At 37.7% G+C, this 61,941-nt stretch overlaps 3 protein-coding genes across 4 annotated transcripts; 1 reads left to right on the forward strand and 2 right to left on the reverse strand.

Annotated features, from left to right (window-relative positions):
- Positions 1–2,242: 2,242 nt before the first annotated feature.
- Positions 2,243–17,477, reverse strand: musk (muscle, skeletal, receptor tyrosine kinase). The gene is made up of 10 exons (XM_053475794.1): positions 17,440–17,477; positions 15,728–15,991; positions 14,495–14,667; positions 14,249–14,272; positions 13,417–13,505; positions 11,776–11,935; positions 9,578–9,764; positions 9,007–9,201; positions 6,226–6,374; positions 2,243–4,694 (listed from the first exon to the last, which is right to left on the reverse strand). The coding sequence occupies exons 2-10, from the start codon at positions 15,958–15,960 to the stop codon at positions 4,009–4,011; spliced, it is 1,896 nt and encodes a 631-aa protein (XP_053331769.1). The 5' UTR covers positions 15,961–15,991; positions 17,440–17,477; the 3' UTR covers positions 2,243–4,008.
- A 22,014-nt stretch (positions 17,478–39,491) lies between these two features.
- rassf6 (Ras association domain family member 6) lies at positions 39,492–55,041 on the forward strand. Of its 2 annotated transcripts, XM_053476368.1 has the most exons (12): positions 39,492–39,691; positions 40,478–40,554; positions 40,641–40,719; positions 46,865–47,028; positions 47,129–47,229; positions 47,456–47,506; positions 49,149–49,339; positions 49,935–50,036; positions 50,122–50,173; positions 52,893–53,011; positions 53,090–53,187; positions 54,386–55,041. In XM_053476368.1, the coding sequence occupies exons 2-12, from the start codon at positions 40,496–40,498 to the stop codon at positions 54,459–54,461; spliced, it is 1,092 nt and encodes a 363-aa protein (XP_053332343.1). In that variant the 5' UTR covers positions 39,492–39,691; positions 40,478–40,495; the 3' UTR covers positions 54,462–55,041. The 2 variants fall into 2 exon arrangements, with proteins under 2 accessions (XP_053332343.1, XP_053332344.1); XM_053476369.1 differs by lacking the exon at positions 47,456–47,506 and having other exon boundaries at positions 39,493–39,691.
- A 135-nt stretch (positions 55,042–55,176) lies between these two features.
- On the reverse strand, positions 55,177–57,140 carry si:busm1-57f23.1 (uncharacterized protein LOC368621 homolog). The gene is given in 5 exon segments (XM_053476370.1): positions 55,177–55,966; positions 56,329–56,433; positions 56,550–56,701; positions 56,919–57,081; positions 57,084–57,140. Coding segments are annotated over 5 exon segments (558 nt in total). The 3' UTR covers positions 55,177–55,885.
- Positions 57,141–61,941: the final 4,801 nt, after the last annotated feature.

Consider the following 61,941-nt stretch of genomic DNA (forward strand, 5'->3'; position numbering starts at 1 on the left):
TCTGCACAAGAAAGCCTAAAACATCTTCTTTTTGCACTATATTGCACAATATTTATTGAAGAAGTTACAGGTCCGTGAGAGCCAGAAATCTTGCTTGTTACTTATTATAAAAAAAAAAAAAAACTTATTTTCCACCATAATTTGCAAATAAATTCTTTAAAAATCCTACAATGTAATTTTCTGGATTTTCTTTCTTATTTTGTCACTCATAGTTGAAGTATACCTATGATGAAAATTACAGACCTCTCACATCTTTTTAAGTGGGATTGACTTGAGCCATCGGACGTGATAATAACGAAGCAGGCGAGTAATGGTAGCAGGATGGTGTGAGGAATGTTTTCCTGGCGAATGCAGTGTTTGGGCCCCTGATACTCATTAAACAATGTCTGAAATGCACGAAAGAGCTAATCAATGCTGATCTAGGTCATTAAACACTTGGATGAATATCTCCAGCAGAATAGGACACCAGGACACAAGACACAATCTGTCATTTAAGGGTTCCAAGAACATGACAAGTTTTATTGTGTTAATTGCCTGCATGGTAGAGTCTTTAGAATGAAATGGAAAGGCTATAAAGGCATGTGAATAGACAGCCATTCAATGTTGCATTGAAAGCACCCCTTTCCACATTGTATGAACTTCTACACAAAGTATCCAGTCTTCAAGAGAATGCACGCTCTTTAGGGAACCGAACAAAACTGGTAAAGCAGTGTAGGAAGTCTGTTAGTTGAGAGTAAAAGTGGATCAAACACAAACATTAGTAAAGTGATAACGTGCCATTTGGGAATATGCGACACAATTTAATCAATACCGCAACATCATCAAATATTCTTTGTGCTCCGCTTAACCTTTCATACCTTTACTTTATACTGTACATAAAATCAATAAATACTGCATGTACAGTCATGTGTAAAAGTTAGTACCCTCTCTTTAAATTCTATGAGCTTTTGTGTAAAAACATAATAAAAATCATCAGTTCATCACATATCAGACAAATAAGAACACATAACTTTTTTTTACTGTGCTTTTTTGACAAAAGTAAAGCAAAGCCAAAAAAAAAAAGGAAAAAAAATGCAATATTAAGTTCCCCCTTATTGTTTCCACTGCATTTATTAGCTACGTCGCAGCCAGGTGCTGCTAGTCATCAGCCCTTGATTAACTGATCATCAGCAGGTGTGCAGCCCTTTATAAAAGCAGAATTTTTGGCAGTTTGCTGGTCTGGAGCAGTCAAGTATGTGTTAACACCATTCCAAGAGGGAAAGACATAAGCAATGGTCTAAGAGAAGCAATTATTGCTGCACATCAATCTGGAAAGTGTTATAAAACCATTTCCAAATTATTTAGAGTTCAACATTCTACAGTAAGAAAGATTATTCACAAGTGGAAAGAATTTAAGACAGTTGCCAGTCTTCCCAGGAATTGACGTCACAGCACATTCACCCCAAGGTCAAACCATGAAATGCTCAGAAAAATACAAAAAAAAAAAAAACAAGGGCTACATTTCAGACCCTATAGGCCTCGCTGAGCATGTTAAATTTAAAATTCCATCGCGACAAAATTAGAAAAAGACTAAACAAGTACGGTTTGTACTTAGTATTGTAGCTTGTCGTTAGCCTCTTCTGAACCACAAGGCTTCTGGAACAATGTCCTGTGGACAGATGAGACCAAATTGGAGATTTTTGGCCTTAATGCCTAGTTAGCAAAACTTAACAAGATTTTAGCCGAAACACCTCAAACCCACGGTCGAGCACAGCAGTGGAAGTGGGCTTGTTCTGCAGCCACAGGCCCTGGGCATCTTGCAGTCGCTGAGTTAAACATGAACTGAAATGTTTCCAGAGGCAAATGTGAGGCCATATGTCCTTGATCGAAATTGGGTCATGCAACTGGACATTTATCCATAAGAAAAAGAAAAGAATCAAGATTTTAGAACGGCCTAGTCAAAGTCCAGATCTCAACCCAATTGAAGAGATGTTTATAACCAAATACCCAGTTCAAATACTTCAATAAATTGAAGCAATGTTGTAAAGAAGAATGGGCCAAACTCCTCCAAAATGATATATAAAATCATATACTGTAGGGAATTATTACTTCAGATTTGCTGCTGAAGGTGGATCAACAACCTATTAAATCATAGTATTTAGTATTAACCCTTAAGCCTTATCCCTTTTTGCCTACTTTTTTGTTAAAAATAAATTAATGGCATGGTGAAAAAAAGTTATATGTTGTTGTTCTTCTAAAGCAATCGGCAACGATCAGACGATTTTTATCATGTTTTTTTCTCACAAAAAAAAAACACATAGCATCAAAAGAGGGGTATAAACTATTACTCAGTAATATCAGAATGCACACACAATCAAGAACATATATCAAAAATGTAAAAGGTTCGCTTAGTTTCATTTTACAAGGCCAACGATCAAGGGAAATATCACTTACTCCTCAGACACATGTTTGAGCTATGACTTGGCGCTTGACTGGTTGACAAGTACAATGAGCAGACGCTGGTGTTGCACCAGTTCCTGTGCAAATTCCAATGGTATCACAATGACCTACAGTGGAGTCCAAAAATCTGAGTTCACCACCAAGTGGACTGTTTTATGTCATTATTTAACAGAAACCGACAAGTCATTTTACAGAAATGACAGTTTGATACACATACGGTACTGTGCAAAAGTCTAGGCCCCCTTGACTTTTGTTAAATTTAATTGTACAAAAAGCATTTAATGTTCAGACAGACAGACAAAAAAAAAACAACTAATGAATGATGCTGGGTTTTTTATGGAAAAGAGCTGTGGCTCAGTAAAACTTACCAGTCAATTTTCTTGTAAAACTGTACAATGTGTACCTGTGTAGACTACTAATGTATAATCATAATAATTATTAATATTAATATAATTTTTTATACTTAATGAAGATTTAAATACCATAAAATGACAAAAATTATAATCCTTTTTAAACAAAAATATGCCTTTTTTTGTAACATATATATTAGTTTTCTATTCATTATTATATTATATAAGGCTAGTCAGCATGGCCTTGCAAAATTTGACCAAATGACAAGAATGTGAAGAAAGCTTTACACTGTATTTTACAGTACATCATAGATATTCTCTTTGCACATTCCCTTCTTAGGAAATTAGGGTCAAAGTCGAGGGTCAGTCATGAAATGGCACCCCTGGAGGAGGCAGGGTGAAGGCCATGCCCAAAATTAATCTGCTATGAAAAGAGAGAAAAAGATTGTAAACACAAGATGGTTTCCTTTTAAATGAGCCAAAACACATTCAAATCAAATCCAAACCAAACATCCAATTAAATTAGTATATTAGTTCGTTCTAATTTTGATGTAGTAATTTGTGCATTGTTTACGTCTTGCCATCCTATATTTATGATAATATTATGTAGTTTTATCATCCAGTCAATATTTAAGGATCATCCCCTTATTTATGCATTCATCTTTACTAACAGCTTCATCATGGTATTTGTGGATCTGGAGCATATCCTGGGAACACTGGAAATGAGGCAGGAATATACACCCTGGTCATTCCAGTCTCTCTAAAATACCGGGCATCATGAACACACACATTCCCACAAGCGTCCATGGTTTGGAGCAATTTAGCATAGCCAAATCGGTATTTTAGTGGTTGGAGAAACACGGAGAACACAAAAACATTTGGTATTCCACACATCTGGGGATCATTTAGGGGATCCTGGACCTGTTTTGTGGCAGTGCCTACTGTGCCATCATGGAGAATTATAGGTAACTGAGAAATATTTGAAAAAGAATATTATTGGTAGTGAACTCAGGAATTTGGACCGTACTGTCTTTTGAATATAAAACTTCTGATTTATCCCACCTGGTCTGTATATACAAAGGCTGTATTCACAAGCAGAGTTTACATCCGTCAGTACAACTAACAGTCAACCTCAGATTGGTTAAAGTCAGAGGATAACTTGTTCCTCAATGATTATGATTGCGTTTGAGCTTTCTTTGCTGTTGATCAGGAGACATCATCAGTTCATGCTAGAATGAAGCACTTGGTTATGCATCCTCTCCAGAATGCGGTGAATGCTGGCAAAGCTGGGTCGGTCGCCTGGGTTCGTGCTCCAACACAAACGCATCAGGTTATAAAGTTCCAGTGGACACTGTTCTGGGCATAGCAGCACATGACCATCCCTGACATAGTATATCACCTCCTCGTGTGCCATCCCATAGTACGGCTGCATACCATGCGAAAAGATCTCCCAAAGCACCACTCCATACGCCCAGACGTCTGATTCAGTGGTGTATCGGTTATAGAAGATGGACTCGGGTGGCATCCAGCGGATAGGAATGGCATCATTCTCACTTGCCTTGTAGTAGTCGGCAGCGTAGATGTTCCGCGACAGGCCAAAGTCCGCAATCTTTACCACCAGGTCCTCTCCTACAAGGCAGTTCCGTGTGGCTAAGTCGCGGTGCACGAATTTGCGCTCAGACAGGTACGCCATGCCTGCCGCCACCTGCTTGGAAACTGAAAGCTGATCCAGGCAGCTGAGTGGACATGGGTCTGGCTCGGAGGACTGAGAATTGGGCCACGTCAGACTTCCCTGGCTCAGGGTGCGCTGTTGGACTGGAGAATGTCGCCGCAGGTACTCGTTTAGGTCTCCATGTGCCATGTACTCAAACATCAAACACATGGGCTTCCCGACAGCACACACACCTAGAGGAAGAAGTATTCAATAAATGAAATACAGTTCCAAAGTTAAATGCTGTCATAAAAGTATCCCTGTTACACTCATGCTGTGGCTATGGTGTATTGTTCCAACACATTGACGATATCTTGCTTAGCAGCAGGGGCTGAAGCCAGCACCAAAATGAACACATCAGTCTATTTTTTATTGTCATTTCCTTGAGGGAAGGACATGATAACAACACAAGGTCACTTTAAACAAATAGCGCTTATGCAACTGCATGCTTACCAAAGCCAAAATCCACATAAATGATGATAGTTGAAATGTACAAATAAATCATTATAAGTGGGATAACTTTGCTATAAATCAAACATGGTTAAAGATCTAACTTTTAGTCATTAGTCGAGTAACAGAGTTATATTTTAAGGCTGGGCAACAATAAAACTTTCAAATCATCATTAATCGCTTGAGTAAAAAATATTCTCAGTTAATCTTAATTATAATATTAAACCCTACATGACAGAAATGCATGAATTTGTCAGATATCTTTTATAAACACATACACAACAAGTCAAAAGTTTGGACATCCCTTGTAATTCCATGGTCTTTCCTGATTTTTATTTCAAAATATGCAATAATCTCATTTAAAGAGGTTATTATTAATATGTGTCTGCTACTTGTATTCTCTGCAAAGCCGTTATAATGGCTTTAATCTGAGGTTTTGTTAATTGGTGCTTTCTAAGGCTGGTAAATCTAAGTGAACTTCTCCTTTGCAGCAGAGGTAGGTCCTAGTCTTGCTTTCCTGGGATGGTCTTCATGAGAGCCAGTTGCATCATGGTGCTTAATAGGTTTTGCAAATGCACTTGACAATACTGTTCTTGCAAGAACTATTCCAGAACAGCTGAACCAAAATAACTACTGATTGTTGCTGTTGTTGTTGTTACTTAATTACCTAATGCCATAGGTGATATTTTATAGATTTGCATTCTCCAGTATTATTCTAGAAAGAAGAAAATGTAACAAAAAGCACTGAAATACAAGGTTTTGACTGGTTATGTGTCTGGTACTGTACAGTACGAAGTTTATTATCTTGAACCTGAGTACAACGTAAGTAATCAGGCCCAAATTTCAGCAGAACTAGCCAGATCTTTTAACAAAACTAGCTGACTGGCTACCCGAAACTGGGCCCGTGGCTAACCAGAGCTAGCGATGTGTTTAGCAGATATAGCAGGAGAGGATCATTGGTCAACTCTTTGCTGGGAATCTCATATGGATCCAAACCATTTACAAGTTGCATTTTTTCAAATCCTGATCCCTGATCTCGTCACAGTAAATCCTGTTCCCTTTCTTCCATTTTCTTTCCATTTTGATGTTTGCATTAGTCTCACACAAATCCTCCACACCTTAGCTATCAAGATGGCTGACACACCCCACAATGCAATGCATTTCAAAGGCCTATTGGTTGAGCCTGGGCTTAAACAATTAGTTTATATCGTACAATAAAATCAAAATAATTGATTTCCAACCCTGGCTAGAATTAATACTACTTAGTGCACATACCCAGCAGCCGGACAATGTTGGGGTGATCAAACTCTGCCATGAGAGCTGCCTCTCTCTGGAAGTCATTCTGCATGTCAGCCGAGGCCTCCTCCTTTAGCATCTTTACAGCCACCATGGTGAAAGCTTCATGTGGTAACAGCCCAGGAGCCCTGAAGAACAACCACCACATATTACATAGTCAGAAATTGTTACAGATTTTTACTTTATATTTAGGGTTGTGTTTACCCTGAGTTGCCAGTTAGAAGGTCATGGGTTCAAATCCTAAAACACACAAACTCCTTTGTTTGGTTCAGATTGCTGGTTTTCTTCTTTGTCTTTCGGCTGTTCCCTTTCAGGGGTCGCCACAGCGAATCACCTGCCTCCACCTAACCCCATCCTCTGCTTCCACTTCTCGTACCCAACTAACTTCATGTCCTCTCTCACTGCATCCATAAATCTTTTTTCTTTGGTCTTCCTCCTGCCTGGCAGTTCCAACCTCAGCAACCTTCCACCAATAAATTCACAATCTCTCCTCTGAGCATGTCCAAACCACCTCAATCTGGCCCCTATCTCCAAAACATCTAACATGGGTTTGTCCCTCTGATGAACTCATTCTTGATCCTATCCGTCCTTGTCACTCCCAAAAAAGAACCTCAACATCTTCAGCTCTGCTACATCTAGCTCTGCCTCCTGTCTTTTCTTCAGTGCCACTGTCTCTAAGCCGTAGAGCATCACTGGTCTCACCACTGTCCTGTACACCTTTCCTTTCACTCTCGCTGATACTTTATCGCACAACACACCTGACACTTTTCTCCACCCATTCCAACCTGCCTGTACCCGCCTCTTCACCTCCTTCACTTCATTAAAAGAGAAGATTTTTCCAAAGATGCAAAAAGGATTAAAAAACACTTATTGTGAGTTCTTGTATCAGCGCGAATAGTGTATAACTGCATTAACGCTATAAATGCACCTCCCAGAGTTTTGACAAAATGACTAAATCATCTTGAAGTTGCGTTTGTGGAAAGTGCAGTGAATGATGAATTGGCTGATTATTAAAAGTATTACAAACAAGCTCTGATTATGTGTATGTAGCGAGTCACTTCAACTTTGGTGTATATCTTGAGAAACTTTAAAAACAATACATAAAGGTCAGTTTACAGTGCATCATCAGCACTGGTATCACTTAATGACAGTTAACGACAGCACCTTATCAGACAGTGTAAATTCATGACTCCACTATAAACTGCAACCACAGTCGACAGACTGTAAATGTTTCCGACTTCAGCATTCTCCAAAAGTCAGTCGACCACATTAGGTCACTCGTGGCAGCTGCTATTTTGCCCAGCCAATAGTTTCACTTTACTGATCATGTAACAGAAAGACGTTATGTGATTCGCTCTTGATGGATGTGTCATATATTGCTATAATACAGTATGTGCTTGTTCACAGATGCGTGTTGCCAAAGACATGTATATATATATATATAGTGTTTTTAATAGATGACTTTAGGAGCTGGAGGAAAATGATTTGACAGATTAAATGAAAATCTAAAAATGGCCTTTATCGTGTTTTGCAAAATCATTATTTGATAGTTAGACAGAATGTGCTGCGGATGAAAAGGCGACTTTAACATCTGGAGTAGAATTGTAAAGCTAGTATTGGATAGTGCATGTTTTTGCCGAGCATACTGTAATACTACATATACGAGTAGTCATGAAAAGGGATGTTGAACCCATAACCTCCTTCTCACTGATAAGTCTTTATCCTAACAAAGCTGAATTATACTGTCAGGCAAAGTACCTGACCTATTGCACCATTTTCAGTCCAAAACATTTAGCTTAGACTACAGTACTCCAGATCTTCACTGAAGGTTAGCATACACAATCTGCACTGCGATGCTAAACACAGCTTCAGCTCCACGATAAACAACAGGCACGCTTTGTCTCATAGTTTGACAGTGCGCTCTACCTAAACCAGTTACATGCAATCATATCCAGACCTTCACCATCATGGAAAAGAACACAAGTTCGGTTTTAAATCAGACTAAGAGAGAAGCACAGAAGCTCTTTTTCTCTACTGCTGGGTCATAATGGCAGCCATTCAAGCGCGGACTTCGCATGCCATTAAAAGTGCACTTCCTGTGCGCCAGTCTCCCAAATGTTCCTGCAGAAGGTAAATACTAGCAGAGTCGCTATAAATAGGGCCCTAAGCAGTGCCTACTGGCTCGATAAAGTCTGCAGGGAAGTTTCACATCAGTGCCCATATGATGCCTGATGAAAGCCTCATCTCTGTATCTATTTCAGGAGTGAGCTGTGTGAGTTTGACACCCCACACTGCTGTTCCCAGGAGTCTACACCAACTCGACGCATGCCTCCCTATTGCAGGAGGGTTACATGGCCGGGGATTATGCAAACAGCAGTTGATTTACTGCATGTGTGTGTGTGTCATGTCCACACAGGACGACTTTTGACATAAAAGATTACTTATCATGCTGGATTTGTAAAAGGCAGATCGTTGGAAAGTAAAATATTGGAAGAAAAAAATATACATTATAATTTAATTATAATTTTAAATTTAATTTTGTTTTATTTTATATATATCCTATAGTGCAGTGGTTTCTTAAAGTCTATGTACCCTTTACTATTAATATTATCAAATGTAAAATCATTCAAATATTTATTAACTTATTCCACACATAAAATATCATATTTCTTCATATCTGGGTCAGCAGACATGTTTTTTTATTTTTTCATTGTTTGTTCATACCGCTTAGGCACAGTTTGGCACAGCCTTCCTTCTCACCTTGCCTGAAACACCCGTCCGAAGGCCCCTTCTCCGATGTCGCGCACGTATTCAATGTTATTACGCGGGTACTCGAGCATCAGTAGCTTGGAGTTGAGCAGCAGGGGAAGGCGCTGGTACATGGGGTTCGGGTGCAGCCTGTCTAACAGCAGCTCAGAAGGGAGGGTGGTGAGAGTCGGCACCTCCATGGTCCTGCTGGGAACGTACAATAGATTGCACACTGAGAGGGCGCGAGAAATTCTCTTCATATGGAGAGACATACTTCAAACTTACGAGACAGTCACTAAATAAGAACAAAAATAATGATGATGATTTATTATTATTGTTGCTTGAGATTATTTGTAGTATTTTGAATATGTCTCGTTTTTTTTTTATAAATAAAAAAGACACCCTGTTACAGAAGGTAAAAAACTAAAATCACAGATTGTCTTGTAAATACTGAATGAATGTGTTTTTAATGTATTTTATGTCTTTTTAAATTTTATTACATGTGCACGTGAGACTGTGACACATAAGCGTACTGTAAGTGCTGAATCTAACAATTGGTATGAAATGTGAGATGTTCGCACACCTTTTTCGACGCTTCCACCTTTTTCGTCTCTTGAGACACATGAGCAGAATGATGGTGAAGAACGCTACACCTGCAAATCCAGCCATGATGACTATGATGATGCTCATGTAGTAGCCGGTGGACACCACAGGCATGGTGTTTGAAGGGGCCAGTTTTGGAGCAGGCAGAACTCTCACACTGGTAACTTCTGGAAAATGATAAGAAAAAAAAATCTTGATAATGATTTGTGATTATAATGACATGTTTAAAGAGGTCCTATTATGCTTTTTCAAATATTTTCCTTCATGCAGTGTGTCATGTAGCTGTATGTGAACATAAACTATCTGTGACGCTGACAGTGCACGATAAATGGAGTTTTTGTCTATTAAAAAAATAATCAGGTTACATTCGCCTAAACAATCGTTAGCAAATCTATTTTTACTCTGTTACCGATCCACGTCACTCCGTAACATATTTGCATAATGTCCGCTCACGTTCAACTTGCCTGCCATCTTACAATTAACGTTACCACACTCTTGTTAATGTGACCGAGCATTCATGCCGGGTTTGCTTAAACACTTTGTAATATATAAAAACAATAAAAACGTGAGCACGCGAAATCCTTTTTAACTGTTTATTCTCCACCATTCACCAAAACTGAGTTTTAAGAGAAGGAGAGATTGTTGTGGATCATTTTCTTTCGAAGATTTTTTTAACCGGATTATCTTTGACTGGACATATTCCCCGGACTTCTCGCCCTCTGTCATCGGCCTCTCTGACTTTATTAACCCCGGTGAGACCGAACCATACTCGGATAACACGCATACAATAAACACCGACTTCGGACATTTTTACACATACACACACCGTTTATTATATATAGTTTGTAAATATTGTTTATATCCTTGTTTGGTTGTTGTGCACATTTTCCGTTCACTTTATTTAGTTTTGTATAATACATGTTTGCTTTATTTACTTGTTTGTGTTTGTCCTTTTTGCTCACCGGCCTTTTAACGCAACACCGACACAAAGATAAAAGACCTCTCGATTTTTGTAGCCACAGTTAATATAAAATTAGCCTGTCGTTACACGGTAAAACCGACGCCATCTTTTCTATGTATTGACCCGTCGTTCAGTTATGGTCATGGGCGTTTCGTTTTCCGACACATGCTGTAGCGGTAGACCAATCATTAATCACTGCGCCATCGGACCAATCACAGCAGTAAGGGCTCACGGAAAGGAGGGGTTTAAACAGACTAAATCTTCGAACTGCTTCACACGAGTCGTTTACAAATTATTTAGAAATGGGGTAAAAAAAATCTATTTTTAGAGAAAACTGAAGTGTTTTTTGACCTTGCATACATGTAAACCTGTTTTAAGAGACTCATTAAGCAATATTAGAAACCTTTAAAATGGCATAATAGGACCCCTTTAATCATACAATAGAAATTATGTAAAAATTAATAAGAATTCATCTTATAACTTATTTGTCTTGTCTTGTATCTGGACGACTATATTGCATGTTTATGTATATTCACTTTTATATTTACATATTATTGTTTACCTTATATTATTATTATAATTTTTTTATGATGCACTATTTGGGCCCTTTCCTGGCACACTCTCCCTAAACTACCATGCTTGGGGCACAGGGTGGGACCCACCTTGTACAGGATGCCAGTCTATTTCCGGGCACACACTCACTTATACTCTACAGGCAGTATATGCGAGACAGCTTAATCTGCATGTCGTGATTATTGGAGGTAACTTGAGTACCCGAAGGAAACCCACCAATCGCAAAGAGGACATGCAAACTCCACACACACAGACGCGAGGTGAAACTTGAACCCTCCGCCCAGGAGGTGCGAGATCATAGTGCTAACCACTAATCCACCGTGCCACTCATGTACATCTCTCATATGTGAAATAATGCAGCTTATAGTTGGTCTTGTCCAAACCTCATCACTTTACCTCATCCTTTACCTTGGATATCTTGGATTTGAGATTACATGGCAATTAAAGGGGACAATGGACACTTTTTTCCCTAATATGTGCAAAAACATTAATTTTTGACCTTTTGAAAGTGTCCAGATGAAATGAATAAATGAAATATTTTTTATAACTGTATCCAGTGCTAAGGCCTTTGATGTAGAATGCGTGCTGTTTGTATTTATGTTTACATGCATATGTACTATATTAAGCCATATATGCCACGCTACCTTCTACACATTTGGGCACAAGGCAATACTCCCAGCGTATACTGGGGTTGGTGGAGTAGCACCACGGCCGGTCGCTCTCCCCTCCCGGATTGCGGCAGTAGTTCTCAGCATTCTTCAGCTCTGGGATGACGTCCACAGAGAGCTTGTGAGGATGAGGATCCTAAAAGGAAGAATGAATATCATGAACGTTGTACTGTAGTCCCATAAGTAAAATTATGTTTAAAAATGAAGTTTGTTTTTATATGGTTAATACTGGATCTTACTAGGATGTGTTCATGATTCATAGTTGAATCGGGTTAAATAAACTTTGTGCTTGCTTCCAAGTAACTGGATGAGTTACAGTAAGACAACCAGAAAATAGTAGGATGTAATTAAATGTGGGGAAATTTCTGCCACTTCCTCACCTTATCAACCACACTTTCATTTTTACAACACTTCTTTTTATAAACATAGATAAATAGTCAATGAACACTTCAAACCGTGGAGGAAAAAAACAATTACTTCTTCTGGGAATGTGTGCACGAACACCAAGGTGCTTTCCAAAAGGTCAAGGTGAATGTCAAATTAAATGAGTTCTCCACTGCAAAGAACTGAAACACAGTTATTTTTTTTTTTCAGCCTACTGGACCGTGTAACTCACGGTAGTGTCTCGGTACAGGCTTTTGCTTCTGAAGGTATGTTAAGACAAATTAATTTCAATTATAATTCATTTAGCATAAATGATACCAATAGTTCATTTGTATTAATATCAAAGCGGAACGTATTAATTAACTCATACTGACTCATTTAGGGAAGCTGGTGGTTTAGTGGCTGCCACTGTCCCCTCGCACCTCCCGGGTCCGGGTTTAATTCCCACCTCATGGAGTTTGCATGTTCTCCCTGTGCTTGATGGGTTTCCTCAGGGTACTCTGGTTTCCTCCCACAGTCCAAAGACATGCAGATTAGGCTAATTGGCGTTCCAGACTTGCTTGTAGTGTGTGAATGAGTGTGTAAGTGATGGAATGGCCCCCCGTCTAAGGAGATTTACAGTAGGGCATGGGGCAGGGTACATCCTGGATGGGGTGCCAATACATCGCAGGGCACACACATGCTCATTTACATGTTACTGGCAATTTGGGAACTCAGTTAGCCTAATCTGCATGTCTTTGAATTGTGGAAGAGCACACAGAAAAAAAACCCACCAAACACAAGGAAATCATGTAAACTCCATGCACACAGACTCAAGATGGGAACCCTGGAGGTGCAAGGTGACAGCGCTAACCACTAAACCACAGTGTCACCCAGAAGGTGTTCACATATCAGAATTGCCAGTTTTGTTATTATTTGCTGCACTTGTTTTGACTGTGGATAGCATTAGCTCATAGCTAGTAAACAAGCTCCTATTGATCATAGATGTACAGTATATAATAAAATACTACGTTTTTATACTAAAAACTAGATATATCCTCCAGTCGAGGGCCCTTGCAGATATAGAAAGACAAACTTGTGTGTGTGTGTGTGTGTGTGTTTGCATGTTGAATAGCTTTGCTCATGCCTCTGTCCCTAATGACCCTGAATGAGCTCAGACAGTTATGATAACGGTTATCTCGCATCCCAGTTCCCTGACAGACTTAATTAAAGTAAGAAGGAATAAATAATTACCTGCTGGTCCCATCGCTGGCAAGGAACACCAGATGCTGTGACATTGTGATTGCCTTGATAAAACCTTCCGCTATCATCATAGCACGTTGCTGTTTGAAGAAAAAAAAAAAAAAGCAAACACACTGAAAATCTGCATATTCATACTTTTAGTTTAGTACTCTACTGATGAATGTTAAATGTTGTATTTAGATTCACACAAACTTTATAGCCAATAGAACAGGAGAAAGTGACTACAGATTTAAAGCGAAAAAGGATGTAGACACCTGTCAATCCTGCCCTTAGGTGTTTCTTGGGTTTCACAATTTCCCTTCAGTGGAAGTGAGAGGACGATTTGCATTTACAGCTTTTGACAGACTTTCTTATCTATTTTTATCTTTTCATACATATGAGAAGTTGAGGGTTAAAGGCCTTGATCAAGAGCCCAACAGTGGCAGCTTGATGGTTCCAACTCCGGACCGGCTGGATCAATAGTCCAACACTTTAACCACCGAGCTTCCGCAGTCCACAAATTTGGGAAGTGAGTTTTGTGAAGACTTTGCTAAAAGAACTTAAGTCCCTACATAAACCCCTGGCCTCAACCCAACTGAGATGACCTGGAATATTGATTGTATTGTATCTCAGGTCTCCGCACCTGATTTAATTTCACTAATGCTCTTGGGGCTGATGGGGACAGATCTCCCTAGCTCCAACATCTAGTGGAAATCCATGGCACAAAAATGTAGGTTATTATAATATCAAATTGACTAAATCTGATATTCACAAATGGGAGTAACGGCCAGGTGTCTACAAACTTTTCGCCTTATCCAGTATAAAACATGAACACCACACATACTTGTGATTTGGTCTTTCTTCATCTCTGTAAGGGAAAAAAAAACCCTCATTATGGAATGTACTGTAATATGATTGATTTTTTGTTTCACATATCAGTTATATTCTTAGTACGGTATGTTGCTTCACACTGAGCGGATGCACATGAGAGGCTACGGGCTGAATCTATTATTTGGTTCAGCTTCGCGATGTACAGCATAATTTCTATTATTTTAGCCAGATGAGAAAACGATTTTAAAAAGTTACTTACCTACATATGCTACGGCGGTGCATGTCGCAGGATCTGCCTGCAGACTGGGCAGAGTCTCACAGTCTGGTAAAGTGAGGCTCAGGCTTGGAGAAACGACTCCTCTGTGATTCCTCTCCTCCATCAAGTGCCATTCTTTATAACAATAGAGCTCCTTTACAGCCAGACAGTGCTCCCTATGAGGCAGTTAAATTATGACATTCATACTTCATATGAAAAATGTTAGAAAGAAATCTAAGCCATTTTTTCTTTCATTAATATTTCCTAAATGAGGAGGCAAATTAGTGAAGGAGAAATTGACCCAAGGCTCTGGTCCCATCTCACAGAAAAGCCAATGCAGCCCAAGTTGCTGAAAAAGTCAAAGCTGGTTACCATAGAAAGGCACCAGAACACCACAAACAAGGCGCAGTAGGCAACTACAGCCCAAGACTGCTGACCCAAATCCCAATTTGAAAGGACCCACCCCACAACCCACAGCATCCAAGTGATTCACTAACAACATCCTGGTGCCAGACACCACGGCACACCTCAATATACTATAGGTCATGCCCTAAAGTGCAGTGGTGTAATGGTTTTAATGTTATGGCTGATCATTTATGGTAAACAAGATTACATACTAAACTGGTTGTACAGTAAGTCATTGTGTAATGGTTGGTCTTTGGATTATGTTTCAACATTTTATAGATATATAGTAAAATAAAAGTTGAACAAGCAAAATGTGTAACAAAAATAAGTTTGTGCACCCCGAAGGAAAGTGTAGTGGAGATTATATTAGTATTAGTGTTTGCTCAAAAAATGTAGTAAATACAAATTTATACTTAACGCTCTTTTGTTTTGGTAAAGACAGTTGATAAAAGAGGTCTGCCTCTGTCTTTTCCAATTTTGTTTGATTTTGACATTTGATTGCAATTTTTCAAAATACGTTGTTTATAAAAAACTGTCTATTGGTGCATAAATATGCAGAAAATGTACAGAATATACCCCCCCACACTTGAATATCAACTGCTTATTGACGTTGTTTTTTATTCACTGAGAATAATTGGTTGATTATGACTGGCTGTGGGTTTAGGTGACCACATCTTTGACGTAGCCTAACTTCCCAAAGGGGCCAGAATGTGGGCGAAAGTGTATAAAGGGAGTTCAAATCTGTTCCGCGACAGCCTTCTAATTTTCACAGATTTGCTGAAAGCCGTTGCAAAAAGCAGTAAAACAAATCTAAATGATTCAGTTGTGTACCTGCAGACAGGTTTGGGTGCTGGCCCGAGGCCTGATGGGCTGCAGTCCTGGAAGGCAGCATGGCAGAGCAGTGAGCGAGCTGCAGGCTGGCACAGCGGGCTTGTTCCCTCCAGCTCCGCCCAGCCTGCATGCGCCAGGAACTCCTGAGCTTGCTCAGGATCCGGCAGAGAAGAGTTAAAGAAGACGAGTGCGGAACGTCTCAACAGCCCACGACAAACTTCACCCCGGTACATACTGCAGTAACCAGCACTGCCTTTGTAGAGCCTGGGGAAAGAGGAGGATACGATGATGGATAGTATGGTGAGCAATATAGCAAAGAATGTTAATAAAAAAAGAGGGAAAAAAATGAGTTGAGTTTAGTGTCCTCAGAGCACCTTTTTGGTTTTATGTCTTTTTCCAGTGTGACTACATTTCCTATAACAGCATGTCATTTATTCCTTTTAAAGCACAGCAATTAGCCCACCCTAACTAAGCATTAAAGAATGAAATAGCATACAGTATATTTTATCCATTTAATGTGGATTGGACTTCTTGAGGAAAGGTGGAAAATATAACAAACAAGTAATTCTTCCTGTTCTTTTATTATAGCAGCTATAAAGTTATTCTTTCTCCAGGCATGTTTTTCTTTCTCTTTATGATTTTCCAAAAAAACAAACCAAAAAAAAACGCAAAGTTAAAGCTCATCTGTCCTGAAGACTTTTAAAATTTAACCCAAAAGCCTTACCACTGACTGTTACACAGCACTGACACTGGAGACTCCTTTCATAAATAACACAAACATACACAAACAATACTAATAATAAGACTTTGTGATTAATGTGGAGCGTCTCCCAATGACTATACATCATTATATGTATAAAATGATAGTTGATAGACAAGTTTTAATACAAATCTGTGATTTAAATCAGAGATCAGATTTAAATCAGATTTAGAAATAAAAAAAAAAAATCGACAATTGTTTTTGCTTCTATTATTTATTCTTATCTTGAGAACGTAAATACTCGAGTAAAACATTTAACACACTTAAACAATAAACAAAGCAGGATTATTTTATCCAGTATCACATTCAAAAACAAAACCCAAGGCGCATGGCTATTCGACTTAATTTAACTTCGGTCTAATTATACCCAGATGTCAAATCTGTGCCATGTAGTGTTAAAACTGACGGAGCATTTACTTTGGTTCACATTTAATTCAGAACATGTGGAACGCAATACATTACAGACTGCTTATGTACGATATACTTTATGTATATAGACGCTTATTCAGCCCATGTGCCCCATTTTTCCAGAAGCACAGCATCTACTTAGATGAAATCCATTATCCAGCTGTCAGGCTTCATTAAAAGGAAACTCGATGCACGCTGCAAGGTTTTTCCATTCACTCTTCTTGCACAGGATGGAATTTATTGTTTCCTTATCAGGACCATAGATCTGAATTATAACCAGATCCAACACCAACTCCTCTGGATTAGATAAGAAGCCAACGAAAGCTTTGGAATGGCTAAAACCTCCTGAGGACTGATAATTATTCACTCGTATTCTAGAAAGTATACAGAGTCGAAGGCCAGCGTCAATTTTTTTCCAATGCTGAATGAATTACATGCAAAGTTTAATGTTTCAGATAGAGAGATACCTCAATCCGAGCACAGCACAGACCATACATTTCCAGTTAATGCATCCGCTATGTTTTTACTGTGTAAAGATGCTTACCTCCATTCTATGGGAAAATCACAGGATCCAGAAATCAGCATCAGGCCAAAGCCGAAGGAAAAAAAGAAAAAGAAGAAGTTAAGCAGTTTCTTGGCCATGATAAAGAATAATGCAGCCACTCTGTAATACAGACCATGCTTGTGATATGCTTGGCCCAAAAAATGTGTGTGAAGATGTGTGTGTGGTCTGGAGGAAAGAGCAGGTGTGAACTTTGACAAGCTGGATGGGATAATGGGGGGTGTTGAAAGAAGAACCTTCTGCGTTTTATGCTACATCAAAAGGGCAGCATGGTCAACTCCGAAAAAAAGGAGAGGAAAAAAAGAAAAGCAAATTGATTTTTCTTGTTTTCTGTGTTAAAGCAAAGCGATTCTGTTCACATCACAAACACAACATCATAAATCTCTGTAATCCCTGGCAGTTTAACAGATTGCAGTTTTTTTGGATAATACTGGGTCTTCAGCAAGCTAACATCAAGAATATATCTGGGATGAGGGATTCACCTCCTGGGACGCCAGAGTCTTCAAAGAACAGCTATGCTAACAAACAAGGCCTGACTGAAATAACACCCCTCGGTAAATAAACACACACACACACACTAGCTCAAATACAGCTGAGGGTCACCAAAATTAAAGACTTCAGTAAATTAGGGAACAAGCTAACAACATAATAAAAAAACTATAAAATTTTAATTCCACACTATCCTTAGAAATAAAAGTAAGGTTTTGTCTGTACAATGGTCAGAACTCACTCTTTCAGAAATATCTTTATGTTTCATACACTGGAGGACCCGAAACCAGTCTCAGGAAAAAAATTCTGTATGTCTGTATGTCTGTATGTCTGTCCAGCCAGATTATGTCACAGCATCAGGCAAAACTTTCTGGACGAAATTTATTGAAATTTCTGCAGTTTAACCTGCACCATAAGTAAAATCAAAATGTTGAGTAAAAGCAATGTTATGAACAGTTATGTGCCGGATATATTAATTTACTTTTTTTTTTAAAAAAGATGCTAATAAGCTACTTGCTCAATGTGAACAAACACCTGGACCAATAGATATTAATTAGAAAATCTAAACGGAATATTTTTACTGGGTTAAGATAATATTTCCACCGCCGAAATAACAGCACTGAATTGGTATAAGTGACTATAAGTGCGCTGGAGTCATTTTAAGACAAAACTTTATCTTTATACTATCTACTATTTCGATTTTTTATGTGCAATTACATTTAATTACATTTAGCATAACCAAGGTCTAAACATAAACTTTTCTACATCCTCTACTTCCCATTGATTGTAATAAGATAAAATTGTACAATTTCCTAATATTTAGCCACCAATCCAGTGGAAACCAATACCATATAATGTTGTCACACCAAACAGTGTTAGAGTTTTAAACATTTTTTTAGCAGTTTATCGTAGTTGTAGGCGGACATGTACGTAGGCTTCAACATAAAATAATAATAACAACAATAATAATAAAAAATTTACATTAAAGCTTTTTTTAGCTTTAAACTTTCTACAAACTCCATAACAGTTAACAATGGGTACTGTACTTACGCTTAGTAAAAATAAAGTGAATAAAAGCATGAATAACAGCAGACCTACTGTGTCTGTGCTTCAGTAATAATTTAGAAAGCGCACACCAAGTGACGATCCTTTTTCTCTCCCAAAAAATCAAACTCATATAGAAATACCAAAAAGCACACTATTATGATTTAAGACTTGGGACTGGAATGTGCCTGCACGTCTGTGTTGATTGTAAGAGCTGTGTTTGGATTAAGCCCACCTGAGACAGTGATCTTGGCTGTAGCTTTGACAGTATTAGCTCCTCCACTGTGATGATTGGTGGCCTGGCATGTGTATAGAGCCGGTTTATTAACCACCACACGCAGGACGGAGACGATTACCTCTTCAACCAGTGTCTCCTCCACTGATGCTCCTGTGATCTAAAAACAAAAAGGGGGCAGATTTAATTAATTAAATAATGACACCAGTATTAACTAGTGGTTGTTCTACCCATGACCGAAATGTATTATTAAAAAAAAAAAAAAAATTAAACTTTGAGATGAATAAAGTATCTATCTATCTATCTATCTATCTATCTATCTATCTATCTATCTATCTATCTAAATACAGTATTGAACAAATAGTCGGTTTAAATGATGAATTTAATAAAAAAAAGTGTCTGATGTGACATGGTTATTTTTTTAAGGGCAAACGATGAATTATATATTACTAACACATGTGGCCTAAAGTTCGCACTTATATGTGTACTTGAACATTCCTTTCCAGATGTAGTCCCTCATTTGCTGGTATAATGACCTTCACTTTTATGGAAAGGTTTTCCACCAGGTTTTGAAGCATGACTATGGGAATATACTGTATATTCCATACACCCAATTCATTTGCAAGAACATTTCAGGCAGTAAAGTCAGGTGAGGAGGCCTGAGGTTAATCGACATTCCAGTTCATCTCAAAGGTGGTCAGTGGGGTTGGATTCGGGGTTTTGTGCAGGCCACTCAAGTTCTTCCATTCCAACTTTCGTCAACCATGACTTCATGGGACTCACTTTGTGCACATGGGGCAGAGTCGAGGTGGAACAAGTTTGGGATTCTTAGTTTCAGTGAAGGCAAAAAGTAATGCTAAAGAGTGAAAGAAATTGTATATCACTGTGGCAGCAATATGGGGAAGATTCAGATGGTTTGATAGCCAAGGGTCCAAAAACATTTTGTACTGATCACGTATATGTCCGGGGACTTCAGGACACGAGGCGCCCTGGATGGGTGCCAATCCATGGCAGAACACAATCACTCACACCCAATGGAAATTTAGAAATGCCATAATATCTGGAGGAAACCTATCAAGCACAGAGAGACCATACAAACACAATGCATGCACACAGACCTCAGGAATGCACACAGACCTGACGGGAATCGAACCCTCAACCCTGGAGGTAGGAGGCTACAGCGCGATTAATATCACACGTGTACTGTTTTCTTGAACATTATTATACCATTAGCCCATATAGCCCATATATAGTATATAAAGCAAAGCACATATAGCATTTTCACATTCACTAGACAAAGCCGCCTAAAAATTGCATTATTAATCTAACATTAATTACTTCACAGGCTCAGTCATTTGGCCAATTAAATCTGCTGTGAATGCAGCATGTGTGAGAGTTTCAAGTTTTAATCATACTTCTATATTTGAGCTTTGCTCATCACAGAGCTGCTTTTAGAAGCACTTTATCCGGCCATGGGAAATTAATGATTTGCCATGTCCACTCGAGGTAATTTTAAACACTCAACCTATAATACCGCATGCATTCTGGAGATATTTTAAAGAGCAAAGGACTCAGACAGCGCCTTTGTCTACTACGGAGAACATTGTTGTACTATTTTTAACATTTCATACAAATTATAAATACATATACTATAAAATTATTGCATGTCTAAATTTCCTAGTCAAGAAAGCCTAAAATCAGCTGAGGGGCCAGCTGAAAAAACAAACCAGGGTAACGCACTTGTTGCTGTAGTCATAAAATCTGGCCCATTATGAGATCTTAATAATACACAGATCAAGGCTCAGATTATACACCTCGCTTTGATGAGTGTATTCATCAGTGGATTTGAAAATTGCTGTTCTATTTTACTGTGAGAAAGGAAGGCAGATAAAAACGATGAGAACTCCAGTCGTAAATAAAGGAAGGACGAGGTCATGTTTGGTAACGTAAAACTGCACGGGGCAACGGTGCCAAGAGAGCACGCTGACATTAAACCTCTGACTATATACCCCCCATCTTTGAACAAGCCTTCTTAAAGAAGCTCCTTATTAAGAGCTAAAAAGTCATTTACAACGTAAGAGTTCAATAGGGGAAGCGTAAATCACGTCAACACATTCTCAATTAACGTCATCTTGAGATAGCTACAAAGAATACAAAAGAAAAAAATACAAACAACTTCGACACCGATCCTCTCCAAGACCAAGGTACTCTTAATCTTATTGCCTTTGAGAATATCCTGTGGAACGTGAAATATAAATAGACTAAGACTGAATCAGGAATCCAGGGTACAAATGGGAATGTCAACAGTATTAGCTCATATCCTGTGAACACTGGAGCCATTGGGAAACACTGGAAGGTTGGAAACCAGTCAGGACATGACTATTCCCTTTTTAATGTTTGACACAAGTACGTTTTAATAATAACAAAACCTATTTGTTTTGGTCACTTCAGCCGATAATACAGCAATCCACACAAAAGCCGCGTACAGGCTACAGATTACATTTGCAATTTGAATGCTTTGTTAAAGGCTAAAAACAAAAATGCATTAATGTGTGCCATAAATTGTATGCATAGATTATTCAAAATGATATCGTATGGTCTGTGCAAAATAGACAGTCATTGGTGAGCACACGAGTGCCAGCAGCTAGGTGTTATTTTGGTATAGAAGTGTTTAGGTGTTAGATGAAGTGTTTACTGTTAGTAAGAAGTGCGTAATCGGGTTCTTTCTGTGGGTAGATTTTATGCTGACATGTTTTATGTGTGTTTGTGTTTACTCTCATGCAAAACCTTGGCTGGTCCCTTTTCTGTTTTTTTTTTTTTTTCATTGACCACAGTATCACACTGTGATAAAGCCATTCAAATTAAACACAACATAGTTAAGTAAGAGCGTGCATGTACAGTACTGTAGGATCCTGCATGACCAAACCAAAAAAAAAAATATTTACAGGAGTAAAGGACAAATCCTTTTTTTATTTTTATGCAGGTGGGAGATTATGGTCAGATATGAAGCCCTTGGGACAAAGAAAGCCCATGATGATTACCGCTGTTGATTATAGTGTTTACTGCATCTGGTGTAAACTGGAATTCATTCATTCATTCATTCATTCATTCTTTAGAAACTGCTTTATCCTGTTCATTGTCACTGTGGTTTAAATGACATAGTTGTTTACATGTTTGGACATACTGTAAGTTCCGTGGAAATATTGTGTGTGTGTGTGTGTGCGGGGTAAAAAACGAAAATAACCACAGTACATGCAAATGTTCAGAATTCCTTCAGGAGTTCTGTGCATCAATCTCTGCTTAACCATATGAGTAATAATAAGAGAGCAATATTTATATTTACATTAAGGCATTTAGCAGGTGCTCTTATCCAGAGGGACTTACAAAAGTCCTTTGAAGTTTCCGTCACTGGATAGATACTTACACTGGGTTATTATGTTACTAAGTACGATCAGTGCCTGGGAGGGTCTCCCAAATAATAAAGAAAGAGATAGGGACTTGGTGCCAGAACAGAAAAGAGTGTACATGCATGTCTTCCTCGATCTCTAAGAGATGGTGGGACCAGTCGAGCAGTGCTGGAGCATTGGAGGAAACGTGGTGCGGTGTGGTATGTGATTAGAGCTGAGATATAAGTGGTTGCTGGGCCGTTTTTAGCTTCGTAGGCAAGCATGAAATATGAATGTGGTAGCTTGATGTGACAACTGATTTCATCTAGTTTAAAGTATTACCAACAAATATTTGAGCAGTTAGCGTCACCATATTTAGAGGCTTAGCCCAAATCTTGTACACTTTTTCTCCCCCCTTATTTTCTTCTCCTCTACTTTTATCCATCTTTTGAGCTAAGCTTAATACACCAAACACAAATTTCCCAAAAGCATAATCTGGTTCAAATCCAATTATATTTCAGAAAGTGATCTTCATTCCAAAAGCGCAACCCGCTCTCCAATCTTTTGCCACTAATGAAAACCCACAAAGCCCCACACATGATCACGCTCCGGTCTAATATACTTTATTCTCCAAGGCCCCGCTGATGATCTTTGTTTTTATCAGCCGTCCCATTTTTATCAGTGATCTCACAATAGTGTCTTTAAGTCATTAATGTAGCTGGAATGGTGTTAATTCCTATATTGACTGGAGAATGCAAGACCCGCAACGCCTCCTGTTGGCCTGAATGTGGACATTTCTGTAGGGAAATAAAAGTCAGCCAAAGCCTTGTTCAAAGCCCTGGTCAAATGGCTGCAATTAAATTGCAATTAGTTTGTCCTCCAGAGCTCGAACAGAGATGATGAAGCCAAATAGGCTCAGAAGGGGAGAAATGATGATAATGATAATGATAAAAATAATAATAAGAGGAAGGAAGGAGAAGGCTGTTGACTGATACAGTACTGACTGTGTAATGAAAAGTGAGCTTACTGTATTTCCATTTTCCAGCCAAGTGATAGAAGGAACAGGGTTTCCAGTGGCATTGCACTCCAAGGCCACTTCACTTCCAATCTGCACTTTCCTCTCTTTGGGAATTTTAAGTATTTTAGCAGGAGCTGAAAAAATACACAGACATCATGGAAAAAATGTGAAGGGGGGAGGTGGGGGGATGAGACGTAAGACACTACTACTGTATATGCTTCACAAATAAGTACATTGTAATTCTTAAATAATAATAAATTAATAAATGGATGCACTATTTCTTATCAAATAATGCACTATGATTCGTTAACAGCCTTTAAATTAACATATGAATACTCAGTTATAATAATAATAATAATAATAATAATAATAATAATATTTAAGTGTTAACTTCTTGTTAGAGCTTTCTCTTAATTTAGATTTTGATTAATAACATTAAACTGAAAAAATCACTCTGACTGACGTTTATTTTATGATTAAATTCTCAGGTAACGTTTTAGGTTTTAAACATCATTTTACCTTGTACTACAATAGTGACTGGTTTTGAATATGCAATCCCAAAACTGTTCCTGGCCACACAGCGGTATTGTCCTGCATCCTCTTTCCTGATATTGTGAATTTTTAATGCACCAAGTTCCAAAACTGATATTCGGCTATCAACCTGAAAGGCAACCCAAAGACAATGATGTGCCAAAAGAAAAAAAAAAAAAAAGACAGGGAATTTTTATTTCATAAACACAATAGGCATAATTTACAAGAGGTGGGTAATAATCTCACAATAATCAAAACTGGTCATTTCCAACCCTAATTACCATATCATAGAATAATAAATCAAAATTAATAACTGTTATGAAACACAATAAAGTTTCAACACGTACCTTTATTAAATCATCACCTTTAAGCCACGAAATTTCAGGCTTGGGATATCCTAATGTTCCACATGGCAGCACTGCCTTGGACTCCAGTAGTAATGTCACGTTTGTCGGATGTCTCTTAATCTGGGGCTCTAAAAAGCAACAGCCATTTATTTATTTAATTTATTTCTCTTGTTTGTTTGGATGAAAGTTATTTCAATTGGGTTGTAATTTTTCAGAAATATATATATATATATATTTATATTATGATCTATATTAGGATCATACTTTATATAAAAAATTATAGCTGGGTGCTATTAAAAATAATAAATAGCAACATGATAAAAAATAAGCAATATAATTTTCTTCCAATGGACTTTGGATAATTTGGATAATGCAACTTCCTGTTCCCTGTGACTGATTATATTTTTTTATTATAATTTTTTGTTTGTTTTGTAGATCCCCAAAGTCTTGGGGTTATAATGCCATCATAATTTTTCTTGCACTAAACTTCACCTACTGTGGGCGTAACACAAACCCAAATCCCTACAAATTAGACCTAATATTTGGCTGCAGCATGCTAGAGTTCAACATTCTACCAATTATTTTTTGTTGTTGCAATCCCCGAACTGTTCCTGTCCACACATCAGTATTGTCCTGCATTATGTTTAAGTGTAAACAAATACAATTACATATACAGTATAAGTTATTTTAATACTTACAATCAAACTTTCTAATTGTAACATTACAAGTATAATGTATTTTGTGTATTTATATGAACAATTACAAGCTGAGGAGAAAAGCAAGAAACTTGTAAATTGCAACCAAAAAGAAACCTCAGAAAAAAAAATGGTTCAAAACTACCGTGAGCTAAATGTGGCATCTTACCCCTCCTGATGTGGCATCTCCCCATACACTATTGGGGAAGATGCCAGTATTGTTATGGTCCATTTACTGACTGCAACTCACATTTGTTACACATTTAGCTGAATGACATTATGTAGATATATAAATAGATGCCTAGGCTTGTGTTGTGTTTTGCTTTTGGAATATTATTTTCTTTTGAGTTTTTTTTCTCTTGACAATTTTTATTTATTTATTTATTTATTTATTTATTTATTTATTTATTTGCTTAGCTGTGGCATATTTACCCATATTTCCATATGTGTGTGTGTGTGTGTGTGTGTGTGTACAGATATATGATCATTCAAACATGAGATGTTAGACAAATTTACACAGTAAGTTACTGTAAATACTTAATAATTAAAGGTTTAATGTAGTTCTAGTGGGCTGGAACAAGAACATGTTCTTTTTTCTGCATACTGTTGATTGCTTTATCGGAATTCACACAAATAAGCAAATAAATAGCCAAAGAGAGAGCGCCGAGGCATGACGTAAATGCCAGCAGTCTACCCAGAAGGTCAGGAATGAATCAGGTTTCAGGTTATGTAATAGACTATAACTCACATTGGGAGATCTCTTCAAAAAAACATAAGGAATAGAACAGCTAAATTCCAGAAAACATACTCATCTTGAGCTGTAAAGCCCCACAGCTCTTTGCTGGTTCTCCAATCCCATTATCGGCCGTGCAACAATATTCTCCACTGTCTGTGTCCTTCACATTGGGAATGATCAACATTTGGCTATTTTCTCTAATAATGTATCTCGAGTCATAGTGCCTGCAATAAAAAAGATGATTTAATACGATAAGGTCTTAGGAGTGGTGTCAAACTGATGATGAAATCATGTCATACTTACTAACCGTATAGGGTAATTGTTACGCATCCATGTTATATCTGCAAGAGGGTGCGAGTCCACTTCACATATAAAAGTAGCGTTATGATCGAGCAAGGCATCCACTGTCTCGAGTAAGGTGGTGATTTTAGGAGCTAAAAGAGGGACAGAAAACATGATGAATACTGATAGATTAGTTAGCATCATAAAGTGCAGAGATAGCGTTCTCAGTTAGCCTTGCTAGAACTGGGCCATGAGGCAACGCAGTTGAGTGAGTCACGGACAGTGGCGAAACCCAAACAGTCAGTGAATTCAAGCTAGCTCAGTTCCACATTAATCAAGTTATGGTGGGAGGACAAATTCACAAGAAATACAACCACAAATAGCAACAGCACTTAAAGTCACTGTTGCGAAATGAAACTTTCAAAATAACATAGTTTAAATTCTAACTGCTGGTCTTTGCAACACTAAAGACCAATAACCTCAAACGGGGGTCTCATGAGAGAAAAATGCATGTTGATAATTTCAGTGACACGGTGGATTTAGCACTGCTCACATCACTTTGGCTTTATCTCTACGCCTGCATAAATAAAGTTAAACAGGAACCACATTGTTTTGCAGAACAGGGAGTTTTATTGTCATGATTCATCCTATGCTCCTAAAAAAGTTTTCTTTTTTTTTAATGACTTCTTGCTTCCTAAAATGGTTCTGCTTTGGAAGGTTTGCTGATTTAGCAGTCTTATTCCATGGGTGTTTATTTCCAATGACGAATTGACACACCTCTACCAGAAAATATCGGGAAAGGTTTTCTCAGAAGGACGATCCAAAAAATCCAGCCATGTGCCACATGGTACCTTCTTTTGTGTGTACAATCTTAGCCAATAGGAATTAAGGAGATTATGTTTGGTGCCCTTAATTCCAGTGATTTTTTTTTCTTTCCAGGAAGCCTACAATATATACTAACTCGACAGTAAGAGGGGACATCACATACATGTTGCAAATTCTGATGGCTGAAAGCCATTCTCATTAGTTCCTGCATCATTTGTGTTGCTAACACAAAGTTTTATGACGCTAATCGCTCTTCAGACTGTTGTTACAGTAGTAACAAAGAACTTATTTGTATATTCAACACTTATGAAATGGTTGTAATTATACTTATACAGATATACTTATTCTTATATTATTCATTATTAATTATACTTAATAATATTAATTATACTTATACATATATACAGTATACCATAATAGCCTTTTACCTTAATAACTTTTCGCCATGGCTGTATTGTATACACTAACACCTGTAGTTTTGTTTAGATATTCATCTAATATGGGAAGCTGCTTGGACAATAGCTCATCCGGTCTTGCAGATGTTTTCGGTGCATGCATACACTATACCGTATGGTACTGCGGTGGGCCTAAAGGCTGGGCTTAACTCGGTGGAATAATTAACAATGGTTTAAATGTGTTTTCTAGACTACTGTAGATACTCCAACCAGCAAATGAACATATCCAAGCATCTGGTCTCTGCCTTGTTGTTAGTCTTGGGCTCATCGTTTTGTCATACTTGGTCTTGACTTGGTCTACCGAATTGGTCTACAAATACTTACCTAAGACGGTATTCTACATTACTATGTGGCCAAAAATATATGGACAACTGTCATGGAGCGTTCTTGTTGAACATCCAAACCACTTGCCCTTTTGCATCTGTAGTTGTGTCTATGAAGGCCTTCCAATAGATAGTGGAATGCAGCTTTTTAGTGAGGCCAGAGACTGATTTGGGAATGAACAAGCCTGGCATTCCAATTCATCTAAAATGTGTTCAGTAGGGCTGGGGTCAGTGCTGACATATTCATCAACCAACACTTTAGCTTGCTTTGTCCACATGGGCAAAATCTTGATGGAACAGGTTCGGTTTCCTTAATTCCAGTAAGTGGGGCCAGAACAACAATAAAAGGCATTCTATTGTCTGCTGTATGCTTCCAACAGCAGTCTGTGGCAGATCCTTGGCAGACAAACTTATATATTATCATTTTATATCACCATTCCAGTCATAAACAGAGATTAGGAGTAATATACAACAGTATTCAATATTAAATACATCTGTGACATCAATCAGGTGATATCCGGGCTATTTCCATCACCACTCTGTTTTTTCTAAATTAAAAATAGCAACAACAGGAGGAAGAAAGCCAGTAGATGGATGAACCTGTTGTGTGTGTGTGTGTGTGTGTGTGTAAATATATATATATACTGTAGGAACAAGTGTAAACTTTAACAGGAACATTTTGATCCAGTCAACTATCCACCTGAATAAATGGGACTCCATCAAGGAATGAATTAAAATGAATAAGACTTGATAAGAAATAACATGAGAAATGAACTTCTAGCTCGAAACCAATACGGAATGAATATAATTTCTAATATAACAAATGAGTAATCAATTTGACTGCAGATCAAAGGAAAGGAATTAAAATGACCTCATCAGAAATGAGGAATGAGTAAGGAATAATTGAGTAACAGAACTCCCTCAGGAATCAGCTGGAACCAATATGACTCTAAAAGGAATCAATGACAATTCTAATCAGTATTTGGTGTAGCATGGCCAATGCTTACATGGAGCTAGCATTACTCACTATCCACGGATGATTTGTTAGCCAAAATAAGTCACTCTTCAAGTTCACTTTCCTTTCGGTCCGTTCATTTCATCCATTTCAATTCCCGACACAGCATGGACACTGTGCAATCTCCAAAAGGTTCAGCCAGCAGCTCAGTAATATACACCATGACTCGGCAAACTGTGCTAAACCACAGTCAGGTTTCTCACATGGGAATTTTAGCACTGGTTAGCTGCTCCATTTCAATCCTCTGGAATGTAACCTGGCAGTTCCTGATGGGAGAATTAGCGGATATGTCACCTTTTCCTCACACTCTTCCTGAACTTTAGATGAACATCAGCCATCTGCAACTTATTTACTAGCAAACAAACTGGACAAGCTCCACGAACCTACAGAGAATGATTTTAGAGAACGCTCTCTCCAACACTCACGTCATCATTCCTGTTTTGTTCTGGGGTGCCCTGGTTTTTCTTTTACAGCGGCCAAGATAGATGTCCTTTGCTATCATTCATTCATTTATTTTCCATTGACGTGACAGTTTTACGGCAGTTATGTTGGTTGTAATATATCATGCTCAACTTTATGGCTCGTCTATGTAAGCACCCTTCAGAGCAGTTTGTCAAATTTTACACAAAACGCTTGCTTAATATGTTTAAGGGAATTGTGTATGCATCTAGAAAACTACTTTCCACTGATGATATGTAATAATTTTGACCTTATTACATGTTCATTTATAACTGTTAGGGATTTAGTTGTTCTGTAATGAAAATGCAGACACTCTCAGACCTGTTGAACAAAGTAAGAAAAAAAAAAAAAAGTAAAAAAAAATAATTTCCCCTTACCGCTTTAAAAATATGTAAAAACCACAGACATTCTGGCAATACTTAATGAAACCCACTTTGTAAACCACAGTCTTAAAGGTAAATTTATATTCTTAAAATTCGTATTTATTTATTATTCTGATGGGTCTCGGGTTTAGAAGACCATTTTTGGATGAAGCCATGCATAAACCTGCCACATTTCATGTCCTAATCTTGATTGCTTCTTGAGGCGTTTTCAAGTCCCGAAGTGATCAGATATGTCTTCATGAGATACCATAAACAGAAATGTATGATTTTAGATTTTCCCCATCATGTCACTAGACTAAGGAATTTGACATACTGTGTCAATCAATTTAAATCCTGTCATTAATTTGAAATATGCATTTATGTAAACCAGCTGTGTAAGAAGCGTTGTAATTGGGTACAACATGGTTTTGGTGCTAAAAAGTGTCTCATCAACGATAGGTGAAAAAGTGAATTTTCAGATAGGATCATATACATGTAACGCATTTTTTTGCACAATACCTCATAAAAAATGTTTCTTATCTCCCAATCTTCATTGTACAGTAAATGTGATTTAAAAAAACCCACATTTGCTAAATACAATTTTATGCTCTTTTTTGTAGTGTCCGTAACATTTTTTAATTAAAATCTTTCAGTGATCTTAATTGTCATTCAGATGAAAATTGGTCAATTTAGATTTCACATCAAAAGATGTTAGCCTAAAAAAAAGTATACTATTCTAAAATGCTAATATATTAAAATATTGCAGCATGACACAACACATGTTTTTTCTTAATTTTGCACAGAATGCTTCAATTTATGCAACAATTTTAACAGGCCATATGCTTCTAAAAGCTTTACCACTTTTAGTATAAATACTCATAAAGAAATTTCAACAATTTACATTTTAAATATAATTGTTTGAAGCGAGGCAGTATAACATTGAAAAATGGCAATTTTTGGGACACCTAAAAAAAAATCATCTTTTCAAAACGGCTGACATTTTTTAGGGAAGCAAGATTGGTTAGTTCCATGCTGCATAAACTTCAGAAGGAGCTTCTTTGGCACACACATTTTCTGTATAATATGTAAATCATATTAAAATAATAATAATAATAATAATAATAATAATAATAATAATAAAATCAGCACCAATACTGTGTTTTGGCTGAATGAATGTCACTTATGTAAGTACGTTACAGTAAACATGTAAAAGGGATCAGATATAAGCTTAGTAATTTTATTATTGCCTGTTGCTATTTTTTTTTCTACTAGATGTTATTCATAGTCATAAAATTATTATATCCACAGTAGCAGATTTATATAAACGTGCAAATTCCATGGTCGTGTCATAACTCCAACACCGGGTGCTGGATTCTTTTCATACTGATCATGGAATAAACACAGTACACTTATTTAATACCTTAAAACATTTTGTAAGGATTTTCATATAGTGTACACTTGCTATACAGAACAACAACTGTAAAAGTAGGAGCTCTTAATAAGTCAAGATTTCAGCTGTAACACAAAGTACCGTATATTGACTCACCTCTTTGTATGCCGTCAATCAGGTGGAGATGCAACAACAGAAAGATCTGCAGCACTGGAATGTTTTCAAGAAGCTTCATATTTAAAGAAAGCTGTTTCAAACAGGTTTTAAAAACTCATCCTTCAGCTTCATGTTAAAATATTTGCCGTTTGTCTTTCATGGGACAGTGTGTGCATGTGTGTGTGGGTGTTTGAGGCCCGGCCACGCTGTCTGTCAGTGCTGTGCCTGTATGGTTTACTGAAGCAGATGGACAGCAGCAGCTGCTTGATATCCGTGCACAGATATGAGCAGCTCTTAGCGCAGAGGAACATCGTGGAGCCGCCGGAGATGTAGAAAGCTGCCTCAGGAAAGGCTAGACCACTGTGCTCACCGTGCTTCTAATACAGTACATACTGAACAACTTATAGACGTATTGTATGCTTGAGCCATTGTGGTGGCATTAAATCTTGTAAGATTTGATATGGATTAGTAGTTTTATAAGTAAAACTGTAAAAATCAGATTTATACATTTATGGTTGGTTACAAAGGCTATTCTAGAGTGCAGTCTATTATAATAATAATAATCATAATAATAATAATAATAATAATAATAATAATAATAATGTCGTTCAACTGCTTCCTTTATGAGTCACATGATTTGGCACAGGTTTTAAACTAGATGCCCTTCCTGATGCAATCCTCCCCATTTTCATTCCAGCATCAGGAATAACATTGAGAGTGCATTGACTTGTGTCTCCCTGGCTATGCTTCTCCCTCTGAGAATTGAACCCTGGTCTTCTAGGCATTCATAAATACTCCCAATTTACTTTTAAGTAATAATAATAATAATAATAATAATAATAATAAGACACATTGGTGTAGTGGTTAGCACTGTGGCCTCGCACCTCCAGGGTCAAGGGTTCAAAAAAAAATATTGTGAAACGTAAGCAACAAAAGTTCCTTTGTAAGTTGTTACTGAAATGAAAATAATTGCAATTAACATGGTTTATAATAAACAAGTAAGCCAAACCGATGTCCGATCAGCCGTTGTGGAAAATGAATCAATATACCCTGACCAGTCAGATTTGGAAGAACTGTAGTGTGGAATAAACACCAATAAACAATGTAATATTTTGTGATAGTAATGTCATTTTATAAACTGAGAGGTGGCTCAAGACTTTTTTTAAACATTATACTGTATATTCCAAATTAATAGTAGGAGAGGCAAAAAACTAAAAATAAGGAAGCATTAAAATGTCATTTCACACTTAAAAAGGACATAAATACTGTAGGCTTTTGTTGAAATGTGAATGTATTTGATTGTGACTGGACATATGATCTTCTCTTCAGTGTGCGTATACACAGAGCTGTAATTTCCTTTGTGATATGAGAACAGAGCAGTTCAGTTCTCACTCATAGCTGTCATAGCTGTAGTGTGACTGGCGCGACGTATGCATACAGGAGGCTTTTGTTTGACGGACCCACCTGTTGTCTGTTGGCCTGTGCACTCTGATTTATTTTAAGCAAGGGAATGACATTTCCCAATGTATGTGTTTATGATCTTCTTAGCCTTTCTGCCTTTTAGGGTTGTAGTTCGTGAAATGCGTAAATAAGAGCTCAAGGTATTTTAAGTGTCTCTGAGAATGGAACAGAGCCAGGGATTGCGCGGTTTCTGTTCAGTCAGGTTTTGAGAGCGCCTCCTCTTCAAGGACATCATGCGTAAGTATGTGCATGTCAGCAGACTGTGGGCTTGTAAATACATCAACTCTGAATTGCTGTTGTCACGCACGGCGTGATGATGGATCAACGAGGGCCACAGATAAAAGCTTCCACCCACGTGCAGATGTGAAAATGAAAACAAACCTAGCTTCACCGGGGACATGCTGTTTTTAAGAAGCCATAACAAAGACAAAGACTCGTAACCAAAATGTGTTTATGGTAAAAGATGATTGTGAGGGAGGACGGGGAACTGGGAGGATGTACTACATGTAAATAAGTAGGAAAAAAAAAAACATACACACATACAAACACACAAGGTTCTTAGTCTAGTTCAGTCATAAGTGCTGTGAAGCTTGATGAGAGAGCTATTGTGACACTGTGCTCATGCGGTCTTGTGATCTGCTTAAATCTGCCAGTGGCTTGGTTGTGCCAGGTAACAATCAGCTGAGCCCAGCAGTCAAGGTTGCACATGGCTCGACGTTGACTATCTGTTTGCAAAGTTGATTTTAAATACAAACTGGCTTGTCGGTGTTTGTTGAAAACTTATTTTGACATATAGCTTCACTAATATGCATTTTTACATCATTTGCCAAGAAATACTGCAAAAATAATAGATGATAAAATTATGAAAAATTTGTAAAACATGGCTTGTTTAGTGATTGTCAACTTTATCCAAATCTATTGGTGAACTTAATCCATTATGAATCTAATGGCTTCTTGAGGTCATCATCAGTTTATGCTAATAAACACATAATATTGTGCTGCTCCATCACAAATAGACACACTGACAATGTGAGATTAATATGCGCGGCTGTTGTTTAGAGCAATGTTTCTTGGTGACTTGGCAAGATTTGGTCACATACAGCAACACAATATGAGCGATGGACACGGTACAAGATTCTGTAGCAGGCTAAAATGGGAACTTCTAAAGGATAAGCTGGACTTTTACAAGATCCAAAGGTACGTGGTAAGAATTTGGGTTTTGTTTGAGAAAAGTTGCTTTATAGTACCTGTGTAAAGCAACGTGTGTGTGGGATTACTACTATAAAAGCATCAAAATGTCTTGAGGACTTTTAAAGTATATTGGCCCCTCTTATTTGTTATTAGGAATCCCTCTCAAATCCCTTTCTATTTCATCTTTTTTGGATTGTACTAGATTTACTAGCGTTAGTACCCTTCTTTAACGGGGAAAATGGTTTTTAGAAATAGTTAAAAGGTTAAAGCTAAAAATAAGCTGATCAGCTTTAATGTAAATAGTGCAGATGCAGGTTTTTGTTTACACTGAGCAAGTAGCTTATTATCTTATTTCAAAGTAGATTATTAAATCTGGCACAACGGTTCATAACATCGCTTTTACTCAACAATTTGATTTCACTTATGGTGCAGGTTACTACTTCAAAAGTTTCTTTCAATTCTGTCCAGACAGTTTTGCATGATAAAAATTATTTATTATTGATTATTAATGATTATGTAGGAAAGGCAATCTATACCGGGGGCGGGGGGGAAGCATTTCACTGTATACAGTAACACTGGGCACTCAGTTCTGGTTTTGTACTTGCCATCACCTAGAACTGCTGAGGATATGTTTGCTCTTATGAGCCGTATTTTATCTCATAGTAGTGCTGTACATGGTACACTATTACGTTGATTATCTCTGTTGAAGTACGTCTGTAGAAGACACACCCACTTTGAGGGAAAAAGATAAATTAGGAAAAAATTTGTCGATACTCTTTTATATAATATGGCACATAACTGTTTATAGCTTGTTGACGGCATGTTTTGTTAATTTCTGTCCTGTATGACAGAAACACAGACAGACAGACAGACAGCCATACAGACTGGTCCTTTAATGTATGAAACGTAAAGACATCTCTGAAAGAATGAGTTCTGACTAGTGATGGTTGTTCATGTTCATTCTTTTTGAACGAGTTTTTAACGTGAACAAGTAGTTTCAGAGAGTAATTCGCTCATTTTCTACTGGGCAGGCATGCGCAAATCACCGCAAAACCTCAGCAAGTTATATACAGGTAACAGAACTGAGCGGTTCATCATATGAGTCTTTTAGTCCGAGTCGTTGGTTCTTTTTTCACGTGACTCCCATAGACGCTACGCAGTGCAGTACACAGGAAACAGATCTAAACGGCTCTTCTTCTTGTTAGTCTTCTGGTCCGAATCGTTTGTTCTTTTGTCACGTGACTGTCATAGATGCTAATAGCGTAAAAGAATTAATGACTCGGATCCAAAGATATGAGAGGTGAGCTACTCACCCTGTTTATTATTATATGTCCTTAGCTGCATTGAAATTTTTTTATTACTGGAACTATAGCCAAAATGTGTGTATGTAGATGTATTGGGGGTCTGTTTATTGAAAATTTAACATTTTATTTTATTTCTGATTAAAAGAACGAAAGGAACTAAATGACTCAAAAAAATATTAGTTCATTTTGATGAACAAGATTCAAAGAACCGAGTCACTAAAATGATCCAAACTTCCAGTTCTGACCAACGTACAGACGCAACCTTACTTTTATTTATATAGATTGGTTAAGATGTCTGTTCTGAATTGCCATCAACAACCAAACACTTTCTTATTCTTAAAAGGAATTCTGTTTTAACTGTTAATGATTCTAGCTTTCTACATGTGTCCCTCTGTTTAACACTAAAAGGGAGAAATCTCTGAATTCTTTAGGAGGTGAGATGGAGCCATTTACACTGCTAGATAGTGTTTGGCTAGTCAAGCTAGCCAGCTGGCTAACATTTTTTTCTTGCTGATTTATTCTCTAATTTGCTCTCTCTCTCTCTCTCTTTCTCTCTCTCTCATAGCAATATTTTTGTTTTATGTCTGCATGTAAAACTTTAAGGTGAAATTAATTTATTATACTCCTAGAGCAAGTTGAAGGCATTTTGTGGGAAAATCATGCTAGCCGAGCTAGCTAACCAGTTTGTGAGACCTGAGATCATGTGTTCTATCATTTTAATAATAATCATGGGTTTTAAAGCAATTCCAAAGATATTTTAGATCCTTATCACATTTAGCAAATATGGATAAATAAGTAAATAATTCAATAAATTCAGGTGATGTAGTCAGCTAAACGTGTTTTATGTCATTATTCTCTCAGACCATTTGTTATTTGTTATATAAAACCGAGTGACAATACCCTGACTACAACCATAGCTTTATCTGATAAAGTATCGAAAGGTGTAAAATTTTATAAACTAGTTCACACAATGTGCAAAAGGTTAAGAACAGACATGCTCGGCTCCATGTCGATGATTGACAATCCCAGCCGATGTGGCTCAGAGCCCACTGCAGCCATTCCCCTGAACATTCGGTCAGTGGAGAGCCTGATCTTGAAAAATGATAGATAACTTGTCGACAACTTGTAGATGATATTCTCTCTGTGTAAACTGTATACACAATCATTTGCAAACACCACTTGCACATTGAAGTAACTACTTAATTCATTCATTCATTCATTCATTCATTCATCTTCCATACCACTTATCCTATACAAAATACCTGTAGACCTTTGGCACACACACACACACACACACACACACTACAGGCATTTTTGAGGTCACAATCAGCCTAATCTGCATGAAGATAACACATCCCTTGTAGAGTCCTGACCTTGCTCCAAGCCTTTTCCACATGTTTGGGAGTTCCTGGGAGGCCAGAGTTTTAGACGTGAAGCAGGCGGTCTGATCTTGGCTCCGGTGTACTGAGGAAAAACTTTCTACCCTGATGGTATTCAAGCAAAAGTGATACACTAGGATAAGCAGTGTAGCAGGGGATTATATAGAGAAATACAGGTAGTTTTTTTAATTTCATCATTGTGTTCTGCTATTATGCAAGATTAAGTCTTGGTTTAACTTGCAGTTGATGGAGATTTGTGGGATGCACATCCAGGGCACGAAGCTCCCGTTCCACCACATCCCAAAGATGCTCTATTGGGTTGAGATCTGGTGACTGTGGGGGCCATTTTAGTACAGTGAACTCATTGTCATGTTTAAGAAAGCAATTTAAAATGATTCGAGCTTTGTGACATGGTGCATTATCCTGCTGGAAGTAGCCATCAGAGGATGGGTACATGGTGGTCATAAAGGGATGGACATTGTCAGAAACAATGCTCAGGTAGCTCGTGGCATTTAAACGATACCCAGTTGGCACTAAGGGGCCTAAAGTGTGCCAAGAAAACATCCTCCACACCACTACACCACCACCGCCAGTCTGCACAGTGGTAACAAGGCATGATGGATCCATGTTCTCATTCTGTTTACGCCAAATTCTGACTCTACCATTTGAATGTCTCAACAGAAATTGCTTAAATCACATTTCCCACTTTTTCAATCAGAAATTGCTTAAATCACATTTCCCACTTTTCCCATTCTTTCCCATTCTGACATTCAGTTTGGAGTTCAGGAGATTGTCTTGACCAGGACCACACCCCTAAATGCATTGAAGCAACTGCCATGTGATTGGTTGATTAGATAATTGTATTAATGATAAATTGAACAGGTGTTCCTAATAATCCTTGATATATATATATATATATATATATATATATATATATATATATATATATATATATATATATATATACAGTATATATATTAAAGCTGTAACTATGTCATTACATGATTACAGTTAGGTTAGTTGCACAATAAAGTGGAATTTATTTATGAGGTTATTGCATAAACAAGGGAAGTCACATGGCATGATGCATTTAAACATTCTTCACGTGAGTCTACCTTCGCAGAAATATTATGCTGAAAACATAGAAATTTAAAGAAATAAGGTTATGTAATGTGTCTTGTGTCATGTATCATTTACCCAGCGTTCAGACTGACTAAAATAAGATTCTACTGCTATCTGGTGTATAGTCTGAGAACTACATGTTCCTAACCACGCTCATAACAGGAAAATAAAACCACACTTGTGGAGTAGATTAATCACAAGAATTACACATATGAGTGATGGTGAATAGACATTATAAGACCAGTTTAGAACGTGTGTGTGTGTGTGTGATGATTTTGTGGCACAATGGGCCACGTCAGTTCTGTAGTGCAGGTATGATTATACAGACGTATGTAAATTCTGTATGCAAAAATGTTCCAGGACTTGAAAGGACCAGCTGAGTAATGGGAAATTAGAAAGTGCTGACTGGTTTGAAGGACTTAACATGAATTTAGCACTTTTAGGTTAGGGTGCCTTTTGTGATATTTGGTGTCGTTCATGTTACATTCCAGCAGAAGCAGGGGTTTTTCTTTAAAAAAAAAAAAAAAAAAAATCTCCTTGGTCCTATACATGGAAAGATGGGGGAAGAACGATTCAAACAAATCACCATGATACTAATCTAAACACCTGTAGGTTTTTTTTTTTTTCATTCATTCATTTAATTCATTTATCTGTATCGCTTATCCTGTATGGCGCTTGGAGCCTATCCCAGGAGACTTAGGGCATGAGGTGAGTTCTTCTTTTTTGCGACATCATTCCTGTATTTCGGCAGTGGAAAAAAAAATTACACTCTATAAAAGCATTGATAATTTTCGTTCTACCTGACGTGTCCAAATCCCCAAATGCAGTTTGAAGTCTGAAGCCCCCCATTAACATATACTGGCAAGGCTTTCATATAAGCACATGTATAGGCTATACACAGTACTGTGCAAAAGTCTTAGGCACCATATTATATGCTGTACCAATTTTGTGATATATGTTTATCATGTCTGCATAATTATGTACAAAATCATTCAGTATTTCCATATATAACTTATAAGGTAACAAATGAATAACATTACAGGAGAATATATGCATGGCTGTAAAGAATGAAATATAGTACAAGACAGACCAGTTTTCAGATGGAAACAAAAAACGAGAAAAAAAGTGAGAGTGTGCAAAAAGATGCAAAAGATGCTTTTAAAAACATTGCTGCATAGACGAAAGTTCTATAAAGAGCCATAAAGAGTAATAAAATAAACAGTTAATATTTGGAGCGAAAACGCATTGCTTAGCTCAGGAGTTTTAGACATCGAGTTTTATAAGGAAACAGCTGTTAGGTTTAACTGAGCTTGCTAAAGAATATGCGTTCCTTAGATTGTGAAACATGACTAAGGTTAGAATTCAAAGTTCATGTTTGAGTTGTCTTCACTTTATGATTTCTGTATACAAGCTAGCTGTATAAGATAACAGAAATACCATGGCAGATAGCATATAGGGCAGTTAAAGGGCAACAGCGCCATAAAAAAATGATGTATGCGGAAGTCACTGTGCTGATATCATAGTGTTATTGTGTGAATGTGAATGACAAGTATTGAAATCTAGCACTCAACAGTTAACAGACAACGTGTACTGCATTGTGCTTTTTGTTCTTCCACTGAATGCTTTCAGATAATACACACCTCTTGACATATATACCTACTAAAGTGTTACGTAACCTGTTGAATGTCTCCATGGTTTCTGCATGTTGTTGCAGGAAAGGGTTAATCCTACAACTGTAGTGTGAGGTGAGAGGCACGTACCTATGGGTGTGTCCATAAATCTGCAACTTTCCAAGCTCTCCCAGAATGCTCAGAGGAAAGAGGTGAGTCGGATCAAGTTACAGCACAACACAGTCTGAATGCGGCAGTCATTAACACCTGCCTGGCATGCAGGTCCTCCCTCTTATCCTTCTATCTGACACCGTCTTTAATCCACAGCCTCTGCTCTTACAGGCTGGAACTAGACTTCGTAGAGATATGGCACCCATTCCAGAGTGAGCCTCCTGACACTGGATCTGAGCCGGCGACAGGTGAGAGCAGCGTTCGTTCCGTGTGCTCACTCTATGTGCATCTTGGAGTCAGCGTTAGATGGTGTAGTGTTCAGAGAGTGGTCAGAAGGTGTAGACTGCCTTGGTTTAACAATCTGGTCTGAGATCAGTTGGGTATACAGATACACAGTAAAGCAGACATTGAGTCTGAAACTGTAGTATTATAGACAGACACACAGGTGAATCAGTTCCTTTGCTTCTGTGATTTCAAAAATAGATCTTTCTTAAATTGGATCTATCTTCCAATCACGGCGTATACTGACTAAACCACTTTCGCACGATTCTTCACTACGGTGCGCTTATATGACCGACAAACTGAAAGTACACCCAGTAAACCACAACACACACACAAACACTCACACACCCACCCACACACACACACACACACACACACACACTCTCTCTCTTTCCATTCCAGCCCAAAGCAATACTGTCAGAGTCTACAACAACTTACTGGTTCCTCACATATTAGCCCGTCGTATTTAACTACCTATAAGTCAAATAGCAGAGATTCCAGTCCTGACGGAACAAGTTTGGAAGCAGTGATTAAGAAAATCAATAGACTGTGCCAGTAACAACTGTCTAAATGTATGAACACTGGACTAACTGACTGACTGACTGTATGAATAGCAGTCTCTGCAGCATGTCAGGACTTTAAAAAAGGATTGGCGTGTATGTGTGTGTGTGTGTATATATATAGATAAAACAAATGAGTAGCTTGGATGTAAAAAAGAAAAAAAGGAAAAGAAAAAATACTGTTTTTGGCAGAACTGTCTGGAGTCAGAAATGTCTAAGGCTCAGCCACGCATGGTCTTCCACATCGGGGATGGAAGAACGTTTTCGAGGTTAGTGACTAAACAGTTTAAATTGACTATTTATTTATTTCATTATGTAATTTGGACGTAATGTAATTGCTTCCTCGCACACACAGGGCAAGATTTCTGTCTTTACTAAACACCTACAACTGCTTTCTGAAGGACAAGACTCATCTGCAACTCACTGTCAGTGAGGTAACTATTACAAATTTAATTTTACATTTATTTTTGCCAAAGAAAGGTTAGACCGTTGTGTACCACGTTAGACGGTATTGATTTGTCATTCCTTAACAGCAGGACGTCTGATGCAAAGCAAATCACAGCGTTATATTCATTCGCTTGGTATAAGGTTGTTTTCATGGTCGTGACTCACGCACTTGTATTCTGTCCTCCACAAACGCGTCAGTGTAGGTGTTTTCTTTAGGGAAGTGCTTATTTAGCGTTTTTGGAACATTTCAATGTTATTTGTATAGTGCTTGTGGTCATTGTCACAAAGCAGAATCAAAAGAAAATTAAGGAAGTGAGTATGAAATGTGTGAAAAAATATACATAAATCAAAATGATAGAGTGACGGTGCCAAGGAAAACCCCCCTGTAAAGGGGATTAGGGAAGAAACCTTGAGAGGAACCAGACTCAACAGGGAACCCATCCTCATCTGGGTGATAACGGATAGAGGGATGTTTTTCAGTCACACTGTTTCTTAGGAGGCTGGAAGTTTCAAATTATAGGAGATTAAGTTTAAGTTACTATCGAGTCCAGTTTTTATTTTTATTTTTTAGTGTTATTTTGAGACAGGCTTGTGAGATACCAATAGCTGTTGTAACATACATTATATCAGGATCATAGTTTGTTTCATGAAAAGATATAGTCTAATTAAATAAATTAGGAAATTTAAAAAGTCTAATATACAGTCTAAGTAAGTAAAAAAAAACTGTGGTTTCTTTTTTTTTAAATGTAGTATTGAGAGTATGTGTGTGTCCCAAGCCCAGATATAATGGGAGAGTTGGTATACAGTGTGTATATACTGTATATATATATATATATATATATATATATATATATATATATATATATCACTGAGGCTCCATCAGCGAAAGTGGGCTTCATATTAACTTAAGGACTTCTCCTGTTATACTGAACATCAAGCCTCCTAACACACAGTTTGACTGCAGATCAGTCCCTGCGCTTCATCTATCTGATATTATCCAAATGAGGATGGGTTCCCTGTTAAGTCTGTTTCCTGTCTTCCTGTTGTCATCTCAGGGAGTTTTTTTTTTTTTTTTTTTTGCTGGCTTGCTCATCAAGGACAAACTGATCATTATAATTTAGACATTTTTTTTTATTTCCTTACACCTTTTGAATTTAGAAGATACTTTCAGTATCTTCTATACTGTTTATCCTGAGTACAGAGTTGTAGTCCATTAGGGTGCTCCAGACAGGGTGCCAATTCATCATAGGACACACCACCCACACACACCCACAACACACATACACACAATATGCACAATTTGGGAACACCAGTTAACTTAATCTGCATGTCTTTGGACTGGATTACATGACCTGGAGTACGCAGAAGAAACCCGCCAAGCATGGGGGAAAAACTCCACATACACACACACACACACCCTTGACCCTGGCCAATGTGGCTCAGAGTTCATTGCAGTCGTTTCCATGAACAGTCAGAAAGTGGAACGCATGATCATTGTAAATCAACAGATAACTTGTCGCCAGCTTGGGCAAGACATCATCTGTCTGTAGGAACTGCGCACACACAATCATTCATGAACATCACTAGCATATTACAGTCCCCTCTACAGTCCTGACCTCGTGCTAAGCTATTTCCAAATGTTTGTGTTAAAGGAGTTCCTGGGAGGCCAGGGTTTCAGATCTGAAGCGGGCAGATCTGATCATAGCTCTGGTGTACTGAGAAAAATTTCCACCTTTATGGTGTTCAAGAACTAGTGAAACACTGGGATAAGTGCAATTAGTGTAGCAGGGGATTATATAGAGAAATAAAGGGGATTTTTTTACTCTCATATGCACGTTCTATAATTCTGCACAGTTAAAAGTCCTGGTTTGACATGAACGCCTCTCATGGATCCCAATTCATGCAAGTTCATTTTATTACACTTGGGATTTCCTGAAAATAAATTAGCATCCTACTTTCCTTTCCAGTTCATAATGCATCATATTTCAAACTCAAATTTCTATTCTGTAAACTATCCTTAAACAAATCCAGAGACAATGCAATGTTGTAGTAAAGGTTTCGAATTACAAAGTGGAATTGTTTGTGGTGAACACAAAAGCGGAGTGATACACACGGTCAAACGTCCCAGTTTAAACATAGTAAATATAGAGACACTTGCAGTGCTGCTCAACCAAATGGTTGGGCTGGTTGTATAATATCAAATGATATACAACTTTAATTTAAAAAATACATATTTATACTTGAATGCAAAGTGAAAATGTGTTATCTAGTATCATTAATAATAATAATAATAATAATAATAATAATAATAGTTATAAGCAGTCTTCACTTTATCACTTAATAAACTTATTATTTATGTCCTCACTGTATAACTGTTTGGTTTTTTAAATTATAGTTTCTGCACTTAACTTGGTGTGCTGTTTCGCACTGCGTTTTCTGTTCCTTGTTGCTAAGGAAGCTGCTAGCTTACTGATGCTTAGACTTGACTTTTTCCCTTTTATATCTTACTTTTTTTTCTGACTGCATTCCTGTTTTCTGCATTGTAGAAATCTTGGTACCCATCTACTGATTCATAATTAAACACTGTTTGCCTATTGATGCTGACTAGATGTCAGAATGTCAGTAAATTAGTATGAAGCAAATACAGCTCTAAAGTTCCAAAAGAAAAAAACCCTGATGTTCTTAAATGACCTTGCACTATTTATCGGAAAGATGATTTACTATGCACTGAATGTTGCAGAACAAGTATTGTTTATCTCTGCATCAGTTTTCCTGCACAGTTTCACTTTTACAGTCCAACACCTAGCAATATCTTCAGCTCTTTATATGATTTGCATGGCATAGAGATGCTTGTTATCTGAACATTAAGCTAAATTAATAAATGGGAAGAAAAAGCAGGTGACAAGAGCATGAGATACTGTATGATAGCTCAGTGGGTAAGATGTTGGAACCAGTACTACCAAGCTGCCACTGTTGGGCCGTTGTAAGTTGCTCTGGATAATGGATCTGGAAAAACCTGTAAGAATAGTTATTTACCTGGGAAATATCACTGAGATCCTACAAACTGTTAAGTTTGGTTATTAAGTGACTGATTTTGTCTCCTCTTCTCTTCTTCTCCTTATCTGATATCTGATACACACTGCCAGGCCCCCAAAAAAGTCTCCATTTCGGAAAAGTCAAATTATTGGTCTGCTTAAAGCAAAGAAAACAACTAAGAAGATTGCTGAAATCTGATTGAAAAATGTCCAAGGCATTATTAAAACCCATAATAATCTTGCTAATAAGTGCTAACCCCTTAGGAAGAAATGTGGTCGAATGGAGATCACTTAAAGGCTTGGTCAAATTGCATTGTAAATAAATTGTTGTTTAACAGTGAAGTTGAGAGCATTTCCACATGCATCCATGTGACAGCAACTGAACAGATGTGTAGTTATAAGAAAAGCACTTGTTAGTACTAACCAGTTACGAGAAAAAAGCTTTGGTTTGCTAGGGAACTCAACTATTGGACCTTGGTGCAATGGAAAAAGGTCATGTTTAACTTTATTCCAGACCCCCTGATGGATGGGAACATCAGGTTAAGAAGGGAAGCACATGAAGCGATGCACCCATCATGCATAGGGGCCACTATACAAGCCTCTGGAGGCAGTGTCATGATCTGGGGTTTCTTCAATTGGTCGGGTCTAGACTCAGCAACTTTATGTGCCAATGAAATGAACTCAGCTGATGACCTGAATGTACTGAATGAACCGGTTATCACATCAATGGATGTTTCTTCCCTGATGGCATATTCCAGGGTTTGAATTGTGAAAGAGTGGTTTTAGAAACATGAGGAATCGTTTTCACAGATAAACTGGCCACCACATTGTCAAAGCCATAATCAAAACTAAAGATCTAAACCATATAGTGTGGGCCTTTTTTTTTTTTTTTGGACAGGCAGTGTATGTTAAAACGGGGGCGCATATGCTGAAATATTTAGCTATTTTTTAAAGAAAGATGTTTTTAGATTGATAAAAGTTTAATGAAACGTTGATGTGGCACTGTTTGATTAATGCAAAATTTGCTTAATGTAACCTTCTAACCTTAGCTATTTTTAGAGACACCTGAAAAAAACATTTAGCTATATACTATTATATAAACAATATGAATGAAGTGGGGCAAAAAAGTATTTAGTTAGCCACCATGTGCAAGTTCTCCCATTTAAAAAGATAAGAGATGCTTTGATGTAATTTTCATCATATGTATCCCTCAACTATGAGAGACAAAACAAGTGGAAAAAAATCCAAACAATCACATTGTATGATTTTTAATTTTTTAATTGATTGGTAAAGTCACCTGTAAAATAAGTATTTGGTCTCCTACAAACAAGCAAGATTTCTGGCCCACACAGACCTGTAACTTCTTCTTTAAGAGGCTCCTCTGTCCTCCACTTGTTACCTGTATTAATGGCATCTGGTATCAGTATAAAAGCCACCTGTCCACAACCTCAAACAGTCACACTCCAAACTCCACTATGTCCAAGACCAAAGAGCTGTCAAAGAACACCAGAAACAAAATTGTAGACCTGCACCAGGCTGGGAAGACTGAATCTGCAATAGGTAAGCAGCTTGGTGTGAAGAAATCAAGTGGGAGCAATTATTAGAAAATGGAAGACATACAAAACCACTGATAATCTCCCTCGATCTGGGGCTCCATGCAAGATCTCACTTGAGAGCTGGGACCAAAGTAACAAAGGCAACACACTGCACACATCAGTAACACACTGCACCGCCAGGAACACAAATCCTGCAGTGCCAGACGTGTCCCCATGCTTAAGCCAGTACATGTCCAGGCCCGTCTGAAGTTTGCTAGAGAGTGTTTGGATGATCCAGAAGAGGATTGGGAGAATGTCATATGGTCAGAAAAAAACAAAATAGAACTTTTTGGGAAAAAACTTAACTTGTCGTGTTTGGAGAAGAATGAATGCTATGTTGCATCCAAAGAACACCATATCTACTGTGAAGCATGAAGGTGGAAACATCATGCTTTGGGGCTGTTTTTCTGCAAAGGGACCAGGACGACTGATCTGTGTAAAGGAAAGAATAAATGGGGCCATGTATCATGAGATTTTGAGTCCAAACCTCCCTCCATCATCAAGGGCATTGAAGATGAAACGTGGCTAGTTCTTTCAGCATGACAATGATCCCAAACACACCGCCCAGGCAACGAAGGAATTTCTTCATAAGAAGCATTTCAAGGTCCTGGAGTGGCCTAGCCAGTCTCTAGATCAGATGATCTTCCTAACAAAAAGATCTGTTTCAGAAGGGTATCAGCAAGAACAAAAGGGAAATTTTACAGGACAGTAGTGAGACCAGCAATGTCATATGGTTTGAAGACATTACCGCTGACAAAAAGGTCAGGAAGTAGAGCTGGAGATGGTAGAACTGAAGATTCTGCGATTTGCTTTGGGAGTGACAAGAATGGACAGGATTAGAAATTAGCATATTAAAGGGAGAGTGCAGGTGGGACAGTTTAGGGACAAAGTTAGAGAGGACAGATTAAGATGGTAATAAGATGGTATGTTCAGAAGAATGATTAGGGGTAGATCTGGAGGAGAATGTTAGAGATAGAGCTGCCATGCAGGAGGAGAAGATTAAGGCCCAAGAGGAGGTTTAGGGAGGACATGCAGGAGGTTAGAGTGACAAAGAAAGGTGTGGTAGATAGTTAGAGGAAGCCAAATGTGGCGACCCGTAATGGGAGCAGTCAAAAGATGAAGAAGAAGAAGCCACTTTGGAAGCAAAGCAGCCATCGGCATTTTTTTCTGATCAGCGTTAGCATTAAATTTTCTTCTTCTCTCTGTTTCTTTCCTTATTTGCCAGTTTATTTTCTCATGCCACATCTTTAACTTGGGTACATTTCATGTTGCAGTTCTTGTTTCTTTCAAACCACAAGGGGGCTTCCAAAACCATGGACTTGCTGCACTCGTTTAGAAAGAGAAAAAAGTATGGATGTGTTCTGGAACGTGTCCTAGAAAAGCCCTGGAAACTGGCTTCAGATAACTAAAACCAAAGACACTAACCCCAGCACTAGAGCCTGTGCCTTCCCTTCCCCTGAACATATCAGTCTGTTAATGAGACGCGCGTTATGTTCCTGCAGAGCCCTGCTGGTCAGGTGACCCTCGATGGATTCCTGGTCGTCTCTTGGGGCATGAAGAGACCAATCCGGCTTAAAATCCAGGATGAGAAACAGATGGTGGCGTGGGATCAGTCAAAGTCTCAGGAATATTCTCCAGACCCAATTAGCCCACTTGGAAATAAAAGGTTGGATACAGACAAGTAGAATCTAGGCAACCATCAGAGAATAACTGATCAATAATGAGAAAGGTGTTGTATGTTAATTTGCTTTGTGTGTTCTGTTCAGGGGTATGACCCGATGGGGAGAATTTGACAATCTCCATCACATCGATGAACTAGAAGAAACTGTTCAAGATGATTCAGAAACTGTCGACAGTGCTGCTGCAGGTAAACCCTACAGTATTTTGGTTTATAATATTACCAAACCTATGCACATACATTAATGCCAGACACACATTATCATGATGTACTGTTTTTGTTGTTTTTAAAAATATATATATATATTAAGATTTATTATAATAATAATAATAATAATAATAATAATAATAATAATAATAAACATTTTGTCATATAGTGGACCTGTCTTTATTTAAGACATTTGTTAAATTTTTAGAGTTTTTTCAAAGGCTGCATCGCCCACCTAAAAAATGCTCCTCATGCCCAGGTAAATCATAATTAAGTGTGCCAGGGTGATGGATTTTATTTTAAATTGGGCTAGTATGTGTTTTGATAGGGGAAAAGGGTAAGTTTATTAGGTGGTGTTTTTTTTATTAGGTTGTTTGTTTGTTTGTTTGTTTATTATGTATTTGCATGATCTTACAGTACTATCAGGGTGAGTCAAAAATTATTCACATTCCAATTATGTTAGAACTCCTGCTGTCCCCACTCTGTAATCAATGCTTCCTGTTCAAGGCTACTGTGTCCACAGTCACTTCTGTGCAGATGTGAATGTGTTACATCAGTTCATTTGTAACTGTGGTGCGAGCAAAAATTTATGTCCCACTTGTGATTTGCACAAAAGAAGAGCATTGATTGCGTGCCGTGATAAATTTTTCGTGGTCTGAGGCGGTACCTCGTGACGAAACATCTCACAGAAGAGCATAAACAGACGCGTTTGGATATCAGCAAACACAATTTGCACCGATACTCTAAGGAAGGTGAAGGTTTCTAAAAGAAAATCTTTACTGGTGATGAAAAGTATATGATGAAAGTAGATGAGAATAAACAGCAGAGTATGGAATGGAAACATTGTTAATCATCAACAAGAGAAAGTTCATAAATCAACCATCAACTGGAAAATGTATGCTTACAGTTTTCTGGGATTCCCAAGGGCCATTATTGGAATACTATCAAGAAAAAGGTTCAACAATCAACAGTGCTTGTTACAGTGAGACATTTATTAAAAAGCTGAAGCTTTAACTTCAGATTAAACGCAGAGGACTGCTTTTCTACGTCGTTGTGATCTTGCATGACAATGCACGTTCCCACACTCCTGACCACACTGTCGACACTCTGCAAAAATCCTCCCTATAGTCCTGATCTTGCTCCATTGGACATTTGGTCCCCTGGAAGCATCCCTACGCGGATGAAGATCCACTTCTGATGAAGACAGAGGAGTGCATTCCTGGCTCACAGCTCAGCTTAAAGCATTTTAATAAAGAAATACAAAAGCCTGTTGACAGATGGACAAAGTACAGTATATTGAAAATCAAGGAGAGTATGGCGAAAAATTAAATATATGTTTAAACAAATAAAACAAATTCTACAGCCAAAATGCGGATAATTTTTGACTGACCCTCATATTTCTTTTAAATGATATATTGCACTGCTATACTTATTTGTTGTGCATAGATTAAGAAAAACTGCATCTTTGTTTTCCAGTGTCGGAATTTCGGGGCCAGTTTCAGATTATTTTATGTGTTTTTGATATGTAAGGTACTTGAGATGGAAATTACATTGAGACCTGGTGACCAGGCTGGAAACATTTAATAAATATAGACATCTACCTACAACCTACAGTATATTACAGGACATGTCAATGTCTGTATGCGGTTGCAATAAGTCTTGTAGGCAGCAGATGGCTCTAAAAATACATACTGTACTGTTCCTTTAAAATATACAGTATATATCAGGCTTAAAAGCTCAATCACAATGAGTGGAAAATGTCTTATAAATACAAAGCCTTGAATAGACAATTATTTTATATACGTATTCTGCAGAAGAGTAATGCCTCAGAGTTGTTTCCAGACTTTATGAGAAATACTGTGAGTATGAGTGACATATTTAATTTTCCTCTTCGTATCTAGACTACAGGCAGTACGAGAGTCAGACACTGAGGGTGACCCGACACGAACCCGTCACAGAGAGCTCTATCCTGTTCCGCACCAGGAGTGATGCCTCGCTGGTGAAAAAGAGAGTAAAGACCCAGGGGGCAGAGGAGAGACGGACTAACAGAAAGCATCGGTTCTCTATTAACGGACATTTCTATAACTATAAGGTCAGATAATAATGCAAAATACACACAGATCATTATGCTTAGTGTTGTGTAAGGTCCCCTTGTGGCTCCTGGACAGCTCGGGGCGCCTCGGGCCCCTCAGGATATGACTCCATAAGACCTCTGGGGGTGTGCTGTGGTGTCTGGTGCCAGGAGATCCTTTGGGTGCTGTGGGTTGTGGGGTGAGATCTCATGGGTGCTTAATCGGATTGGTATCTGGGGAGTTTGGGTGTTCTGGCTGGTGCCCCTCTATTGTGGCCAGCATCCTTCTGGGCATGAATGATCCCATTTGGTGCCCATTTTTCTGTCACCAGTTTAGTGTTGTATAGTTGGTGATTCAGTGTTAATGTGTTATTGTTGTGGCTGATATGAGAGGTACTGTGTTTGAAGATGCCCCCTAGTGGTGCAATATAAAATCTGAATATTGTACAGTAAGTCTTTTCTGTATTGCTGATCCTGCTGTTAGTCTTTAGTGCTCATGTTAGAGCATCACAATTTTACATTCATAAAATGCATTCAGGAAGGATGCACTAAATCAAGGACAGTGAATTAAATGTGGGATTAAATGTTTAAGCTAAACTGTAAATATCTTTTTCAGACATCAATATTTACGCCATCCTACGGGACCGCCACGAACGTTCGGATAAACAGCACAATGAAAACACAGGAGGTCATCTGCCAGCTCCTAAATAAATTTAAGGTATCATTTTTAACAACTTGCATTATATTAAAGGTATACCTTTTAATAACTTGCATTGTACTTATATCATTTTTTTTCATTGCAGATAGAAAATGACCCAAGTGAATTTGCATTGTATTGCATTCATCAAAGTGGAGGTATGTGGGCTTTATAGTTGATTTGTACTGAATACCAAAGCTATTTCTGTTACGTTATGCACCTAAGGCAAATGTTCTAGTTTCTGCATCGAAATTAAAGCGTATCTTGTCTGAAATGAACACACAATGAAATTTCACATTATTTATATTTTAGAAGCTTTTATTCCAAAAAAAAGTGTATGGCATAACACAAGCAGTTGAGGATTATGGGTCTTGGCATCTGTTTTATGAATCCTACTAATGCATCAGTGGGCATCTGAGTTTGTAGCAGGCAATTCATATTCTGTGCACTCTTGCATGAGCAAAACTGAGGTTTAGTGGTAAAAGGAGCAAGCTTTTATTTGTTTATTCATACAGGCTTGAGGCTACACTTTGGTTTAGCAGCACAGTATTATCAGCATGTTCAGGCCCTATTCACTCACTCAGTCACTCACTTATCCTCTATACCGCTTTATCCTGTATTCAGGGTCGCGGGGGCCTGGAGCCTATCGCAGGAGACTTAGGCCCGAGGCAGGGTACACCCTGGACAGGGTGCCAATATATCGCAGGGTACACACACATACACTACGGGCTATTTGGGAACGCCTATTAGCCTAACCTGCATATCTTTGGACTGTGGGAGAAAACCAGAGTACCAGGAGGAAACCCACCAAGCACGGGGAGAACATGCAAACTCCATGCACATAGAGACGGGAATCGAACCCAGACCCTGGTGGTGCAGGGCGACAATGGTAACCACTACACCGCCGTGCCAGGCGCTATTCAGTATGTAAATGGTTACTGTTTGCTGAACTAACGTTACAGTCTATGGCTGATGTAGAGACCCTGGGGGGACATGTTGGTTATTATTTAACAAAGTGAGGGGCATGAATTAATATATATTATGATACTTCTGGTCACAGGGTAGGTTTCTCATGGGATCTATTTTTTTATCACCACAAATACTTTATAATACATATTTTAAATGGTGTAAATAAAAACCACACTATTAAACCACAGGAACCTAAGCATGACAGTTATTTAATCACTTACTTTGTCCTGGTCAAGGCCATGCTGGATCCTGACCCTATCCTGTCACCTCTGGGTATGAGATGGAATGGGATGCCAGCCTTGGAAATGAAAAAAAGTTCATTTTAAGTGAATTTAAATTACTTTTTTACTGTTTCAAAGTTGTGTAGTGGTTAGCACTGTCGCCTTGCACCTCCAGGGTCCGTGTTCAATTCCTGGCCAGCCTCGATTCCCATCTCTGTGTGCATGGAGTTTGCATGTTCTCCCTGTTCTTGGTGGGTTCCCTCTGGGTTCTCCAGTTGTCTCCAACGGGAAGAGAAAATTGCCCGTATTGCCCACCAAATTGCCGTAGTGTGTGTGTGCCCTGCTATGGATTGGCACCCTGTCCAGGGTGTACTCTGTTTCGTGCCCTAAGTCTCCTGGGATGGGCTCCAGGCCCCATCATGACCCTGAACACAGGATAAAGCGGTGTGGACAATGAGTGAGTGAGTGAGTGTTTTAAATTTAGTCTCATGGCATCGTAGCAATTCCTGGTGACTTGATTTCTAATATTAAAGAAGGAGCGTTACTGGGGAGAGATTGTCGATTGATCTTTAATTTTCATCTTCTATACCACTGATCCTATTACAGGGTTGTGGGCACAAAGCGGGGTACACCCTGGACAGGTGCCAATCCAATTCACACATGCACACACACACTACGATCAATTTCCGAACGCCAATTAACTTAATCTGCATGCTTTTGGACTGTGGAGGAGCCAGAAGGACCCAGAGGAAACCCGTCAAGCATGGGGAGAACATGCTAATTTCATTCACACGAATGATTGGCCGATAGTGCTACTCACTATGCCACCCAAGATTGTGGATTCCAGATTTTTTCAGCCCACACACAGAATTGCAGATAGAAGATAAGAGAAGATGAGGGGCTGAATGACAAAAAGTGTTTTGGGTTAGAATCTCTGACTGCTCCTTTAACTTGTGGCCTTAATATATGCATTTATAGCCATGACTTTATTAAAAAGAAAAGAAAAAAAAAAGAAAAGAACTATGAATGCCACCGCTCCTTCTTTATCAAGCAAACTGCTTCCACTTATCAGTGAACTGAGTTTCCTCGCAGTTCTGCTTGTATTGGTTTGGAGGAACTTAGTAATGCTTAGCTGAAGCCTAAATCTCTTATCTTACAGCTACACTACTTCCTAGGTTATTCTGCAGTATGTGACTGATAAGAAGAACCGCTCTGTATTACATAGTTTTCTGATGAACTAATGGAGAGTCTAATGAGCTCCACGTCCACTTTCGTGTTGTTCTATCAGAAATAAATAATTGTCTTGGCAGGTGTATGATGTTCCATGACTTATACTGATGGATATGTATTATTGGAGCAATATTAACCCAAGTATCAGGTTTAAATAGGGTAAACAGAAATCAACATTCTACAGTACAGTATGTCTTAGGGAAAGAAACAGGCACACATAGCTTGTGAGAACATTATGTGTCTATGCAACATGAATCCAACTTTAATAATGATTAATTGCAACCCCAATAATGTAATGATGATGGCTTGCAAAGTAATTTTTCATTGTTTGAAATATGTGAACAACTATTCAAAATTACATTATTATAGTCTTTGTTCAACTTTTATTCATTGCCACAGTTCATGAAGCACAGTGAACAACTCAACAAAACTAAATGCAAAATCTCTGTTTCAAAAGAAAGGAAAAAGCTGGGAAGCTCAGATCTTCCCCTTTGGGAGCGTTTTCTTCAAGGCCCATCAGAGGACATCATGAGAGTCTTCCTCATGGACACTGATGAACAGGAAGTTAGCATGGACGTAAGTTGACTTCTCCACTATTATAAGTCAAGCACCCATCTAATAAACCTGAGTTACCTTTTATCATTGCTTTTCTAGGTAGCACAGTATGTTAATTTAGAGCTGCCTATACTTCAGCGAGTCCTTCGAAAGCTCCAAGAGGAGGAGAGCAAAGAGATACAGCGTGTCGTCAATAAGTAAGTACTATATGAAATTTTAGTAACTGAAAAACAATTGCAAATCCAATGGACAACAGTACACTCTTTCGTATTTTAGGTGTAAGTCTTTTATTAGAGAAAGTAACATAAACATACCTGTTAAACGTATTTAAAGTATTGCTGTGTTTTTTTTAGATAACTATAATTATGGATCTTATGTAAGAATAAAACACTATGAGTTGTTCTGTTGTTTTGTAAGAAAATAATCAGTAATGGGGTGGTGTGTTGAACATGTATTATTGTCTTTCAACAGCACAAAGTGTTTCATTTCTCTTGTACTGCAGGAGCTTTGCCAGTGATTATGATTTTCAAGGTTTGGGTTTAATTCCCACATCAGGTCTGTGTGCATGGAGTTTAAACGTTCTCCATATGCTTGGTGGGTTTCCTTCCAGAGTCTAAAGACATGCAGATTAGGCTAATTGGTGTTCCTAAAATTGTGTGAATGTTAGTGTTGACCGGAAGTGCTGCCATGATCGTTCAAAATGAGAATAAATACAATGGTCACTATTGGTCTCCATGGGCTCTAGCGGGTTTACAATGGTTCATGGATGGATGGATGGATGGATGGATGGATAGGTACATACTGTATTATGTTGTGAAGCATCCAGTTGCACTGAAAAAAAAGAGAAACTGGTACGAGAATATAGTGTTTAGTCTCTATTTTCTCATCATTAAAGTGAGACAAAAATATATATTTTAATGTTACAAAGAAAGACTTTCCCAATGCAGAAAACATACAGATATTGACAAGATAAATACTCTTTACATCATATATAAATAATAAATAAATTTCACCATATTATCGTCATTTTATTATTTACTGTAAATAGCAGCATGTTTATTAATTCGGTTTATTATTAGGCTTACATTTTATGTTATGAGTTTCTGTCATACATGTCCATGAGTTGGAACTATAGAAACTATAATGTATTAAAATAAGCTCATAAATGTTCAGAAAATCTGTGATTTGATTTACAGTCAGAGCCAATCAGAAACAAGACTTCAACAGTGCTGCCAATAAACAGTTTATAAATAGACTACGCTACATTTCTTATCCATGTGATTGACACAAAATTTCTGCAAACATGAAATGTTAATATGTTTAATGAAGTGACCTGGTGAATTGGTTAGGTTCATTGTGTAAAGATTATTAATGAAATATTTGCTCTTCCTGCAGGTACAGGCGCGAGCACAATCTCCTAACGCAATGCCTAAACTCAAAGTTGACAACAAAGACTGAGACAACTGTGTGACATGAGTCCTGGAAGAATAAAAAGACTGGAAGAGATTTTTTTTCCATTCAGTTCCCAAAGAATATTTACAGATGTTTAAGTTTTGAAGGTTTTTTTTTTAATGAAATATTATATGGACTGTCTAGCATCCGTCTTCAATTATAAATATTGTTAATAGACGTTAGTGTAAAAATTAGGGATGACCAGGGAAAAGCTACTGGAAAAACTGTGTCGTGGCAGTAACTGAGTGAGGCGGCTCCAGCTACAGTGGTGTGTTGCCAGAGGGCTTTGGCAGCCGTGCTCTCGGTCTACTGCTGCTGTGTGTAAATGCTCTGACTCTTACAAAACGTTCCATCTTCATTACATCATTGTCTAAATCTAACTTTCCCTATGAATGTTATGTGTTTTTTAACATGTACATTTGTGGTTGTGTGCAAAGGCTTATACTGTATATAAGGCTATATTACTGTATATATAGAGAGGGGCCAAATAAAATGTGTCCATACTTTAATTTGAATTGAATTATGGCAGTAATGTGCAGTATTATGATTCTTCTACCAAATCTTCTGAAGAAAAGAAGATGGGCATATTCAAGTTCAAGTTGAAGCGTGTATACATTTGTTGGGCCCCTCTGTGTGTCATATACAGTATACAGTATATATAAACCTAATACATTGGGTTAATCCTAAGAGTGTGCAAAACTGTGGATGCAATAATGAGAGTCTAATGTGATGCCTTTTTTTTCTGTAACACACATTTATTATTTCAGTTTGCTGATCAGACAAATATATATATAGGAAAAATGTTTTCAAAATTTTTAATAAGAAAATAATAAAGCCCTTCCAGAGGTAGCTATTCTGCATAACCACATCAATAAGGCACAAGCTCTTACAGACAGGTGACAAATTAAAGGAAACACTGATTGAACATTTATTATTATTATTATTATTATTATTATTATTATTATTATTATTATTATTATTATTATTTCTCTCAATTTTTCATGTATTTAATTTGCTTGCATGATTTGGTCTATTAAGACTAAAGTCAAATGAATATAACATTCCTTTTTCTCATCACTTGATGAAACACTTTATCCCATCCTGATAAAAGTGTTATCTTCCCTGGTTTTGAATGGTTTGATGAGGATGAAAATTATTACCTTTATTGTTATTATCTTACAGCATTCCCATACATAATATCCCAACCAATTAAACACCATTTGAATTGGCATGTTAAGCAGTACGTTTCACCACCGCCACCATCGTCATCCTCAACTGCACTGAACACCAACTTGCTGCATTGGTGCATATTGGTGGTTTTTCATGGATCAGCCTTTTTCTTTTTTTTTTTTTCCTTTAAATTGTCACTTATCAGTATTCCTCAAAACATTGCACTATTCCTTCATGCCATTTTATAGTAATTTGCATATAGCTTTCAGTGGATTATTTGTTGCACGACACAATCTTCACCTCGTATTGGTTATTCCTTGGATCGAGCTCAACCTCAAACTTGCATTTGAGCCGCTAAAAAAAAAGGCACAGAATTAAGACAAGTTAGCAAAATATGATAATTTTTTTATGATTTTTAGATTATAAAGAAACCATAAATAAATAAATAAATAAATAAATAGGCAGAAGAAATAAATTAACTAAAAACACTTAAAAATGAAATAGAAATAATAAACAAAAAATAAATAAAATACAGTAATACTAATATGTAAAATGAATCATAGAAAGAAGCAATGTTAGACAGGAAATAATATAATGGAAGGAAGAAAACCATAAATGATGATCATGATACATATGAATAAATAATAAATATGGGGTATATGTGAAAAATAAAATACAAAAATTAAAATAAAAAAGGTATGGCTCAAAACAAATACCTTTTGAGCCATATCACAGAAGTTGAGATCTGTTGCAGTCTCACTTTTTGGGCACTTTGTCTTCGCTAAGACTGCATTGATCCTGTAGTTTAGGATGTTAGTGGTCTGCAAAGTAAATGCACATGATGCAGTAAACATTCATGAGGAAAATGCAGTGTGCATACAAACAATATGTATCTTAATTAATTTGATCAGTTAAAGAGACAGAAACGATGCTGTACCTTCATTTTTGCAGATGTGACATTCACAAGCTTAAAGTACTTCTTAGCCTTGGATTTGGTGTTAAATTTCTCTACAGCTTTTTCAGTAGCATCTTGGACATCTTTCTGATCAATGTTGACTTTAGCCCAACCTCCTAAAGGCTGTATATGACCTAAAAATGGGACCAGGATTTTAAACAAATGCTATTTTTACATAACGAACCATTAAAAGGGTCAAAAGTCTAAACCAAAAGCTTTAGATACAAGAAGGTGATGTTTTTACATAGGCAAATATCTGACTCTCATCCCATCCCAGCCAAGCATAATATTACTGTACAGCACTTATCAAAACTGTCACAAAATGATGATAATTATCAAAATACTACTCACGTACGACAACCGGTTCCTCTACCAACTGGTCTTGACCACCAACTGCCGGGACAGAAAGACAGAGAGAGAGGACAGAAAGAAGAAGGATGAGATACAGGTTCATGGCTGGAACTGTGTGCTCTCTGAAGCAAGGAGGAGAAGTGTGTGACGGAGAGGAAAGTAGAAATGAACTCGTTTTTTCAGCTTGGGAATGTGTGACTGGGCTGTCAGCTCCACACCCATGCGAACACAGTGGGAGGAGTGTGTGAGGTTTACAAACTGGCTTTGTGTGTGTGTGTGTGTGTGTGTGTGGTTGTGGGTGTGTGTATGTGCATGCTGTGAGTCAGAGAACATCTATCTTATTGTGTATTTTTGTGTCCAAGCAGTGAGTCAGATGTACGTATATGGATATACTGTACGTCTTAGACAACTTGCCTGATGTTGCTGTGGGTGAATTCTGGATATTGACCAGAAAGGGCTTTCCTGCCTGATAAAATATTTTGACATGTCTACTTTAACATACTCATAATGTATTTGCTCAAAATATAAGATATGTTTGTATATATTATGGGAGTCTTTTGGAGATTCACTTTATCAATGAAAAAAGCGTTTACACTGTACAGTACACGCAGTACAGATGACAATATATAGGGTAAAGAAATTGATATTCAAATTGAAATAGATATTATTATTGATATTTTGTGTATATACAGGGGGTTGGGCAATGAAACTGAAACGCCTGGCTTTAGACCACAATAGTTTATTAGTATGCTGGAGGGCCTCCTTTCGTGGCCAATACAGCATCAATTCGTCTTGGGAATGACAGATACAAGTCCTGCACAGCGGCCAGAGGGATTCTGAGACATTCTTCTTGCAGAATAGTGGACAGGTCACTACGTGATGCTGGTGAAGGAAAATGTTTCCTGACTCGCTCCTTCAAAACACACCAAAGTGACTCAATAATATTTAGATGTGGTAACTGTGCAGGCGTGGGAGATGTTCAACTTCACTTTTATGTTTATCAAACTACTCTGTTTATATGTATGTATGTGTGTATGTATGTATAAACAAAATATGCAGTATTCTATTTGAACAGTTTATACTGTTCAAATAGAAATAGAAACAGTTCATACATAATTATCCAACTCGATATGTGTCATTTCATCATTTTGAAATTTCCAGGATTGTCATAAATCACAGAAGAAGAAAAAAACATGAAATTATAAGGAATGTCCAAACACAGGCGATGGCTTTGCAGAACCTATCAGGTGTGCTGTGGTGACTGGCAGGACTTTGGCTGGCAGATCCTGTAAATGTTGTGGGTTAAGAGACCTCCATGGATCAGACTAATCTGTCTGGAATCTGCGCAATTTGTGAGCTGGGTCAGACTGGACGGTCTGGTCTTTGGTCTCTGTGGTTATGGGTGAGGCATTGGTCTACATGATTTATTCGAAATTCAACATGAGGTCAGTCAGGTGAAATTGATTGGCATTTACTTCCGCACTGAGGGACAATATGGAAAGTGCTCCAGAGTGACACGTCTCTAGCAGCACATAAAGGCAGTGACAAAACAAGCAAGTGGGTGTCACATAAAGTGTAAACGATGCTGACACACTGCTGTTAGGCCTTCCCAGAAATGCACATTTATGAGTCTAAATCATGTTTCCCACTGGTGTTTGTATTATACTGAACTACACGTCATATTTTCAACTGGTTGCAGTTTGTGATGATATTTTTTGCATGTTGTAAGACATGAGACATGAGATGAGATGAGTTTTTATTGATATGTATAAATAGCTGAAATGTGTAAATACTGTATATAACAGATTGACAGGTTGCTGAGAAACTGCAAAGCGCTATAACTTTTCTTAAATGACTTAACATATTTGATTTCTTTACAATTAGACTAATTACGTGAAGCAACAACTTACCATATAAGCTGTTGCTATATAATCAATACACTATTCAAATAAGGGTAATAGGATGATAGGAATGCCACCAGAAATACTAATAGAACTGCTTTTAGGAGAAAAAAATCAATATCATCTGAACAGTTCGAATTGAACACTGTACAACGCTACAGTACGGCTCTAAGATTAATGTGTCTTTAAAAGTCTTTGAGAATTGATTTTACCACAAATATATATTCTAGGAAAATGTACTTTAAGGGTTCTTCAGCTCTTTCTGTATGGAAAATATGAAATACTTATTCAAATTATATTTTTTCCAATTATATTATTTATATTTAATATTTATTTAAATATAATATTTAATTATATTCAAATCTAAATTTCTTACACAGACAGCCATACACAGTATGATATGCAGTGAAATGCTTATACGCCCATGATCTAAAATTTTAAAGGAAAATCAAGTATTCAAATAGAGAAATGAAATATGGAATAAGAGAAAATTATACTGTAGATTTGCATCTGGGTTCGATTCCCAGCTAGGCTCGATTCCCGTCTCTGTGTGCATGGAGTTTGCATGCTCTCCCCGTGCTTGGTGGGTTTCCTCCAGGTACTCCGGTTTCCTCCCACAGTCCAAAGGTATGCAGGTTAGGCTAATTGGCGTTCCAAAATTGCCCACAGTGTGTGAATGAGTGTGTGTATGTGTGTGTGCCCTGAGATTGTCACCCTGTCCAGGGTGTCCCCTGCCTCGTGCTCTAAGCCTCTTGGAATAGGCTCCAGGGCCCTCGTGAAACTGAATACAGGATAAAGCGGTATAGACGATGAGTGAGTGTGTGAGAAAACTTTAGCTGTAAAATGTACAATAAAATTAAATAGAATTGAAATAGAACTGGACTAGATGCGTATATGTTATTAAAAGTTTTATGCAGAAACATATTATGCAGAATTATATAACGGAGTGTTTGTTTTACTATCAGACCACACCTGTTTTATACCTTAATAAAGGATACATTGAAAAATGGATACCTCATTAAATAACCACTGAAAAACCATATAAGAGCTTATTATGAGAGCTCTATGAAGTCATGCAGCATTGGTCAGTGAAATCATCCAGATTTATCCAGCTTTGGTGTAATTGGTTTTAATGCGTCATGCACACTGATGCAGGCTGTGCCACAAACCGGCCTAACCCTAGCAGATGTTTTTATTTTCCACTGTGAAACCAGAACTTAGCCTAACTACAGAATGCCTATTTGACAACATTGATTTTTTTTCCTTCCAATTATGTAAATTTGCAGTAAAAACTAAATTTCTTATATATTTCTGTCTATACATATGTAGTTAAAAGTGAAAAACCTCCATGGTCATTCATTATTAAACATCTGTGGTTATCTACCCAATTAAACATCTTTAAAATCTCTCATGGAAATGGCCCATGGAGAGTCTTAACATGTCCAGGCCAGACCTGAGGCTGAGAAAAGTACAGTATGTGGAAAACCCTTCTCAGGAGATTATACAGGTTTTAAATTCTCTGGGCTAAATCATAAGAAACTGGCCCCAGAGAGAGAGAGAGAGAGAGAGAGAGACTGGTAAAGATGAGCTGTCTGTGTGGATTGTAAAGCTTCGCCTCAAGGCTCTTACGATGAAAAGACTTGCCTGTCTGTCGGGCTTGCTTCGTAATGAAATGGGCTCTCAAATCCTCTTTTACCCATTGCTACATTCTTGGTTGACTTAGTTGACATAAAAGGATGTTCTTCCTTTATAATATTCACAGGGCTATAAAAAATCATTATTATCTGGGGGTAAAAATCTAACTAGCTCTATATATAAGTGGGAAAAAGTTGAATAAAGACAATTATTCTGTCACCACCTGTCATTAATAATTACTTCAACAAATGTTTCTCAGAAACCGAGCCAGCGGATAGCAGAGAGCCCCTCCGGTTTGGTTCATTTGTTTGGTTGGGTGCATTGCATGTCTTGAGCTTAGATCTCAAGAGTGTCATACAGTAAGTAGCTTTATTCAGCTAGGAAACTTTTCAAACTGGATCCAGGCTTGGTTGAAATGAAAACCTGCACCCACATGGCCCAATCTGAACCCAGTTTGAGACCCCTGAGAAAAGTTATGCTCTGACTTTGTCCTTTGTGCGATGAGCCTGCAGCATTGCAGAACTGAGAATTCTACTTTAACATATAGAAACATAACGAATAGGAAAAACTAACACAATATTGACTATGCGTCAGTACAGGTCTCTCGAGCTGTATTCAAGCATGACCGCTATGCTTTCAGAAAGACATTTCCTGTTGGCGTTTTGATGATGGTGGTGGAGTATAAAAAATATGGTGACTCTGAATGCCACAGCATATGACATTATTTTCAGCCTCATTGAACACTTATGGCCTGAACACCGTTATACAGTATCTGACCAGGATCAGGTGTCTACAGTGACCTCTATACAGCAACATTCTTATACTTTTGGATAAATGAAAATGCAAATATTTAAGTGATGCAAAAGTCAAATATTTAATTTGTGAATTCATATTTTAATCCAGTATCCAAAAGACTGGCTATTGTAAGTGATAAGCCCTTTGATTCATGATTCCTCTCAGTACTTTTTTGTACCTTTAGTTGGAGTTCCGTAAGTTGCATCATCGCCACCTATAGATCTCATTCTCCTCAGCTTCCCTGATCTTTTAAGCTGACTTTCCAGTTCTGAAAAAAAAAGGTCTTCCTTCAGGTCTTCCTGAAAAACTTAAAATAGTCTCTTGTTACATCATCATTTATGGATCAAGGGTTCAGTCTTTTGAACAAAGTTGGTTACATTGATTTCTAGTGCATATTGCATGATATTGTATTATATCATAATGTATCATTGCACCATTAAATGTATAATTGTTGCATTAAGGATTAAAATTGTATTGAATTGTGTTGAAATTGTTGATGTTGACCCCACTACCAGTAAGTGTACACAGCACATTTACTTTTACTACACATTTTGGATTCCTTTATTATCAGATTGATAACGTAAAGCAACAAGTCACCATATAGGCGGTTGCTCTAATTCAATCAAGGTATTCAAATAAGGGCATTATGATGAACCTCTGAATGGTCATGCAGCCAGAAATACTGCTCTTAC

The sequence above is a fragment of the Clarias gariepinus genome, chromosome 17 (assembly GCF_024256425.1).
Source record: "Clarias gariepinus isolate MV-2021 ecotype Netherlands chromosome 17, CGAR_prim_01v2, whole genome shotgun sequence".
Classification (NCBI taxonomy): Eukaryota; Metazoa; Chordata; class Actinopteri; order Siluriformes; family Clariidae; genus Clarias; species Clarias gariepinus.

Excerpts from the sequence above, each read along its gene's own strand:
- musk (XM_053475794.1), bottom strand. The coding sequence starts at position 15,960 with ATGTACCGGGGTGAAGTTTGTCGTGGGCTGTTGAGACGTTCCGCACTC. Across the intron at positions 14,668-15,727 it reads GCACCCAAACCTGTCTGCAG|GGAGCACTGTCTGGCTGTAA; the intron begins GTACACAACTGA and ends ACTGCCTCATAG. Across the intron at positions 6,375-9,006 it reads GGACGGGTGTTTCAGGCAAG|GGCTCCTGGGCTGTTACCAC; the intron begins GTGAGAAGGAAG and ends GTTGTTCTTCAG.
- rassf6 (XM_053476368.1), top strand. The coding sequence starts at position 40,496 with ATGTCTAAGGCTCAGCCACGCATGGTCTTCCACATCGGGGATGGAAGA. Across the intron at positions 49,340-49,934 it reads GACATTTCTATAACTATAAG|ACATCAATATTTACGCCATC; the intron begins GTCAGATAATAA and ends TATCTTTTTCAG. Across the intron at positions 53,012-53,089 it reads AACAGGAAGTTAGCATGGAC|GTAGCACAGTATGTTAATTT; the intron begins GTAAGTTGACTT and ends TTGCTTTTCTAG.